We start from the raw sequence: 72,089 nt of genomic DNA on the forward strand, positions 1-72,089 counted from the left end.
GTCCTTTGTTGATTTTTGTTATTCCACTGTCATTGTGCCAAAAATGCTGGCTAATATCATAACTGGGGAAAAGGACATCTCTTTCCTGGGGTGCGCTACACAATTCTACTTGTTTTGCACCTGTGTGGTCACTGAAATTATACTCCTGGCGGTGATGGCCTATGATCGCTTTGTGGCCATCTGCAACCCACTGCTCTACACAGTGGCTATGTCTCAGAATCTGTGTATGGGGCTGGTGTCTTGTTGCTACCTCTGTGGGACTGTATGTGCTTTGGTCCACTTGTGTTTAGCTCTTGAAATCACATCCTATAGCTCCAATGTGATTAACCACTTCTTCTGTGATATACCCCCACTATTGTCTCTTGCTTGCTCTGATGTCAGTATAAATGAACTATTGCTCTATATTTTGGCCACCTTCAATGAGATGAGTACCATTTTCATCATCCTCATATCCTACTTGTTCATTCTTGTCACCATCCTGAGGATGCGCTCTGCAGAGGGAAGGCGCAAAGCCTTCTCCACCTGTGCCTCCCACCTCACAGCCATTGTGGTCTTCCATGGCACAATCCTTTTCATCTACTGCAGGCCCAATACTGGCAACGCTACAGATACTGATAAAGTGGCCACAGTGTTCTACACAGTAGTGATACCCATGCTGAACCCCCTGATCTATAGTTTAAGGAATAAGGATGTCAAAGAAGGTCTTTGTAAAGTGAGCTCCAAAATGTTTTCATAGATGGCATTCATTAGGAAGGCTCAAATCCTAATACAAAAGTAGGTGAGGGGTCGATGGATAATCTACATTATTGGAGTACAAAGAATAATAATGTATGTAGGTATGTAGGATATTAAAAATTTACTTTTTAATTCACATTTTAGGACCTCTTCTAGTTACACAAATAATGTGTAGCATATTAAAAGATAAGTTTCTAGGGTCAATACAGGAAAATGGTGCCTATCTTACACATGCCCAACCCAGGTTCAATTCCTGGCTCTTCACCTGGATTGCTAAATCCTCTCCGGAGTGATATTTGACCACACATCCAGTCATAAATCCTGAGTATGACTAGGTGGAACCTTCTCACAAATAAAGATGTAGAGGTTTATATTGATATCTAGGTTTAATTTTCACATGTTTATGTATTCCATTATTTATATTAAGACATAAAGATTTAGTTTGTTGTTAAACCATATATAAACTTTATAAAGACCTATTATTATTCAAATTTGCAATATATAATCTAGAAATTGACATCAATTTTTTAAATGTAACTATTACTATTTTACAAGGAAAACTCATGCTTCTCATGTACTTTATATATAGAATAAGAATATAGAATAAGATTTCAACATGTACTTATATCTTTAAGATTTGTTTCTTCTCTTTTTTGTTTATTTCTTGTTTGGTTATATCACTACTATGGATTTGGGCTTCATAACATATATATGAATATGTAGATAACGCTACAAATAATTACTTCATAAAATATTTGAAAAAATAATATATGATGCAAAATTTAAAAAAATAAATTTTATATATAAATATATTATTTTCCTTATATCATTTTATAGTATATTTCTGTTTTCTCGCCTTGTCTCTACTACCTACACAAACATTTTCACACACAATTATTGTCACTTAATACAATTATACTATAATAGCATAATATATAATTTGGATCACTTTTATCATTTTCCTTATCTTTTGCTTAAGAATTTCAGAGTTGATAAAAAATTTCATTTTTAAGTGAAATTAAAGCCAACTCGTATAAACAAGAAATGTTTTATTTTAGGCTATTTTTGGTAAATTTGTGGCAAAATAATTATTTCATTTCATTATGATGGACTATGACATGTGTATCCATTACATCCTTCTAATTTATATTTATAAGGTCTGTAATTTGTATGCTGCTTGTTGCCATATATATTAAATAAAAGCATTTTCTTTGATAGACATATATTCTCCTATAAACCTTCTAAATTTCAACATCTGTTTTGTCAGCCTGAAAAGATGAAGCAAAATTGACATACAGAGAGAAACATGCATACACATGAAAAGAAAGAGATGTATAAACTACAGAATATTAATTAAAATATAACTACTGAATTGAGTACTTATGCTCAAAAGGATTTTCATATTTCACAGATTAAGGATTTAACAGATTTTCTTTTTGCTTGAAATAACTTTATTTACAACTACATTTCAAGGGTACAATTCTATGCTTCCATAATGTATATGATACAAAGCAATGCTCACTGCCAATGTAGCAATATCTCTTATATTTGTGATAGATATTTGAAGTTTGAGTCATACCAAGATATGCTCTACTGTTCTGAGACATGCTCATAAAACTTTCGGTGTGTAGAATTGGCTCTATTACTAAAATTTTATTTGACTTTGACAAAGTACTCAATGTCTGTGTCTTTATAATTTCATAACTTCTTGTGTGAAATAATAAAACATGAATAATAATAAATAATAATAATAATAACAAAAAGAAGTGTTTCTTGTTTGGAGATTCTATAGTTTACATATATTTTAACACCCCCATCACCAGTGTACCTCCTCTTTCAAGGATACTAACCCCCAACTTTCACAATCCACCCTCACAATTCAATTGTGTAGATTGTTTTTCCACTTATGCTGACTTTGTCCCTTTATTACTTCTTTGATGTGTATCTTTAAATTCCAAACATAAAATACCTAATTATGCATTTATCACTTTTCTTCTGATTATTTTGCTCATTATGATAGCTTGTGGTTACATTTATGTTGCTGAAAATTGACAATGTTGTTTTTAGGATATTCCATAATTTTTATTGATTATGCATATTACAACTTCTTGATTCATACTTGCATAGTTGGGCATTATCAACAGAACTATGAGAATGGCACCAAGCCCAAAGCAGGTAGATTTATTGGGTTTGTGATGAGAAAGGAACACATACATTGTTGGTGTGAATGTCATTTGATTCATACTTTATTGAAATCAATAAAGAAATATATCTACAGAATTCGAATGGAACTACCAGTGACAAAACTTGGCATATATCAAAATCACATTGATTTGAAAACATATATGTATACCTGTATGCTCATTGGTGTAAATGTTCTAATAGTTGCATGCTTTTTAAATTGAATTCTGAACATAAAACTCTCATTAAATGTAAATTTATAAAATTTTTCCTGATTCATACATTTATTTTCTTTATAAGTTTCTGAAGAAATTCTGATATGGCATTAATCATAGTGCTTGGTAAGAATTTAGGAATTTTGATAATATTATAGGAAATAAGTTATAATAAATATTAATGGCATTCCTGAATGACATTATAACAGAAGATGCTCATTTATAAAATTGATAGAATAATGAATGTCTAATGAAAAGGTAGAGACATAGGTTATAAATATTTTACCCATCAGGGCATTAATATATTCCCCGATGGCATTCCAGAGAGATTAATTATTTCACAAGTATCAGCAATTTTTATTTAATTTAGGCAGTGTAATTTACAAAGCTTTAAATAACAATATGAGATATTGTGTGTTTCAACTCCAAACAAGAATTTCTTTGAAATTTGAAGAAACAAATTCCCCAGAGTTTAAATTGCATTATAATTATAATGGTGTGTACCACATGCATCTAATCATCTTCAGCACTGGAGAAAACTATCTGCCACTCAGATTTGTGTTTAGAAGTATGCCTGAATTGCTTCAAACTGAAAGTTAATGCATTTGCTTAGTAAGGGGAAATGTTTTTAAGATATGTCTAACTCAAATAATTTATCTCTAGAGAATTTTTAGACAGTCTTTATGTGCACTTGCTCTTAAAATGTGTGTTTTACTTTAATTTTTTCTGTAAAATGACATTGATGGTTACACAGAAGAGTACTAAAACTTATTATATTCTCTCTCATTCTTTTCCTTCTCTTCTTCATCCCATGTGAATTACTGTCTTCAAACCTAGAGTTTATGACAATGAGTTTAGACAATCATCACTTTATTTCCAAGAGTTCAACTTGTCTCCTTGGATGTGGGATATCTGCTAAAGTGAGTTGACTATATTAAGTAAAAAAATGTTGTCTTTGTTGTTTGGACTATTAACTAGCTTCTTAATGCAATGCTATTATATTAGGTTGTAAGCATTTAAATTTTTCTCTGTAAATATTCCTGCCTTAACTCTGAAATAGCAACACATTTTTTCTGTCACCTAATAATAAACAAAGATTTTGGGAACTTCATAGCCTTCATCTTCTTTAAATTAGTTCATAATATTGAAAACATAGAAGGTAAACTTTCCAGTCTGAAAGAATAGACTCATTTTTGTAGTATGAAAATATATGATATCATCATGAAGTCTAAAAAGGTATTCAGAAAGTAAAGTCGTTCTACTCCATTTTTCTTTTCCTCAAGGAGAATCATGAATTTCATGTACCTTTTGTGTTATACATGAAGATAAAGCAGCAAGCAAGGAATTGAGAGACTGCAAAATTTACTTCTATAATGCAAAATAAATTTATCTTTCTATAATGGTAAGAACATAAAAGTGAAAACATATTTCAGTCAAGTGAATTTATCATGTTCTATGTATAACCTCGTTTATATACACATATACCTACTGAGTTTAGTTTTCATCATTAATTAAAATGGCAAACATAAATACAAATAACTTCAAATAGGTTAAATTTTGAATGTACGTATGATGCATCATAGTTTAACATTTTTACATTGTCTTCATCTAAATTCTTTTATATTTGTAGGGAGATTTGAGGATGACAATGAGGTCTTTCAAAATCTGGGGATCAGGGCTGGAGTGATATCACAGCAATAGGGCAATTGCCTTGCATGTGGGTGACCTAGGTCGAACCCCAGTTCAATCTCTGGGGTTCCATATGGTCCTCCAAAGACAATGACGATTACTGAGAACTGACCCCAGAGCATAACTAGGTGTAGCTCCCCCTCTAAAAAAATAAGGGCATATAACCTATGCTACAGAGAATTGAAACATATGGTTCAAATTTGAGATAATTCCTCAGCCCTTTTATTATTATAATAAACTTTATTGATAGTATACAATTACATTTAAAATATAATTGATTTCAATTATTCTTTATAACACTAGAATATGATATCTCATATAAATAATATGTTTTTCTATTGTCAGAGTTAATATTTGGGCATATGAGATCTAATTTATTTACAGAAATATGAGCTACATTTATCTAGATATTTAACAACAAACAGTATCTTTTTATTGCTATATAATACATTAAATAATAATGATGATCAGAATGCTTTCAATTTGTAGTCATGATGCATGATTTCAAGTATAGGGAATTGTTATTAGTTGTAATTTAAAAGAACTTACTTGGTCAATGCCTCTTAAAAATGAATTGAAATGTATTCTAATCATAGGCTAAACAAAAATATATATTACATAGAATACAAAAGTTGTTTCATTTTCTGTATTTATTGTCAATTTACAAGAAAGATAAGTAAACTCAAAAATAAAACATAGGTAGTTAAGGATCTCATAAAATCTACAATTAAATTTATGATTGATGAATAAATTATGTGGGTCAATGAAAACTTCTTACCCATTGAATCTTTAAAATGTCTTAATTATGTTTATTTATGTTTCTATTGCAGTGTTGGATAGAAAATTGATAAAACAGTGAAGTGAGTGAACCTTATTTACTGCGTTACTTATTTTTTAGAATAAACAAAATCTCTTGAACTTATTTTCCAAATCTTACTAATATAAAATGGAAATTGGGCAGGAGAACTGTACTGTCATAACAGAATTTATTCTTGTTGGTTTATCAGATGCCCCAGAGCTGAGAGTTTTCCTCTCCCTTTTATTCCTTCTGATATATGGAGTCACCATTTTGGGAAACCTGGGCATGATTGCCCTGATACAAGTCAGCTCACAACTGCACACGCCTATGTACTTTTTCCTTAGCCATTTGTCCTTTGTGGATTTTTGCTACTCCTCCATCATTGTGCCAAGGATGCTACCTAATATCTTAAAACAGGAGAAAGCTATCTCCTTCCTGGGATGCATGGTGCAATTCTACTTCTTTTGCATGTTTGCAGTCACAGAGGTCTTCCTGTTGGCTGTGATGGCTTATGATCGCTTCCTGGCCATTTGTAGTCCATTGCTGTACACAGTCAACATGTCAGAGAATCTCCGGATGCTGCTGGTTTCTGGATGCTACCTTTGTGGAACTGTGTGTTCTCTGGTCCACTTGTGTTTAGCTCTTAAAATTCCAACCTACAGATCGAATGTGATTAATCACTTTTTCTGTGATTTGCCTCCAATCTTTTCTATTGCTTGTTCTGACATCAGCCTCAATATACTTGTTGTGTATTCTGTGACAACATTCAATGAGATCTTATCTATTGTGATCATATTCACCTCCTATTTGTTTATTCTTGTCACCATCCTGAGGATGCGTTCTGCTGAAGGACGACGCAAAGCCTTTTCTACCTGTGCCTCCCACCTCACAGCCATTGTTGTATTCCAGGGAACAATCCTATTTATCTACTGCAGACCCAGTTCTGGCAATTCTGTAGAAACTGACAAAGTGGCCACTGTGTTCTACACAGTCGTGATCCCCATGCTGAACCCCCTGATCTATAGTCTGAGGAACAAGGATGTGAAAGCAGCTGTCAAGAAAGTGTTGGGATCTAAATTTTTGAAAAGTTCATCTCTAATTTAAGCAAGATGGTTAAGTAGAATCATGAATGGAAACTAAAATATAGAAGGGATTTATGTTTATTGTGGAATTTTTTATTTTATTGTAAGAATTTATTCAAGAGAAAAAATTGATTAACATATGAGGTAAACTAGCATAACATAATATAGTGACATAACATTACATATAATATAATTGATAAAATAATAATAATACATGTAAGTCAAAGAAAGTTTCTGATTAAAAAGACTATTTTTTTCCACAATGGCTTACATATCTTTCACAGTAGTATTTTAGGTACATATTAACATTGAATCAGCGAAATGCCCATCACCAACTATGTCCTCCCCCATTTCAGTTCCCTTTCAACAACCCATATACCCCACCATCACCCCCGGGCTGCTAGAGTAGGTGGACCTCTCTTTGTCTGGCTTACTATTAGTGATCACATATCTGTTTGGTCCTGGAACCCTCTCTTGTTTCCTCCTCTATTTAAGAGGCAGAGCTAGAAAAATTGAGGTATGTGGTTTTGTTTGAAGGAAAGAAAAGCAATAGATTGGGGTACAAAATAAGAGGGGAAAAAAGTCAAAAGTCAAATACGCTGAAAATGGGCAGAGTCCCTCAAGGCTTCCAACCTCAGTTTGAGAGAGGACGTGAAAAAGGTAATTGAGATACCACAACAATACAGAAAAAAAATATCGAATTAAATAACCAGTGAGCGCTACAGCAATAAAGACAGGCACCACACAATAATCTCAGTTCTGAAATCAAATCATGCAGGGGGATAAAGAAAAGGAGAAAAAAAGGCACAAAACAATAATTTTTCCACATGTTTATTTATCGATTGATCAATTTTTTGACGTCTTTATTTTGGTGTGGATACTACAGTTGATGTCTCCAATATTATTTTATTTTATTTTATCTAGAAGGGTTTTTTTAATAGTTTATTTTTGCAGGATTGTTTTCCCTTGTTGTTGACTAATTTATTGAGACTTTTTTCATTCTATCATATAATTAAAATACATCTTCAAACTTTAGGCTCTTCAAAATCTACCTAATTTGATATTATCAGATGGGTGCTAAGCAAATGTTTTGTTTACTATACCTTTAATATATTTTGAAAATAATTTACATAAAGTACATATCTTTTAATCATGAGTAATATACATTTGCATATTAAGAAAATTGTAGTGACTGATCCAACATTGTCCTGTACCCTATGTGTTTTCTTTCTAATATTGAAGTTATTTTTCCATGAGATCAAGCTATTTATATATAGTTATGCATTATTGGATATTTTTATGTTTTTAACTACAGAGTACAAATTTAAAACTTTTAAAATGTTTCCTTCTGCAAGGAAGAAAGTAATGTTTGTTTTTGACACTTCCATGCCTTCTATGTTCTTAATATTGTCTATTATAATGCGTTAAAATCATTTGCAAATGGAGACGGAGTAATAGCGCAACAGGAGGGCATTTTCATTGCAAACTATAGACCAAGAACAGACCTGGGTTCATCCCCGGTATCCCTTATGGTCTCCTGAGCTTGCCAGGAGCAAGCTGAGCAGAGATCCTGGAATAACCCTTGAACCCTGCCAGGTGTGATCCAAAATCCAAACATAAAAAAGTTTATGAACTTTTGACTACTACTGCTATTTTATTTTTGTAACTATTATAACAATCATTTTATTTAGATTACTGGCTTGAAATTTGAATGCTGGATAATGAATTTAATGTGATGCTGATGAGTAATTATGCAATAATTGCTTTGGTTTTATTAATTACCTGTTTAATCTCATGTCTATCGAATAAAAAATGGAATAAACTAATAGTTAACAAATTATTGTTGAACTTCACATAAAAAAGAAAATTAAAATCTAATTGTAAAATAAATTTGTAGCTCTTTTAAGTCTACTGAAATTTTGTTTGGTAGTATTGTTACAATAACAGTGGTTGAAGATGGTAAAAGTTGTAGCTCTTAAGTCTACTGAAATTTTGTTTGGTAGTATTGTTACAATAAAGTGGTTGAAGATGGTAAAAAAAAGCACTTATTATTTATCAATAGTAATACTTTAAAAATTGGGCAGTATGAAAAATGCTGAACATGTGCCTCTATATGTAAAGCCCATTTGAAATTTTCTTTGTTGTTGTTTTATTTTGGGGCCACACCCGTTGATGCTTAGGGGTTACTCCCTGCTAGGTGCGCAGAAATCGCTCCTGTGTGGGAAAACCGTTTGGGATGCCACAGTCCATCCTAGGCTAACTCAGGCAATGAAGAAACGTTACTGCTTGCGCCACCTCTCTGGGCCCAGATTGGAATTTTCTTCACCAAAATAATATATTGAGATGACATTCGCTTAAATATTTTAATGACTCTGATAAATACTAATAATTTCTTTATTAAAGGTTTAGGTAGCTAATACATCAATGGAGTTAGGCTTTGATGTTGATCTGACTAATATTAAGTACTATTAAATATAATAAATGATCATTACTAACAATAATGTTATTTTAAGATTAATTATTTTTACTTTTAATTCAACATAAAGTTTATCCCTCAATACTAGTGCAAATAACAATAATGTCCAGACAATTCTGTGTTGTCTAAATAAAATATTATCTTCATAGACTTCACCTCAATTTTACTTTTGGACTTAATTATTTGATATACTGAAATTTCCATTAATATACCAAAGTATATTCTACAAAATCTTATGTGCTGTTTATTCTAATGTGAAATGTTTATTTTTATATTATATATTCATGTGCAACTACACTTAACTGATCTGTAATTATTTAAAAACCCTATAAAATTTAGACAACTCATTTAATGAAAAATATAAATAATTTTGAAAATTTTTGTCCAAAATTTAGATAGAAATTTGAAACTGTAAATGGGAAATGGTGGCAATAAGTAACCCATCAGCCTTGGTTTTATAGAGACTAAGATATCTTTCAATAAACAAACATAATGAACCATAAAATGTATATCAAGTACGATTTTTGCCTTGCAAGTAGCATATTCAAGTTTGAACCATTGTACATGATATATGGTCATCTGAACAGCACAAGGAATAAAGCCTAAGTGCAGAGCCAAAAGTAAACCCTGAGTGCTACTATGGGTGTCCTTCACCCACCAAAAAAATTAAATAAGAATGATTATAACACTTTTCTTAGGAGAAAATAGTGGGGTAAGTGCAGAGAAACACAATGCAAATATTTGAATAAATTTGAAGGAAGAGAGGTAGTACAGTAATCACTGGCCCTTAGAGCATTTTCAAGTATAAACTTGATGAATCCTAGAACTAGTGAACACCTAACACTATTAGAACACCATTGCCTGGCCCCAGAACATAACTATTCACCCTATTAGCTGAATATGGGTTTCATAAACATTGCCTAAAACTCTCCTGCTGTAGGCAGCTTCTTTCCTACAGCCATCAGTGAGATTTCAGTGAATCCACTTTAGGGAAAGTGGGTTGCAAGGGTGTCGAAGTATGAAATATGAAATAATGAAACCACATACAGAGTATGTGGTGTCAACACATCTTCTGGCAGGAGTGCAACAAGTTTAATATTTAGGTAAGGGGATTTATAAGGGTAAAACCAGTCATAGATATAGAGAATAATTACAACCACAAAGCAACGTTTAACAGTAAACATACTTAAGCTATGGATGTGAGATATAAGGATTCTGAGTTACAAAGGAGAAGGCTATATTTGCAAGCTTACCTCAAATGCAAAATCAGGGATTATTAGGAAGTAGAAAATATATACAAACATGCTCTCTGCTGAGCTAAGCTCTATAGATTTAGAGGTCAAGTAAAGGAAGGACTCAAATCCCCTTATATGTGGTTAGGTGTGATTCCCTTTTTCTAGGAGAGTCACTAGCCAAGGGATGCCAGGATTCGCACCACTGTCCTTCTGCATGTAAGGCAAACGCACTACCTCCATGCTGTCTCTTCGTCCCCCCAGAAATTCATTATTTACATCACTTTCAGATATTGTTAAAACACTAAAATAACTTCAGATCCTATTTCCTCCAGTATGAACTTTACTGCGTAAGGCAGGCAAGATTTATGACTACTTATACTGCTCCTTCTCTCCTCCTCCTCCTAAAAATGATAACCAGGATAATTTTATTTGAATATTTTAAGTAATGGCTGTATATTAGGGTAAAATGCAGTCTAGAATTATTTCTGATATGTTCATTTCCCCATTGAAATATAAGGTAGGGTAAAGAAAAATTATAAAAAGGGAAATCATCAGTTCTAACTTAAAGTTGAGCTTGGCCCTTTGTTGCTACATTGATAAGGTGTATCTTGAAGTTCCACATATGAGACAAAGAATACTATATATAACATTTCACTTTCCTCTGACTTCACTCAGCATGATATGGATTCCATCCATTTTATGGAAAATTCCATGACTTTGTTCTTTGTTATATCTGCATAATATTACATTGGATAATTTTACCACAGGTTCTTCTTCCTTTTTTTTAACTTTGTATCCATTACTTTTCTCTTTTTTTTGAACTTAATGTTTATTTAAACACCGTGATTACAAACATAATTGTAGTTGGGCTTCATTCATAACAAGAACACCACCTTTCACCTGTACCACAGCTTCTTGACCCATACAATTGCATTTGAGAATTATCAACTCATGCCTCTGGCAATGGTACATATTCAACATGCAATATTATTGGGGTTGTGACTAGAAACTAACAACCATCTACTTTTAGTGGGAATGTCACAAGGGGTAGTCTCTATAGAAATCCATATACATATCTATTCAAAAAATAGAAATAGAACTACAATAAAGTGTAGAATATAAAATATTAAAACAATAATTCTAAGCATCTATCCTCAAAACAGAACAATGTTAATTTTAAAAGATATATGAAAACATATGCTCGTTGTTCATTGCTGACATAGTACATTTGCATAATATTTGAATTGAATTCTAGGGGCTGGAGCAGTGGAGCAAGAGATATGGCATATGCCATGCAAGCGCTAGCTTAGGACAGACTGTGGTTCTATCCCCAGCATCCCATATGGTCCCCCAAGCCAGGAGCAATTTCTGAGCGCTTAGCCAGGAGTAACCCCTAAGCACCACTGTGTATGGCTCCAAAATAAAAACAAACAGACAAACACACAATCCCCCAAAAATATTTGAATTGCATTCTAAAAATATAAACTTCTCATTAAATACCAAATATTAAAATTATATGGGTCAGTAGTTTAATTCACTTTTACAGTTTTTGATGGAATTCTGATATGGAACTCATTACGTGTTCTGTAAGAATTTAGGGATTTTTATAATGTTATGAGAAATAAAATTATTAGAAATATTAATAATATCTTTAAGTATAGTATGACTGGAATTCATAAAAACACTCTATGATAATGAATGCCTGATGAAATTTGGTGTTGAACATAGATGGTTATAAGTGGGTTACCTCAGGGCATTAAAGTATTCCCTGATGACATTGAAGAAAGATTAATTGCTATTTCTCATTTCACATATAAAATCAGTTGAATTTTTTTAAACAGCAGTGTAATTAACAAAGCTTTATATAACAGTCAGACATTAAGTGTTTCAACTCCAAACCATCAATGAGGTTAAGAATTGATTTGAAACTTGAAGAAATCAAATTCCCAGAGCTAAAATTCCATTCTAAACCTATAGGTATATACTATATGATTCTAAACATCTACAGGTCTCAAACTAAACTATCTGCTGCTCAGGTTTGTTCTTAGAATGTGCCTAGATTACTTATGCATGGAAATGAAAATACTCTTATAGCAAAAGGATAAGTCTAACTCAAATATCTTATAATTAGAGAATGTTTAAGACAGACTCTTTGTTTTTGTGCACTTACTATTCAAATGTTTTTTTATTAAAATATCCTCTATAAAATCAAATTAATGTTTATATACAACAGTCCTGAAAATGATGCTATCACTCTCTATTTCTCCTTCTCCTCTTTCCATGTCTATCTTTATCTTCAAACATTTAGTGCATGGCAGTGAGTGCTTCCTTAATTATCACCATGTTTCTGTGAGTTGAACTGATATATCTTTGGATGTATGGTATCAGTAAAACTGAGTTATCTCTCTTCAGTAAAAAAAAAAGTTGTTTTTGATATTTTAATTGCACTATAAGCTAGCACTATATCCTTTGGCTGTATTGGAAAATATTTTTAGTAGACTTTTCTGTCTAACTCTGAAATAGAAAAACATATATTTAGAGTCATATAATAAAAATATGACCAGAAAAGTCACAGTTTTACATTTCTTTAAAAAAGTTTATGATATTGAGTAAATAAAAGCAAAAGTTTCCAGTCCGGTATGATTTGACTCATTCTTGTAATCTGAGTGTATATCATATCATCTTGCTGTCTAGGAAGGAGCTCAGAGAAAAATATTCCTCAGTAGCATTTTATGTTTTATTAAGGATAATCATAAATTTTATATCAGTTTTATGCAGTGTATAGAATAAACACCACAGCAAGCATTTGAAAGAATTTAAAATTTGGTTTCTTAATTCAGATGAAATTTATCTTTGTAGGATGGTAGGCAAATAAAAAGTGAAAAATATGTATCTCTGTTAAATAAACTATAAGTATAAATTCATTATATTTATACATATTCACTAAGTGTAGTTTCAACCATTCATTAAAAATATCAAACATAAATAAGAATGTCCTTAAATAGGATTAAGTTTTAACCTAGATATGGCACAGCATGTTTTAATAATGGTTATCTTTATTAATAATTATATTTTTCACTTTTTGCTTTCTGTCATCCCGAAACAAATATATTATGATCAGTTATGTCAACAATGTGATATATTTTCTTTAAATAAATAATTAAATGACAGGAATATGTTTCTCTTAGAAAAATAAAGAATGTCATAGCAATAATTTTAATGTATTAATATATAAATGTTAACTCGTCAACTTAATACAATGGTATATAAGACTATCATCATTTCAGGCTAACTAAATATCAGTTAATTAAAATTGCTTTGCCATCGAATCTTTGATATGTATGGATGATATAGTTAATAAATAGCAAAAGTAGAATTTTATTTCCAAGTTATAAAATTTAAAGTGATCACAGTGTGTGATCACACTCATCATTTCTGTTTTTTATTCACTTTTCAGAATAAGCCCAAAACTTGCTGTCTTATTTCCCAAACCTGACAAAGGTAAGATGGAAATGAAGCAGGAGAACTGTACTGTCATAACAGAATTCATTCTAGTGGGATTAACAGATGCCCCAGAGCTGAGAGTTTTTCTCTCCCTTTTATTCCTTTTGATATATGGAGTCACCATTTTGGGAAACCTGGGCATGATTGCCCTGATACAAGTCAGCTCACAACTGCACACTCCCATGTACTTTTTCCTCAGCCATTTGTCCTTTGTGGATTTTTGCTACTCCTCCATCATTGTGCCAAGGATGCTACCTAATATCTTAAAACAGGAGAAAGCTATCTCCTTCCTGGGATGCATGGTGCAATTCTACTTCTTTTGCATGTTTGCAATCACAGAAGTTTTCCTGTTGGCTGTGATGGCTTATGATCGCTTCCTGGCCATTTGTAGTCCATTGCTGTACACAGTCAACATGTCAGAGAATCTCCGGATGCTGCTGGTTTTTGGATGTTATCTCTGTGGAACTGTGTGTTCTCTGGTCCACTTGTGTTTAGCTCTTAAAATTCCAACCTACAGGTCGAATGTGATTAATCACTTTTTCTGTGATTTGCCTCCAATCTTTTCTATTGCTTGTTCTGACATTAGTCTGAATGTCCTTGTGGTGTACATTGTGGCCACATTCAATGAGATTGTCACCATTGTGATCATATTCACCTCCTATTTGTTTATTCTTGTCACCATCCTGAGGATGCGCTCTGCCGAGGGAAGACGCAAAGCTTTCTCCACTTGTGCTTCTCATCTCACAGCCATTGTTGTATTCCAGGGAACTATCCTATTCATCTATTGTAGACCCAGTTCTGGCACATCTGCAGACACTGACAAAGTGGCCACAGTGTTCTACACAGTAGTGATCCCCATGCTGAACCCCCTTATCTATAGTCTGAGGAACAAGGATGTGAAAGCTGCTCTCAAGAAAGTGTTGGGATCTCAACTATTGAAAAGTCCATTTCTAATTTAGTCAGAACGGTTCAGCAGAACGATGAATTGAAAATAAAATATGAATGAATTTTTTTAAATAATTTCTTTTTGCAGGAGTGATTTTACCTTTGTTGTTGAGTAATTTATTAAGCCATTTGTTATTTATCTATATTATAACTGACATGCACCTATTGCATTTATGCTCTTCAAAATGGATCTTCAGTGCAAGTATCATGGGATGATATTCAAATGTCTTGTTTACTATACCATCAATGTATTTTAATATAATGCATATAAAGTGACATATATATTATTCATGGCTAATGTACTTTACTGTACTTAGAAAAACACACATTGGCTGTTATTACATTGTCCTATATTCCATGTTTTATTTTAAAACTTGGCATTATTTTCCTATGAGAGCAATCTTTATTAATATTTTATGTATCATGGATATTATTACTACAAGGTCACAAATTTAGAACTTTCAAAACATTCTTTTATTCAAGGAAGAGTTAGTAATTTTGTTTTTGACACTTTCATGAAAACTGTTTTATGTTTTATGTTCTTATTAGTGACTATTATAACACATTATTGTTTGTGAACTTTTGACTCTTACTGCTAATTTTTTATTTATATTTTATCAATCATTTCAATTACATAACTGACTTAAACTAAGAATGCTGGGTCATGGAGACGGAGAGATAGCATGGAGGTAGAGTGTTTGCCTTGCATGCAGAGGGACAGTGGTTTGAATCCCGGCATCCTATATGGTCCCCTGAGCCTGCCAGGAGTGATTTCTGAGCGTAGAGCCAGACGTAACCCCTGAGCACTGCTATGTGTGACCCCAAAAAAAAAAAAAAGAATGCTGGATCATGACTCTAATGTGATGCTGATGAGCAATTTGAAGTTGATGCTCTGGTATTATTAATTACTTATTACTGTATTAATTTCATATCTCTCAAGTGAAGATGTAATAAAATAAAAATTAAAGATTTATTGTTGAACTTCACACAATGAAAGAGCATTAAGATCTAATTGTATAATCAATTTTTAGCTCTTTTAAGTACATTGAATTTTTGGTGATATTGTTATAAGTAGATAAAGATAAGAAAAATATTCTTATTATTTATCAAGAAAAATACTTTGAAGGATTGGGAATATGACAGATGCTGAAATATGCTTCTATATTTTTTTTTTGGTTTTGGTTTTCGGGCCACACACGATGATGCTAAGGGTTTCCCCTGGCTATGCTCTCAGAAATCGCTCCTGGCTGGTGGACCATATGTGATGCCAAGGTATCTAACTGTGGTCCTTCATAGATCAGTTGCATGCACGGCAAATGCCCTACCTCTGTGCCACCACTCTGGCCCCTGAATATATGTTTCTAAGTGTAAATCCAAGATTGAAATTTTCATCACTAAAAATATGTTGAGACAAGATTTATTTAAAATAGTTCAGTGACACTGATAGCTACTATTTATTGATTTATTAAAGGAGTACTAAGCTAAGATAATAGTTATTCTTTGATGAAAATGTCACTATTGATATTAATTATTACTAAATGAAATAACTTCTTAATACTACCAATAACGTAATATTAAAATGAATTAAAATTATTTTTTCTTTTACTTCATCAAATAGGACAGTTTCTTTCAATACTAGAGCTAATACCAATTGTGTCCAGACAATTCTGTGTTGTCTAAATAAAATATAGTTTTTGTAGAATTAATTCATGTCAATTACACTGGACAATTACTTGTGACTTTGACACGTTTGATGTACTAAAATTGACATTAATATACCCAAATATATTCCATGCAATGCCAAAAATCTTACTGTGTATTCGTGATTTGTATTCTAACGTGAAACATATACTTATATGTTATACATCTACATGCACCCACATTTAGTTGACACGAAAATGCACGCAAAATCTACTAACTTTAGACAACTGATCTATATAAAAAAGTAAATAATTTTGAAGACCTTTATTAAAAATTTGGATATATATTTGTAGCCCTAAAGAGAAACATAGCAATAAATAACCCATCAGCCTTGATCTTATAGAAACTAAAATATCTTTCATAATTACATATAGTAAACTATAAAGATCAAGTATCAAAATAGGGTGCTTGCTTTACAAGTAACATATCCAGGTTTGAAACATTGTACATTGGATGGTCATCAGATCAACACTAGTAATGAGACCTGAGTGCAAAGCCAAAAGTAAACCCTGAGCACTACTGTGGGTGGCCTTCACTCACCAAAAATAACATAAGAATTATCACAATACTTTTCTCAGAAAACAATAGAGTAAGTGCAGAGAAATACAACACAAATATTTTAATAAATTTGAAGAAAAAGAGATAGGGCAGCAATCACTAGCATCTGCTTGGAAGGCTCTGAGTTCAAACCCCATCCACATGGCCCCTAGATATTTCCAGGTATAGCCTAGGTGACTCCTAGAACCATTGGGCTCTATCAGACATCATTGCCTGGCCCCATAACTGAATCTTTCACCCTATTGGCTGAATATGGGTCCCATGAATACTGCTCTATTATCTCCCACCTGTTATATCTGTTCTGATGCTTTTATAGAAGGGCTACAATTATATTCTTTAAGATATCTGGCAAATATGGAGTAAATATAGGCAATTATCATTCTCAGAAAAAAAATGGATTAATTCCATCACAAGAAGATATTTTCAAAACACTGAGATAACTTCAGATCCTATTTTCACCTGTAAGGCATGCACGATTTATGACTATTTCTACTTCTCCTCATTTTTTATAAATAATAACCAGGATAATTTTATTTGATTATTTTAAGTATTGGATGTATATTAGGGGGCTATACAGTCTAGAATTGTTCTTGATATGATCATTTCTCCATTGAAAACATATTAGGGAAATAAAATATGAGGAATCATTAATTTTCTTCCTAAAATTTATTTTTTTTTCATAAAAATATCTTCATTTAAGCATCATGAATGCAAACACGTTTGCAGTTGGGTTTCAGTTATAGAAAAACACCCCCACTTCTTCAGCAGTCCAACATTCCTACTACCAATGCCCCTGAACTTCCTCCTTCCCCAGTCACTTACTTTTACTTTGTCTAAGTTGTCAGTTAGTGTCTGTGCCTTAATAATTTCTTATGATTTATTATAAAGTAGAAGTATTTCTTGATTAGTTAATATCAGGATCAAATATTAACTTTTATATTATTTTAAAAATTAATTTGTTCTATATTCTGTAACTTATGATGCTAAATAGGGTTTTTAATATTAAAAATTGAATTTTACACCTATTACTAATGTACCTCTTTCACTAGGTTCCCAATACCTATTTCTCACAAACATACCCAACTCAATTGTGTAGATATATCATCAGCTCTCCTTTTTTGTTGACCTTGGCCATTTGTTGATACTTTGATATATGTGTATCTTTAAGATCCACATTTGAGACAAAGAATTCTGTATCTAACGTTTTTCTTTCCTCTGATTTCATTTCACTCAGCATGATATCCTCTGATTACATCCATGTTGTGGCAAATTCCTTGACTTTGTTCTTTGTTAGATCTACATATTTTTGGTATTTTGTTCGTTTGTTTGTTTGATTTGGGGCCACACTCGTGACACTCAGGGGTTACTTCTGAGTATGAGCTCAGAAATCGCTCCTGGCTTGAGGGACCATATCGAACTTTGTGTGGATCAAACCGAGATCCATCCAAGGTTAGTCGCATGCAAGGCCAACATTATACCGCTTGTACTGCTTGGTTTTTTGGGCCACACCTGTTTGATGCTCAGGGGTTTTCCTTGGCTTGGGGGGACCATATGGGACGCCAGGAGATCGAATCGCAGTCCTTCCTTGGCTCGTGCTTGCAAGGCAGACACCTTACCTCGCCGGCCCCTCATTGAATACTTTTACCACAGCTTCTTGACCCATTCTTTTGCACTTGAGAATTATCAACTCATGCCTCTCAGAATGGCTCATATGCAAAATGTAACTGTTATTGGGTTTGTTCTCATCTACTGTTGGTGTGAATGTCAACTGGTTTAGTCTCTATAAAAAAACATATGTAACTGCTTCTAAAAATATGAAATAAAATGCAACTAAGTGTAGAACAATCCAGTGACACCACTTCTTGGCATATACATTATTTTGAAAATATGTATGGAAACATGCTCCTTGTTCTTTGCTGCACTAGAACTTTTGCATAATATTTTAACTGAATTATGAACACAAAACTGATCATTAAAAATCTATTAAAATTATCTGGACCAGTGTATTAATTCACTTTTACAGTTTTTGATGGAATACTGATATGACACTAATTACTATGCTCTTTAAGAAATTAGAGATTTTTATAATGTTATGAGAAATAAAATGACCCCAAATATAGTATGACAGATGACCAGAATTCATGAAAACAAAATTAATAATGAATACCTGATGAAATCATGAACATAGACGGTTATAATGGGTTATCCTTCAGGGCATTAAAGCATTCCCTGATGGCCCTAAAGAGAGATTAATTAATATTTCTCATTTCACATATATAATCAGTTGAAGATTTTAAACAGCAGTGTCTGTCATTAACAAAGCTTTATATAACAAAGTGTCAGACATCAAGTGGTTCAACTCCAAACCATCAATGAGGTTAAGACTTGCTTTGAAACATGAAAAGACCATATTCCGAAAGCTAAAATTTTCTTATGAATCTATAGCCACATGCTACATTTTTCTAAACCTCTACGGGACCAGAAGTACATTATCTGCTGCTCAGGTTTGTTCTTAGAATGTGCCTAGATTACTTGTGCATAAAAATAAAAATACTTTTCTAGTAAAGGGATATTTATAATTAAGATAAGTCTAACTAAAACATCTTAAATAATGTTTAAGACAGAATCTTTGTTTTTATGCACTTACTGCTGAAATGTTTTTCTATTAAAATATCCTGTTTAAAATCACATTAATGTGTATATATCACAGACCTAAAAATGATGCTATCACTTTTTGTTTCTCCTCCTATATTTTCATGTCTATTATTATCTTCAAGCCTTGAGTGTATGACAGTGAGAACCTCCTTAATCACCACTATCATTCTGTGAGTTGAACTGATATATCTTTGCATGTATGATATCAATAAAACTGAGTTATCTCCCTTCTGTAATAGAAGTTATCTTTGATATATTAATTGCACTATAAACTAGCTTCTTTATATGATTTGGCTCTATTGGGAAATAATTTTGTCTTCACTCTGAAACAGGGAAACATATTTAGAGTCATATAATGAAAAATATGACCAGAAAGATCACAATTTAAAAGTTTTTAAAAAATAGTTTATGATATTGGGGCCAGAGCGACGGAGCAGCAGTAGGGCATTTGCCTTGCACGCGGCTGACCCAGGACGGATGGCGGTTCTATCTCCCTGTGTCCCATATATCCCCCAAGACAGAAGCGATTTCTGAGCTCATAGCCAGAAGTAACTCCTGCGCATCACCAGGTGTGGCCCAAAATCCAAAAAAAAAAATAAAAAAGTTTATGATATTTAGCATATAAAATTAACATTTTAGTCTGAAATGATTTGACTCATTTTTGTATTTTGAATGCATATGATATCATCTTGCAGTCTAGGAAGGTGTTCAGAAAGTAAAATTCCTCATGGGGCTGGAGAGATAAAATGGAGGTAAGGCATTTGCCTTGCATGCAGAAGGATGGTGGTTCAACTCCCCACATCCCATATGGTTCCCCGAGCCTGCATAGAGTGATTTCTGAGCCAGGAGTAACCCCTGAGCACTGCTGGGCGTGACTCAAAAACAAACAAACAAAACAAAACAAAACAAAAAACAAAATATGAAAGTAAAATTTCTCAAACCCATTTTCCATTTAATTAATCATAATCATATATTTTATAACAATTTTATATTATGCATAGAATAAACATCACAGCAATGACTTGAAAGACAGAAAATTTGTTCATTTAATGCAGATGAATTTATCTTTCTAGGATGATAGGCAAATAAAAGTAAAAAATATACTTCTTAGTTTCATTATATTTAGATAGATTAACTAGCTAGTTTCAAGCATTTATTAAAATATTAAATATTAATAAGAATAACCTCTAATATGATGAAGTTCTAAACTAAATATGATGCACCATATTTTTAATAATTGTCACACTTTTAAAGATTTCTCATTCTGTTTTTTATTTCCTTTTGTCTTAGTGCTTTCACACTAGGGAAAGTGGTAGGCCTTTAGTATGTCAAAGAGGTCTTTTAAGTATTGGAGATCATAACTGTGCTACCAAAAGTGGTAATAAATGCCTTAGTTATTTGAGCCAATTCCTCAGTCACTGATATTGTCATGAAATATTATTGATAATACTAGACTAAAGATGGTAATGAAATAAAGTTAATCACAAAAAGTAGTACCTAAAAAAAATGAAAGGGGGACAAAATGATAAGTGACAGAGAGAGGTGTTAGATAGCTATAAAATTTGGTAGTGGGAAATGAATACCAGTATAAAGACAGTTGTTGGAATATTGCATGAAAGAAACTCAACTATCAATAGACTTTTATTAATATCTCGTGGTTGTTTAATAAAAAATAACTACTATTGATAATATGCAAGTATATTTAAAGATTTGACAATTTTGTTTTTAATTATTTGAGAGACCTATTCAGATATCTCATGTGAGCCATAGTTTCTAGTACTATCATAGTAAATATATGCATAAATGTTGTCTAATTTTTCATAAATACAAACTAAATATTGTTAAAATTTTGACATCACACAAAAATACAAAGTTAATATAATACAGTAAATTATAATGACTGCCAGAGTTTACATAATATAATTATAATATATAGTATAAGTTAAAGAACTGTTATGAACTACAACCTGAAAGAATTTAGTGACTGCCTCTGGAAAGTGAAGTACACAATATTTCCTAAATATTTAGGAAATATTTTCTAACATTTATACTATAGGCTGCGACAAAAAAATGTCTATTAAAAGTATCTATTTACTTAAAAATAAATTATCCCATTTATTAAACAACAGGAATGTTTCTCTTATAAAAATAAAATATTTCATAGTAACTATCTTGAACTTATCAATGCATTAATGTTAACACATAAACTCAATAAACTTGTGGATAATATAGTACATCATAAATCTATTAAGGCTAAATAAATGTCAGTTAATTAAAATTGTTTTTCCATTAAATATTTGATATGTATTTATGACATGGTTAATATATATTTTTTTTGTTTTTGGGTGGCCACACCTAGTGATGTTCAGTGGTTTCTGGCTATGCACTCAGAAATCTCTCCTGGCTCAGGGGATCATATGGGACAACCAGGCCGATCCTTGGTCAGCCACATGTAAGGCAAATGCCCTGCTGTTGTGCTATCACTCCGCCTCCTTTTATAAGTTTTTGACATGGTTAATACATTGCAATAGTATAGTTTGATTTGAGTTGTAAAAATGTGAGGTAAGTGAACACACATCATTTCTGTTTTTATTTCACTTCTTTATGTTTTTTCACTATTTTTTCATGTTTTTCTTTTTTTTTTCAGTTTTTTTTTTGTTTTATTCACTTTTCAGAATAAGCCAAAAATTTACTATCTTATTTCACAACCCTGACAAATGGAAATGATAGAAATGAAGAAAAAGATGGAAACAAAGCAGGAGAATTGCACTGTCATCACTGAATTCATTCTTGTGGGGTTAACAGATGCTCCAGAGCTGAGAATGTTCCTCTCCCTTTTATTTTTTCTGATATATGGATTCACCATTTTGGGAAACCTGGGCATGATTGCCCTGATACAAGTCAGCTCACAACTGCACACTCCCATGTACTTTTTCCTCAGCCATTTGTCCTTTGTGGATTTTTGCTACTCCTCCATCATTGTGCCAAGGATGCTACCTAATATCTTAAAACAGGAGAAAGCTATCTCCTTCCTGGGATGCATGGTGCAATTCTACTTCTTTTGCATGTTTGCAATCACAGATGTTTTCCTGTTGGCTGTAATGGCCTATGACCGTTTCCTAGCCATCTGTAGTCCATTGATGTATTCAGTCAATATGTCAGAAAATCTCCAGATGCTCCTAGCTTCTAGTTGTTACCTCTGTGGGTCTTTCTGTTCTCTGGTCCACCTGTGTTTAGCTCTTAAAATTCCAACCTATAGATCAAATGTGATTAATCACTTCTTCTGCGATTTGCCTCCAATCCTTTCTATTGCTTGTTCTGACATCAGTCTGAATGTCCTTGTGGTGCACATTGTGGCCACATTCAATGAGATTGTCACCATGTTCATCATATTCACCTCCTATTTGTTTATTCTTGTCACCATCCTGAGGATGCGCTCTGCTGAGGGAAGACGCAAAGCCTTTTCTACCTGTGCCTCCCACCTCACAGCCATTATTGTGTTCCAAGGAGCAGTCGTTTTCGTCTACTGCAAACCCAGTTCTGGTAACTCTGCAGACATTGATAAAGTGGCCACAGTGTTATACACGGTAGTGATCCCTATGTTGAACCCCCTTATCTATAGTCTGAGGAACAAGGATGTGAAAGCAGCTGTAAAGAAATTGTTAGGATCTAAATTACTTATAAAAAGTCACTTTGTAACCTAGACAAGATGTTTTTATCACAAAAGTTCAATGGAATATTATGTTTTAAGTAAAAATTAATGCAAAGTCAATTTGAAAAATAACTACGTAATGCATGTGAATTTGTGCCCTCCCTCACAAAAAACGAGATTATAGTAATTGCAAATTTATTAATTTTTAATTTAATTCATATAGACCTACTTGTACATGGTAGTGGATTGGCCTGATGCAATATTTTTACAGACCTAGAATCTGATGTATTTTCATATTAATTCTATATTATCTAATTTAATTATACATATTTCATAATTTCATATTAATTATTATACTTATAATAATAATTATAATTATTAATTAATTATACATATTCCATAATTTCATATTAATTTTCATATTAATTCTATATTATCTAATTTAATTATACATATGGATTTACTTTCAATGTAGTACTCCCACCGCAAAGAATTCATATCATAGTTTATTTTTTCCTCCATGATTATAAAATTGTATGCTTACTTAAGATTTATTTTTATAATCATCCAGAGTAGTGGCACGGAGTGGTAAGGTGTCTGCCTTACTGGTTCTAGCCTAGGACTGACTACAGTTCAATCCCTTGGCATCCCATATGGTCTCTCAAGCCAGGAGTGATTTCTGAGCATATAGCCAGGAGTAACTCCTGAGCATCACCAGGTGTGGCAAAAAATAAATAAATAAAATAAATAATTATAAAAGGACAGTACTGTCAACATTTTTCTGGAGTAACTTACTATATATTAATACAAACCTCTCAATCAATATTAATATAAACATAAAACCCAAAATATAATAAAAATAAAATTTTGACTCTTCTGATGAAGGACACAGTTTAGATAGTCTAAATGGTATCCTGTGATATTTGTTGGGGTCTTCGGTGGTGGTGGGAATGTAGTTGAAGAAAGTGTTTTTGGATATCTATTGTAACTTTTTTTGCAAATCAAGATTTCTAAAAATATTTTGCTGATGCTGTTGTGGTGAAGAAGATTCTCTCATTCACTACTGTTGGAAATATTATCCAGTTTAATTTTATATAAAATGTATAGACATTTATCAACAAACTGAATTAAGCTGCTAAGCGATTCAGCAATTCACTTCTGGGTAGATACACACAAAACACAAAGGCATTCATTAAGGGTCCAGAGAGATAGCACAGTGGTAGAGCATTTGCCTTGCATGTGGCCGACCCAGGAGGGAACTGATTCTATTCCCAGAACCAATATGGTCCCCCAGCCTGCCAGGGGTAAATTCTGAGTGCAGAGCCAGGAGTAATCCCTGAAGCACCACTGGGTCTGGGTGTGGACCAAGAATCAATCGATCAATAAAGTTAAATAAAAAAACAAAGGCATTCATTCAAATGCACACATACACAAATATACTTATACAAATGTATAAGTAATATATATTACTTATTGCAGCACTTACTACAATAGCTAAGACATGGACTCAATATCATTCAATAATAAATAAATGAATCATGTATATATGGCATAGATACACAAGCAACATTATGTATCAACAGTGAGACATACAATTATGCATGTTGCTATAAGTTTGGAAGGAACTAGAAGTAAATCTTCAATTCAATTAAATAGTTCAGAAAAAGAAGGATGAGCACTAATATGTTTATTTTTAAATGCAGTACATAGAATGACTGGGTGAGGAAATATGGTGTATTAAAAAGTGAATGCCTGAAATACCCTTGACCCCAGAGAATATAGAAAAGAACAGAAAAAAAAAATAATCTGAAGGGGGCAGAATAAGAAGAGTCATGAAACAAAGGAAGAAGGGTCAAGGGAATTTGGGCAAAACAATGGTGCAGAAGATGGTGTAGGAATGGTATACATCCAAATACATATTCAACAACACTAAAAATATTATATTTAACCTTCAACAACCAAACTTAAAGATTTGCCTGCCAATGGGAAAGGCTGGTCATCCTAGGGATATACCCTAGGAACACAAAATATAAAATACAAAAATCCCTTCCTCACACCCATATTCATTGCAGCGCTATACAATAGTCAAACTCTGGAAACAACCAAGATGCCCTTCAACAGATTAATGGCTAAACAAACTGTGCTACATATACACAATGGAATATTATGAAGCTGTCAAGAAAAATGAAGTCATGGAAGTTTCCTATACATAGATTACATGGAATCTATTATGCTGAATGAAATAAATCAGAGGGAGAGAAATAGACACAAAATAGTATCACTCATATATGGGTTTTAAGAAAAATTAAAGACTTTAATGTAAGAAGGCCCAGAGACAATAGAGTTGAGGGCTGGAGGGCCTGAAGGACCGGCTCACAATTTGAAGCTCACTACAAAGAGTAAAGCATTCTGCTAGAAAGATACACTAGCAACTAGTATGACAATGCTAAAGAATGAGAGAAGTAGAATGCCTATCATGATACAGGCAGGGACAAGGAAAGAGGGGGCATTGGTGGTGGGAATGTGGCACTGGCAAAGGGGGTATTCTGTTTATTACTGAAACAGAACTATGAATATGCTTGTAACCATGGTGCTTAAATAAAGATTTATATATAAAAACAGAAAGGCTGATCATTGGGGCATAAAGGGGAAGAGAGAATGGGGACATTGGTAACAGAATCTGAGGAGATTGGTGGTGAGATTGTGCTCAACATAACTTTGTAAATAGCAGTGCTTCATTAAAGTAAAAGTATAAAGGTCATAAATGTGTTTTGTATTTTGTACCTCAATCATTGATATTCAGAACATACTAAAGAATCTCCACTCAGGTTATTCATGATATACTTTAGGCACCATATATGTTGCTGAAATGAATGTTGGATGTAAGCCAGGTATGTGCCATGCCCACTGTAATATTTCTCCAGACCCTATTAAAATAATAAGCATCTCAATTATCTGAGTATAAGAACTTAAAAAGAAAAACATGCATTATTCTTTTCAAAATCCTTGTGACTTATGGTTTCAATAACACTGCTTCTTTTACTCTAATTACAAATATTTCTCTATCTATTCTATTTGGTTATAATTCTTTTTCCCTACAAAGGTCAATTCTTTAGTTTTACTATCAAATCGTTGAGGCCAAAGACATAGTGCAGGCGATAGAACTTGTCTTGCACTTGGCTGATTTGAGATTGACAACTGGCACCACCTGCCCTCTGACAGTAGTGAGCCCTGAGTATGACAGATTGTTTGTCTTTCACACAAAAATTAGTCTGTTTAAATTTAGTTTCATATAGTTTAGTTTAAAATAGTTTAAACTACAAACATAACAGACTCAACTATTTTTCATTATTTGGTATCATTTAATTTTAACACTCAGAGTAAATATATAATATGGAAGATAGTATATAAGAATAAACACCATCCTTATATATGTTTATATATATAAATTATATATACATTATATATAAACATATAGATGTTTATATAAACATCCTTTATATATATGTTTTTTTCCTTGAAGTCCAAAAATAAATCCAAGATGTTAACTGAGTTTTGTTTTGTTTTGGTTTGGTTTGGTTTTTGGATTTTTGGGCCACATCCAGCAGCACTTAAAAGTTACTTACTCTTGGCTATGCACTCAGAAATTTCCCCTGGCTTGGGGGACCATATGGGATGCCGGGGATTGAACCTGCATTCTACCTGCGTTAGCCATGTACAAAGCAATTGTCCTACCGCTGTGATACCAGTTGGCCCCTAAACTGAGTTTTTTTTATGACATTAGGTTATGCTATTTGAACACATAATAATTTAATCCATGCAAAGCCAATTATCATATATCAGAATATTCACTTAATTGGATGATGGAATAAACAAGAAAGTAGCAAAAAATCTTTTTATAAAGTATTTGATAAATTAGAAGAGATTGGATATTATTAGCATGTAGGTGAAAACTATGTAGGAATACAATAAATAATATAAGTATTCTCTGCACATTTATGTTCAAATAGAAACCCAATGCCACTCCCAGTATTACTCCATCGGTAATATTTCTGTAGAAAAAAATTGAGATGCATAAGCATCTATACACATAACTGACAAACACCCATATTAAATACATTTTTATTTAAGTAGGTGTATTATAAATATATAATATAAAATGTCTTATTTGCAGTAACATTTTGATTTTGTGGTAGAATCTCAGACGCCTTCCTCTCCTCTGTGTATCTCTATCTGTGGCAACTGAGGTGATTGATAAAGTGTTCTGGTTTGTTGTCACGAGACCTAATCTTAGATTTCTTGGTGGACACTCATGTTTGTGACTTAATGAGGGGGTTTTATTATAGTCATTGGGAATATACATCATTTCTACTAAGACCTATTCTCTGGGAACATAAGAACTCAAAAATCATTTATAGTTCATACTTATAAAAATGAAATATATGTTAATAGCCACATATTCTTTATTAGACAGCAAATTATATTTTAAATATCATGCTACATATTGTGTTCTTGTATTTCTAGGATTCCACTTGAACAGAGATACACATGTAGCAGATAAGTCATTAACTTAACCTGTAATTGGTCTTTCCTGTACATGTTAACTTTCAATTCTGAGCATCTATCCACATTCATTCTTTTAATTCATTCCACAACCATATCACACTAAATATGAGTTTTGATCATTTTTAATTGATTAGATCACATTGTTTAGATAATAGAATAATTTTTGCACAAGCCACTATTTGAGAAAGAAAATATTATTATGATATTCTGAAAAGAAAGAAAACACATTACATCATTTGTATCTAATTAATGTCTCAGTAGAAATGCTTAATTGCTTTGACAAATATTTTTCCCATGGAGACTTGGGAATAAGAGTGTCTATAGGTTCTGATGTAAGATTATGAAAACCCTCAAAAATCTTCAATGCAATAATATAAAAGTTTTTGTAATATCACTAGTAATCTTAGTCCTCCTCTAAGGAGGAAGTATTTTTCATATATATTTTTATGAACACATGATTTTATGCCAACATATTAAAATTTATAAGCCCATTTTAGAAAAATTTTAAATCCTAATTGATGTTTTCAGTGACAAATTAATTGATGCTGACTACAGTATAGTAAGAAGGCAATGAAAGAAAGATAATTATCTGGTAAGTGTTCCTAATATGATTGTCACATATTAGTTCTGAGTAGAACTTTTGAGTATGAGTATTTCTTATATTCACTTATTTTATGTTTAAGTTTCTTGATATTTTGAAAAACCCTGTGTAAATACCTATCCAAATAATATTTTATTCAAAAGAAAGAGCAGCAATGATTTTAAGATCATTGGTAGCATTATTACATATTTACATATTATGGCACTATTCTGTCCTAGAAAAATAATGCATCAATACCAGCAGTTATCAATATATTAATAAAATTACTTGGATTAGATTAAAGGGTTTTCTTTGAGGGAATTTGAAAAGCATGATTGAAATATTGGAGTAGGGCTCAATGTAGACAACATATTGCAAAAACATGTAATTCTTTTTTTTTTAATTTAAACAACTTTATTACATACATGATTGTGTTTGGGTTTCAGTCATGTAAAGAACACCACCCATCACCAGTGCAACATTCCCATCACCACTGTCCCAAATCTCCCTCCTCCCCACCCAACCCCCGCCTGTACTCTAGATAGGCTTTCTATTTCCCTCGTACATTCTCATTATTAGGATCATTCAAAACGTAGTTATTTCTCTAACTAAACTCATCCCTGTTTGTGGTGAGCTTCATGAGGTGAGCTTTTTCTCTTTTGTGTCTGAAAGTTATTATTGCAAGATAAAAACATGTAATTCTTTAAAACATTTAGAAACTTCCACTTTCATTCTAACATAGCTTCATTTTATAAAAATAAGCCTTAAATGTTTGGACTTAGGGTATAATATATTTCTTCTTTCATCATGCAATTTTTCTTTAACGTTTCGTTTTTAATCCTGAAACTTTTTGCCATATTGAAGTATTAGACATAATTTAAATACTTCCCAACTATTTTACCTATATAATATATTCATCATTTTTATTTTTATTAAAAATTAAAGAACTTAAAATATATTAGATAACTTCAGACCCCAGGTTTAATTAGGTATAGATTCTAAAGACAATCGTTCTGTTGAAGTACTTCTAAGTTGCTTTTTTATGATTTCCAAAAGATAATGGCCTAACTTTTCCATTATATTTTATGGATATAATATATTATTATTATTCTGTCTGCTTAACAGAAATGGCCATTCTTTTCTTTTTAGTACAGATGGGTAAATAGGTGATTAGACTCATTACTGAATGAAAGGGTACATTTTTCACAGAAAATGCAGTGGACTGAAGGGAGAGTGGAGTCTATGATAGCTCCAAATAGTTAAATGATAATGTTTTATAATAATTCAATGAGAAAATCAAAGAAATATTTCTTTCTATAGTATGTTTTGTTTAAAACTACAACAATGTTGGGGCCGGAGCGATCCCACAGAGGTAAAATGGTTTCCTTGCACGTGGCTGACCCAGGACAAATCTCGGTTCCATTCCTGGCATTCCATATGGTTCCCCAAGGCAGGAACAATTTCTCAGCACAAAGCTAGGAGTTACCCCTGAGCGTCACTGGGTATGGCCCAAAAAACAAACAAACAAAAACTAAAAACTACTACAATGTTCTGACAGTGAGCAAAAGATGATAAAATGTTAATTTAAATTAGTAAAGCTTGAGGTTATAGGCATAACTGAGTGGTAATGTGCTTTCTTTCGATATGTTCAGTTGGCCTCCATACTTGACACCATATTACGGTTTACTGAGTATGGTCAGAAGAACTCTCTGAGTACAGAACCAAGAATAATACTTGAATACAGTGGAGCATGATTCAACTTATGTTTTCCCCAGGAAAATCAATCAAAACTTTTAAGAAGTCTTCCAATAGCTAATCTATTAGAGCACAATTGTGTAATATGAAGCCTCAAAGATAAATTTATATTCTTATACATATATATGTTTATATATAAAGGTGAAACATTGTGAAAAACATGTAACATCAACATGTCTTCAAACTTTTAATTAATTTGAAAATACTTTATGAAATAAGACATGATGCTAGCACAGATAAGTCAAATAGCATATTTTAACTAAGATTATACAATGCATATGAAATTGAATTTTCCAACAGAATCAATCTTATGGTACCCTGTCAATATATGCTTGTTATAGACAAGTTAATAACTTGTATTGCTTGATTTTATTGAATTATAAGCTAGCTCAAAGAATACTAATGGAGGAATTAATTCAGAGATGTAGGTAATTAAGCCTTCTCAAATTTGTTTTAGGTAGAATTATCCCTACATAGAACATAAAATTATCACTTGAAACCACTATTATAGTTGCCTGAATTTATTTTATTTTGTTTATTTATTTTGGTTTTTGGGCCACACCCAGTAATGCTCAGGGGTTACTCCTGGCTATGCGCTCAGAAATCACTCCTGGCTTGGGGACCATATGGGATGCCGAGGATTGAACTAAGGTCCATCCTAGATCAGCAGCATGAAAGACAAACGCCCTACTGCTGTGCTATCGCTCTGGCCCCTGGATTTACTTTCATAGATTTTTAATCATGAGAAATTCCCTATTTCTCATAACTTGCTTTCCAGATCAAACAAAATAAATACCTGAATGACTCAAATATTAATGCTACCAATTTTAGAATAGTGGATGTATGAGGTGTAATGTTGCAATGTCTAGTAGAAAATTGACATTACTCACACTTGGTGACAAATATACTTTTCTTCTTTTTCATTATTATTATTATTATTATTATTTTATTACTATTATTTATTTTACTGGCTTTTGGCCATGTCCCCAAAAGAATTACTCCTAGCTCTCTGTTCAGAAATCCTTCCTAGCAGGCTCAGGAATCATATAGGATGTTGGGGATGGAACCTAGGTCAGCCTCTTGCAAGGCAAATGCCCTACTCAATGTTCTACTGCTTTATACTTCGGATATCTTTATTCATAACACCAAAATAGTAGAACTCAGAGACAAACTGGCCTACACGAAGTTTTACAAGGTCTGAGTGACAGACCTAGAATTCAGTTTTTTTAAACAACGCATGTAGAATCCTTATTTTTATTTTGTCATTAAATTGCTCTTTTTTCCTGAGAACTGAATGTGTATCTCAAGAGGCAATAACTATGCATGCTCCAGGTAACCTAAAGAAATACCACCTGAAATTTTTATGTCACTTAAAATAAATAAAAACAATATATGTTAAAGCAGTTGCTTGTCAAGAGGTTGGTGTATAATTAATTAATTATATTAGTATATATTATATATTTGTATATATTATATATATTAGTATATATATTAGTTAATTACTACATGCATATTTTTAGAATAAGAGACTTTAAGAAAATATCTCGTTTTTAAATTATTTATTGCTTTGCTTTTGATATTATGAAAAATTTTTACTTTTAAAAAACAATAATACTGACTTAAAAATCAAAGTCTGTGTATTTTAGTACAAACAATATATATGCAGACTGTTAGCAGGAAATTCGAGTGTTTTTTATTTATTTTATAACATTTCTTTCTTTTGTTAATATTGAGGTTACGTATTTGGTACATTATTTTGGATATATTTGGAAGACTACGGAAAATGTGGTTGGAGAATGACACTGTGAAGACCGAATTCATTCTCTTGGGATTTAGTGACCATCCAGAACTTCAGAGTGCTCTTTTTGTTGTGTTTTTTGCCATTTACTCTGTGACCCTGATGGGAAACCTGGGAATGATTCTGTTGATCACAACTAGTTCCCACTTGCACACACCTATGTACTTTTTCCTCTGCATATTATCCTTCATAGATGCATGCTATTCCTCTGTCATTGCCCCAAAATTACTTGCAGATTTGGTTTCTCTTAACAAAACCATTTCTTACAATGGTTGTGCTGCTCAGCTGTATTTTTTCTGCTCTTTAGTGGACACTGAGTCTTTTCTCCTTGCTGCCATGGCTTATGACCGTTACATCGCTATCTGCAACCCACTGCTTTATACCGTTATTATGTCTAAGAGGATTTGTGGACAGCTTGCCCTTGGAGCTTTTTTGGGGGGCACCATGAGTTCCATAATTCATACCACAAATACCTTCCATTTGACTTTCTGTTCTAAAGAAATTAATCATTTCTTTTGTGATATCTCCCCACTCTTTTCTTTGTCCTGCACTGACACTTATGTAAATGACATTGTTCTAGTGGTCTTTGCTAGTTTGGTGGAAGCTATCTGCCTTCTAACAGTTCTTCTCTCTTATGTCTTCATCATAGCAGCAATTCTTAAAACTGGTTCTGCAGAGGGCAGAAAAAAAGGGTTCTCCACCTGTGCTTCCCATCTTATTGTAGTTACAATTTACCATGGAACCCTCATCTTCATTTATCTGCGTCCCAGCACAGGTCACTCACTAGATATTGACAAAGTGACCTCTGTGTTTTATACACTGATTATACCCATGTTGAACCCTTTAATCTACAGTCTCAGAAACAAAGATGTCAAAAAGGCCTTTAGAAAAATGATTGGTCAAAAACTGCTGGATTAGTTTTGGAACTGGGCCTGATAATTGTCCAACAATATCTGTTCTTTTGTTTGGGGTTTTAATTATTGTAAAGTGTATATAAATATTGCATGACTGGGTATAGCAAAAACTTTAAATTAACAAATAAAATTTAAAATTTTAACCTGTTACAAGAGTCTGTTTATTCTCACTTAATATACATTTTTTATAATTTTATTACTTCATCACCAATTTATTATGTCTTTATTATATGTCAATACCATTATTGATAACGTTTTTGATATTTCCAAAGCATCGTTTTGTGCAATAAAATATAACATCATTTTATTTATATTGTTTTTATTGATATAGTTTTATTAAAAATGTGTTCGGTTTACTGTAGCTTATTTGTCTAAAACTCTAAAATGAGTTATTTAAATATTAATTCTTATATTATTTTCTTACGATTTTTAATTACAGTTTGTGAATAATATTACAAATTTCTTTAGATTCCAGACTATACTGCTTTGTATATATTTCCAGAGTATTCATTATATTTCCAAAGTATACTGAATAAACAACATTCATTTCCTTTCTAATTATAACTAATTTTATATATTTGCTCTCATTGTTAGTTTTGATTGAACCATAGTCTATGGTGCTCAGGATTTACTCCAGGCTCTGAGTTCAGGAGTTTGGTATTTTGGTAGTGCTCAAAAGACTATACATGATACCAAGGTTCAACTCTGTCAGGTGCATGCAAAGCAAGGGACAATTTTATTTTAATACCTTTCTTCTCAATTAGTTCATTTGCTCCAGTATAGATACTAAGCAATATTTTATTAAATGAAGATTGTAGTTGGTATTGTTATATTTTTATATAGAATATATTCTCCATGTAAACTCAACATATATGGATACATGCATTATGTGCATACATATGATTGTGTTGTGAGTTCACTCCTAACAATGTTTAGGTTACTGTTTGTGGTACCTTATTTTTTTTTGTTTTGTTTTTCGGGCCACACCCATTTGATGCTCAGCGGTTACACCTGGCTAAGTGCTCAGAAATTGCCCCTGGCTTGGGGGGACCATATGGGACGCCAGGGGATCGAACCGCGGTCCTTCCTTGGCTAGCGCTTGCAAGGCAGACACCTTACCTCTAGTGCCACCTCACAGGTCCTGGTACCTTATATTTAATTAAAATTACAAAGTACCTTATCTACTTTACTATCTGCCTGATCCTCAATATTTTTGTTAATTGATTATTGGTAAATTATTCAGATTTGTACTTTAAACACAAATGGCTTCATAAGATAGCATTTTCATCAGTGGCATCAACTATATCACATATACACAGATTGCAAATTTCAACTAAAATCTTGTTCATAAATGTTTTCTATATATATTTTGTTATAAAAACTTAATTTAAAAATTCTGGTTAGGGGCCAGAGAGATAGTATGTGATACGGTGTTTGTCTTGCATGCAGATGGATGGTGGTTCGAATCCTGACATCCTGTATCCCCCCCCCCCCCCGAGCCTGCCAGGAGCGATTTCTGAGTGTAGAGCCAGGATTAACCCCTGAGTTCTTACAGGTGTGACCCAAAAACCAAAACAAAAATTTTTTTTGGTGCAAGTTCTATGCTGGGATTGTAATGTAAGAATTGGATTACAATCATTGCGATGATAGATTCTTCAACAGCTGAACTGTGAGTCATAGAGAAAGTATACTGGTCAAGGCTAAAACAGGACCTATACCTGGAAGGTGAATTTGAATAATGGAAGTAAATGTACAGTGGTTTCATTCATTCCACTGGAATTTTATTTCTTATTGTCTGCACTGATAGTGGAATTGAATACATGCTTTGGAGGCCTTGTCTGTGGGACAAGGTTTCAAGAGATTGATCAAACCTAGGGAATTTCACATATAGAGCCTGTGGTCTACCACTTGAATTGCCTCTCAGCCATTAATGAATTATCTTTACAAGCAAAGTTTGGTGTTTATAAATTTGTAATGTTGTAGCACATCTAGCTTATATAAACTTTCAATAGAAAAAAATTGAATCTTACATCTAAGACAATGAAAACCATGTGTTTCCTCCTACATACTAACCAAGATATATGAAATGCATGAATTCATGCTAATAGATGGATATTAGTTAATTCATTTAATAGAGCAATATTATTATTTCTTGCAGCAAACTAGCATTGATTAAGGATATACAGGAAAACAGACTGTTCTTGTACTCTGGTAGGAATTATATAGACTAATTTCATGGCAAAATGGGGTCTGGAATAAAATAGTTTGGTTTTAGGCATCTAGACAATGAATAAATCCATTCAGCTTGAGTAACAATGGTGAGTTCTTTTTAGCCATCAGATCCTCTTTGTACACTGTGTGTGTTTTAAATAATATTGCTATGTAAGCACCATAATTATAAATATGTTGGTAGTTGGGTTTCAGTTATAAAAAAAGAACAACCCCCTTCACCAGGCGAACATTCCCATCATCAATGACCCCATCTCCCTCCTCCCACACCCCCTGCCTCTATTCAAGACAGGCATTCAACTTCTCTCACTCAATACTATTGTCATGATACTTGTTAGTGTAGTTATTTCTCTAACTGTACTCCCCACTCTGTGGTAAGCTTCTTATCATGGCCGATCCTTCCAGCCCTGATCTCTATTGTCTCTGGGTATTATTACAATGATGTCTTTTATTTTGCATAAATCCCACAGATGACTGAAAATATTCTGTGTGTATCACTCTCCCTCTGACTTATTTCACTCAGTGTAATAGTTTCCTTGTCCATCTACAAGTGAAGGCATGATATTGGAAGGGATAATCATTTGCTCAACCACTTAAGTTAGCTGCTCAATTCAAAACAAATCCTATGGCATCTGGCAGAGAGTTTCATTACAACTGAGTGATAACTTTAAAGTGGATAGAGATAAATCTCAGGAGTTTTAGACACTACATTTCCAAACATAAAGTCACAAAAGAATCATGTTTAGTATGATATCAACCAAGTTCACATAGATATTAACCAAGTTCACATAGACAAATAAATGACTACTATAAGTAGATAATACAGTTCTGTTATTTTATTTGTGGGAGGAATGTAGTTGGATCTCACATAGCTTTGATCAGGCTTATTTCGGACTGTGTTCAGGGATCACTTCTCATAGTCCTTAGGGGATTAAATGTACAGCCAGGTTCAATAGTGGTTTATTGATTGCAAGCAAATGGCAATCTTTGTTCTATATCTATTGCCTGAAAATCTAGTTCTTATCTTAAAATCTTTCATTGCAAGATAATTTTCTAAAAACTTTCTAAAAATTTAATTGCAAGATAATAATTTTCTAAAAATTGACATATATAAAAATTTTAGGTTTTTCTAATCATGGAAAATTACTTAAATAATTATATTTTATAGTTATAAAATTAAAAATAAGAGAATCATTTTAAATGACATATTTGAAAATAGCTAATTAATAAAAAATCATAATATAAATTGGCTTAGTTTTATATTTATTGAAATATGAGATTCAATTTTTTAAATTAAACTAAATTGGAAAAATATTGAAAAAATGGTTTGGAGTTTCAGATATATAAAATCATTAAAATATAATTTTGCAATTTTGGGACCTTATACCCTGAACATTGTCATAATGACCTGGCTCGGGCCTCAGAAGAATGAGCATTCTCCATTCACCCTTGAACCAGGGATGCCATCTACTAAACAACCAAAGTTGTCTATAACATCACCTGAGAGCAATCCTCTACCAGGGAAGACACTACACTGTTCTCACATTGACCTACTCAAAAGAGACTTCCCTTAATACCCAGACTTAACAACAACAACAACGACCTGCTTTCAGGACAGGGCTCTCTGCATTGCCCTCTAATTGCAAGGTGAAGCTAGAGGACTCTCCACAATATCCTGACTTCAATTAGGATATGCACAGATTTCAGGATCTTTAACTACAGAAACCTGACACCAACAACAGCGACTATGTGAAAAATAAAATTGTATTGGCACTACAGACAATCACTTGGGTTGGACAACCTAGTATTCCTGGAGCCTAGAGTTGGTCTTATGCCAGAAAACTTCAGGAAAAAGGTCTCCTTGTATTTAGGCCAAGGCTTTTTCTTTCCATGCCCCACATATTTTGCTGGGCCTATGCAAACAACAATTGCCACTCTAACACGTTTTAGATGTGCTCCTTTGACTCTAATCCTTAAAAACCACTTACACTATTGAGGTTAACTTAAACTAATATGCATGTACATGGAACTATTAAAAATATTATGCCTTAAATGTTAAAGGAGTTACATAAATTTTGTGGCTTTTGATTGCTTTGTGTACTAAGAAATGTTATAATGTACTACAATTTGGAAACTTGAGGGACAAAGTAATTGTGTGTGGGTTTTGTTTTATTTTTCTTAATGCTCTTTGGCTGAAAGTTCAAAATTAAGGTGTCAGCAAGGAGATTTCTTCTGAGAATTCTGTTTATGGGTGATTCTCTTTCCACTGTAACTTTATCTTGTCCTCTTTCTTTGCATCTTTAATCTCATAATAAAAATACAGTCTTGCAATAAAAGAAAATGAAACGCAGATAATAAAATTTATTTCTATAAATATCTTTTTACTAAAAAATGCAAGCCAACAGGTTAAATTTATCTTATAATGTATTGTTTCACCTCTACAAAATGTTTTCACGTATGCAGTTTCGAGTTTTAGCACAGAAATTTATTTAAAATTAGAGAAGGTACCATATATTTAAAAATATTGTAGCACACATCATCAATTTTGTTCCTAATATAATAAAATTTGTGTTGTGTTATATTTGACAACAATCTAAATAAAACAAGTTGTTTGGTAACTAAACAAATTCTAAATAGTTAGTGGTGAAAATGCATGCAATTTCTTAGGTTTAATAATTTTACTGAAATAATAGCTAATAGTCATGATTACAACTATAGTTTATTTCACAGATATGCAGAAAACAAATAACTCATTGTAGACAATTTAGTAATATAAATATATATTTATTCTATTAAGCATATTGAGGATACATCTTCATTTGTAATGTAAAATGTGTCAATAATTTTAATGTTTGTATTGTTTTCACTTGACCTACTATAATGTCATAAACATACAAAGAGGGTGAATTCTCTGTCTCAGTGATCTTTAGAGAAGTTCCAAGATTTACCCAAATTTCTGTTCATGAAACTTTAGTACAATTATCAAGACTTCTATTGGAATATAAACAAAGAAAAATCCAGAAAAAAATGTATAATATTTAGGGTGTATTATAAACCCAAAGCAGCTAGTTCTCTATATGCGTGTTCATATAATGAAGGTAGAATGATGAGGAAAGTATAATACAGGAATATTTTACATAAAAACTTTCCCCTGATTTTGATTTCAATGTACTGAATATAGTCCGTGAAAGCAAAAGACATCCTTATTTTATAAAATAATGTAAATAAAATGAATAATAAAATTTTAATTAAATATACATTCACTTCTTAGAATTACATTCCTTTAATGGTACAATATCTGTCATTTGAATGGCTTACAGAAAAATAATTATAAATAGAAAAAGTAAAGGTAAATAAGAATTGCAAAGATTCTACTTTATTCAACTTTAAAACTGCATGAAAAGATTAATTTTTGCATTTTATTTTTAATGAAGTTATATATAAATGCTTCATATATAAATAGACAGAAAACCTTGATTCATTTTAGGTACAATGATAAACCATACAATATCTAGAAACTGAATAGCAAAGACTATTAAAATTGTATTAGAAACTTTATCAGTTATGAATATTGAAATAAATACTTTTAGATGGCTAATAGAGTATCAGACAGAATGTAATTCAGTGCCCATTGCTTTTTTCAGAGCCTGTTTTACATCTTTATTTCTTAAGCTGTAGATCAATGGGTTTAACATAGGAATAACAACTGTATAGAAAACAGAGGCCATTTTATCAGTATCCATGGAGTAACTGGAACTGGGTCGAAAATACATGAACAAGAGTGTGCCATGAAATATAGCCACTGCAGTCAAGTGGGAGGCACAGGTGGAGAAGGCTTTCCTTCTCCCCTCAGCTGATTTCATTCTAAAGATGGTAGCTATTATGTAGCTGTAGGAAAGGAGGACAGTGATTATGCTGAACCCTACAACACAACCAATGAAAGTGAACATCACTATCTCATTGATGGAGGTATCTGAGGTGGAGAGGGCAAGTAAAGGAGGAATGTCACAGAAGAAGTGATTGATGATATTGGAATTGCAAAAGGACAATCGAAAAGTTAAACAGGTGTGTATGGCAGAATCCACCAAGCCTACTGTGTAGGAAAAAATAACTAGTTGGCTACAGAGTGGCCTGGACATGGCAACTGTATAAAGAAGTGGATTGCAAATAGCTACATAACGATCATAAGCCATGACAGCCAACATGAGACATTCTAAGTCAGCAAAGGCACCAAAGAAATACATTTGAATGGGACATACAGTATATGGGATCCTCTTTATCTCAGACAAGAAATCAGCCAGCATCTTGGGAGAGACAGAGGAGGAGTAACAGACATCACAGAAAGACAAGTTACTCAGGAAATAGTACATGGGAGTGTGGAGTCTGGAGTCCATCTTGATCAGCAGGATCATCCCTACATTGGCAACCACAGTTGTGCCATAAACAAAGAGAAAGAACACAAAGAGCCCAAATTGCACATCCTGTCTGCTAGAAAGTCCTAAGAATATGAACTCAGTAAACACAGTGCAGTTCTCCACCGCCATGGCCAAGAAATGAGGATCCTTGTTTGTGACAGAGAAATGGAAGTTCAAGGTTAGACTTATAGTACCACCTTATTAAACCACCAGACCTATTTTCAGCAAGATTAACAAAAGATACATCATTTTCTAGCTATGATAATCTAATTGCGAAGAAGTATATGCAATTTAAGATAAACTGATAGAACTATGATAATAATTATATTTACATTACTCTACAAAATAGAACTTTTATCCAGATTGCCCAGTCTTTCAATACCAAAAACACAGACTTATATATTAAATGTTCATTGCTGGTATTTTAAAAATATCAGAATTATAAGTGTTTGGTCTAGTTAACTAATACCTTTTTGGGCTCTAGTTTTAGAAATGACTATACTTTGCAATAGAGAACTGTGATTGTGATAGAGATATAAGTAATTAAGTAATGTTTCTTCATCTGTCATCCAGATTCTGGGTGAAGGAGAACCAAATCAAGTTACTTAATGTAGTTTTAGCAAATACCCCACATGTATTTCTGGCAACAACAATCAGCCTCAAAGAAAAACAGATTGTGTGGGGCAGAGTGATAGCACAGCAGGAAGGGAATTTGCCTTGCACATTACCTACCTAGGATTGACCTGGGTTCAATACCCAGTATTCCACATGGTTCCTGAGCAACCCTGAGTGCCACCACTTGTGCCCTCCCCCCACAAAAAAAAAAGCTCTGATGCCAGTTTCACAGTGCAGCTGAGGGTAGTTGCTACTGCAAAACAGGGTAGAAGATGTGTATATGTTATTATTAGGTAGAAATTGTTGACATTCAGGGGACATCTGAAAGAACTGCTGTCCTAAACTAGCAATGTTAGTTTCACAACTTTCCTAAAAAGAAAAGAAATATGTTTCTGGATTTATCTTTGCACTTATGGAATAGAACCTATGGGATATGTTTATCTTGCACGAGTAGTTGTAAAATACATGGCAATGTTCATGTGTTTGAATCACCTTATTATTGAGAGCTATTTTAAGTCTATAATCTGCCCTTTCCCCTCTTCCCTGAATATAGAAACTTGGTTTTATCATTTTCTTGGTTTATTAATTGCCCAGAAATCTCTAAAATGATCCTCCCCTTGCCTAAAAAGATTTAGTGATCAGTGATACTTAGTTCTATTTTCCAATTTTATGTTTACACACACCTATGTTCAAATCTAAAATTATTTTTTATTTTTACAGCTTTACATATACTATATAAAGCAAATATATTTGCTAATTTTGTGAAAAATAAATTTACAGTTGAAGTTAGTTGATGGGTACAAAAATTATAGAAATCATTACTAGTGATAAATATGTTGACCTCTAAGCCCTTGATATAAACAAATTTCAAACATGACCCTATATTCTTGACGTTAAAATGCTACACATTAAATAGAAAAAATTCTCAATAAAATAAATCTACACCATCAATAACAGTAAAAAAATATTTAGTCCCTTAGACAGCCCTGCTTTTATTTTATTTTATTTTATTTGGTATTTAGGTCACACCCGGCAGTGCTCAGAGTTTACTTTTGGCTCCATGCTCAGAAATCGCTCCTGGCAGGCACGGGGGACCATATGGGATGCTGGGATTTGAATCAATGACCTTCTGCATGAAAGGCAAACACTTAACCTCCATACTATCTCTCTGGCCCCAGCTCTGCTTTACTTATTACTAGCTATCAAAGTGCACATGTACATAAATGTAAGCTATAAAAACAAATAAAATTAATGTTTGCTATTAGATTCATGTTATAAAAATAAAAAGATTTTATGAAAAATCTTTTAGTCAAAACTGATGAAAAAACAAGAAATTATAAACAAAAGCCAAAGAGGCAAGAATAAGTATTTATACTAACCCAGAACTACTGACTGTTTCATGCAGTTCTTTCTGTAGGCTGATTCAGCACTGTCTCTTTACTGACCTGGGCTTTATAGCTACTTTGGCTGTGATCCCGGGGTATTCAGCAAGTATTCTCATAGGAACTAGTAGTGCATCTAGTAATGTGGTTTATCAGCTGATGTTTTGCACTGGTAGGCAAGGGGTTTGAGATCAAAGATAAAGAATTTACAAAAATATTTACTTTGTCCCAGTCTATGTCACTGCTCAATATTCCAATTCAGTTCATTATATGTTTATTCTTCAATATGTCTATTTATCAGACTCTCATGGTCACCCAGCTAATAAGACACATTCACCCACATTCAGATTATCTATATTCATAGTATCTTCTAAGAAATCCATTTTGATCCCTATACTATCTCCCAAAATTAAAAACAACCCAAAATTAAAAAATAAACATTTTGTAAAACAAACAAAAAGCTGAACAGTGATGCTGGCATTTTATCACATAAATTAACGTTACTAATTATGTAAATATATTAACATATTTGTGTGTGTGTTTAATGATAGTAATATTATCATTTTTATTAATATACATTAATTTATACATTTAATCTCTATTAATAAACATTCAATTCAATAGAATTCTTACATAAAATTTTATATAAATAATATTGAACTTAAATATTTATCACTGGAAAATATTGTAAGTATTCTTAATTTTAAGTGATATTAAAATATTTTAAAATATTTTTAATATTTTAAGTATTAAGACATATAGAATGAACTTTCAGAGCAAAGAGAATTGAATACTAATAAAGCAAAATTTGACCTTTCCAAAAGTGAATACTTTATATAATCTATCGGCACATATTTCAGTAAATGTCCTCTTTCCAACAACTTTATTAAGGGATACAATGAAAGCTAGAGGTGATGTCTACAGTTTAAACAATCATTTCCTGAAATTCATATAAATTGATGAAGGTAGATTCTTGTGTTTTAGAAACATTGTCTTAGTAGCAAAAGTTCTCAAGACAACAGATGCATGTTTTAATCTGCATGTTTATTTTAAAATGACATATGAAAAATCACCTATTTGACTATCCATAAATCTACATTTCTGATATAACACAAAGATGATCCAAGGTTTTTGTTTGGTTTATTACTTTGTTTTTTGGACCATATCTAGAGTGCTCAGGGTTACTCTAAGATCTGCATTTATAGATCACTCATACAGGATCCAGGAGACTATCTGAGAAAAATTGTATGTAACTTTATTGCTTTACACTAGAATGAATGTAGCTGAATATTGTTATTGATATAATCATTGATATGAAGTGTTGCATTAATGGACAATTTTCAGGCAACAAATAGAAAGTTAAGAATTTCTTGATAATTTTGTGGTATCTGGATACATTCACGGAGTCTCTTCCTTTCTATTTTTTTCCATTTGGACAAATGTGAGAAGCAAAAAGTTCACTTAACAGCTTAGCTTACTTTGTACTTCGTACTCAGAGGTTATACCAGATAGACTTTGGGGACCAGAAGAATCAAAGACAGACTGATTTATTGTCTGAAGTGTGAAAAACTAGTACTTTACCAACTGTAGGTATTTAATCCTAGAGTTAACCCCTTATTTTTCATTTAAAAAACTGATTTTGAGTGACAATTGTTCATTATTTTCATAATTTATCAAAATGTGGCTGGGCGACAGAGTATATATCCTTTGTATGTAGAATAATTGTAATTCTACACACCAAAAAAAGTGATAATCAAAAATGTTTTTATTTGGTAATCCCATTAGTCATATAAAATTATGATAATGGAAGATGAAAATTCATATATCACAAAACCCAATAAATAACCAAAATATTTTTACTATGTAAACCCACTCTTTGGTTCATATTAGAAAATATAGTAAATCTAGATCATCTTACATTAATTTTTTTTTGACTTTGGGTCACACCCGGCAGCGCTCAGGGATTACTCCTGGCTCTATGCTCAGAAATCACCCCTGGCAGGCTCGGGGGACCATATGGGATGCCAGGATTCTAATCACCATTTTTCTGTATGGAAGGCAAACGCATTACCTCCATGCTATCTCACCGACCCCTAATTCCTTCTTGTCTTATTATTTTTCTGTTTCTTCCTTATCTCTGGGGATACCAAATTACATCAGCCACTATTCTGTTTATTCATCTTTGACTTTATAAACATGACTGTCCCTCCAGACTATATAGCCTTAACTCACACTCCCCATGAAATTTAGAAAATGGCTGCAAATATTATTGGAAAAATTAGAATTTAAATTGATCCCCAAAGGAATGTGTGTGCTCATAAAAAAATGGCTTTTTTCTAATGGAGAGAGTGACCTTTATGGTATAGTAAAGATATTTGAAAATAAAAAATGAGAAAAAGACTCATTATATGATATTTTATATCACTCACCTCATTGTATTATAAGCATGCCAGATACAAAATTTCATACTCTCTCATTGAATAAATCAATTTCTTATTCTATTAGAAAAATTACTTTCAAATAAGTTTTATTTATGATAATGGAATCAATAAAAACCAAATTGAATATATTTTCCTTTTAATAAATAAAAAGACTTTGTTCTAACATTTCTTTAATGAATACAGCATATTTTCATTAAAAATGAAGCTTTTTAATAAAATAGTCTACAAAATTTATAAGCAATATTATAAGATCTTGAAATTATATAATTAACTGGACAAGTTTAAAAGTTGATTGTAAAATTTATATTTGGCAACTCCAACAGTATCTAAGCTTATTATTAAAAACTTTTAAATATGTTTTCTTTACCATGAAAAAGTAAATTTTCATAGCAAACATAAATTCTTTTTTATGAGTTATTATTTTGAGGAAAGATATATGGAGAAGAATCCCTGTTATGTGAAAATATAAAAATTTCACTATTAATTCTTTGAGAAAAATACTGTTTTTCACAGAAAATTTAACCAATTACATTGCTACCAACAGTGAAGTGAATGTTTCTTTACTGCATTTCTACTAGAACCTCTGATTTCTTTACTTTTGTTCAAATAGGTTACTCTCACTACTACGAATAGATTCTCTTTTTTTACATTTCCAAGGCCATAAATATGCTTGAAAAAATTCCTAGTGTACAATTAATCTGAGTGGATAAATGATCTTTAGTTTGCATATACACATAAAGTTCTATTCAGCTATAAGAAAAGTGAAAACCTTTTCATTTTTTGGGGGTATGGCGCACTCAGCAGTGCTCAGTGGTTACTCCTGGCTCTAAGTTCAGAAATAGCTCCTGGCAGGCCCAGGATATGATATGGAATGTTGGGAATAGAACCACCATCAGTCTAGAGCCTTTGCATGCAAGGCAAACACCCTGATGCTGTGTTATCTCTCTGGCTTTTGAAAACATTTTTTGCTACAAAATGGAAAAATAAAGTAAGTCCAAGGGAGAAGGAAAAATTGGATTAATTCACTCATGTGATCTATAAAAAAGTAAAGCATGAAGATATCAGTAATAAATGGTAATTGTCCCTCAGTCTTTGATGACAAACTTCATACTAAGCTGTCAGAATTTGGAAGAGTGTCCTGGGAAGGAAAATACTGAGAAGTGAAATAGAGGCTTTGGGAAAGGCTCATTGACACTTTGATGGTGTGGAAGTTTAATAACGTATACACTAAAATCATTAATCAAAAACACATTTCAATGGTCTAGTCCTTTGAAACAAGTATCAACTGGCTTCACTGGCAAATTAAATACCAAGTGCATAGCTTAACCTTAACATTTCTGTGTTACATAGTCACATATGCCCCAGAGCACTGGAGACCCAATTGAAGGTATATACCTTCTGGTGTGTTCTTAACTTCAAGTCACAGAACATGCAGGAATTAATAAGAAAAGTTTAAAAAAATCTCAAAAATATTTTAAATTAAAAAAAATTTTAAAAATATCTCAATAAAAATCCTTAAGTTGGATTGATGCGTTCAAGTAGCTCAAAGGTGTTGCCAATATCTGAGTTATGCATCCGCAGAGGAGCTATTTCTTTCATTTCTTTCTTTTTTTTTGACCTTTATTGAAATCTTCTGATTTTTATTCACTGAACAAAATTGTGGCAGTTACCCACTTATGTACTCTATACTGAAAAGCCTGGGCAATTAGGTCTCTAAACTCCAGGAGCTCACCTTCTTCATGAATGCAAAGCAGATTGGTGATCTTCCCTCAAGTGAACAATAAAGCTGCAAAAATATTTTTAAAATAACTTTTGACACTCAGTGTAAAATATTTATTACTCAATTTGTTTCTCTAATTTTCATAAACATAACCTCTTCTCAACAAGTAAACTTTTCTGCTGATTAAAAAATCTATATAGTATTATTATATGTGAAATGCTAAAAATTAGAAATCTGTTAGCTCATTAACAATAAACCTAGTACCCAGAAAAGAAAACATTTTCCTACATAATAATAAAATTCAAGGGGTCGGAGAGATAGCATGGAGGTAAGGCATTTACCTTGCATGCAAAAGGACGGTGATTCGAATCCTATATGGTTCCCCTGTCCTGCCAGAAGCAATTTCTGAGCACAGAGTCAGGAGTAAACCCTTAGCGTTGCCGGGTGTGACTCAAAACAAACAAACAAAACTAAGATTCAAAATGAAGATGCCAGAGGAATTTCACAGTATTAGGGCCTTGCCTTACACGCGACTGACCCAGAATGGACCATGATTCAAAACTCAGTGTCTCATATGGTCCCCAAGCCAGAAGCTATTTCTGAGGACATAGGCCCTGAATGTCACCAGATATACCCAAAATTAAAAAAAAAAAATAGATTCAAAATGAATTATTTCTGCATTTAGAATTCAAAAAGACATAGAAAATTAGGAACATTTAATTTTTCATTGGGTCTCATAAAATATATTAAATATGATAAATATTTGTAATTGATTTTTAGAAGTACAGAAAAGTGAAATATTTCATTTGATACATTTTTTATGAATTATTGCTCCTCATTCTTCCATATAGAAGGGTCTTCATGTCATGGCAGGTGTTGCTAGTTTATTCATTCTTTGTATTCTATAATCTAGCAATAAATTCATTTGACTCTGTATATATGCCTATTGTCTTATAACTTGTGGTCATTTTCTAAAAGCTTTATTATAGCATCAATTAACTTATGTAAAAAGACATTTTAAAAACATTGTAGTAAAATAAATTATTTGAAAAACTCACGACAATATTAAACAAAATGTTTACAATTGCACATTCATTTATGGTTATAATTTCATCTATTTAATCTTCACTTCTTGGTCTGGAGAGATAACACAGTGGGTAGAGTGTTTTCTTTTCATGCAGCTGACCCAGATTTGATCCAGTGCATCCCATATGATCCCTAGGCATCACCAGGAATGACCCTTCTATGAAGATCTAGGAATAATCACTGAGTACCTACAGATGTGGTCCAACCACAAAACCAGAATAACAATAAAAAAATTACCTTTTTGTTTACAATTTTACACATCCTTGTGCCATGGACTATAAATTTAATATGGGATTTAATATGAAATCATAATGGTTGAAGAGAGTTTTCCCCAAAGTTAGTAGTATTGTTCCCAAGCATACCACAATGATGCAATGAAATTTTGATGAAATTTTGGTGTCGCTTTTTTTCCCTCATAGAATATAGAATTAAAGAGCTTAGCAGGGTATCTTAAAGAGCAAGACAAACACGTTTGTGACCCACTGGTGCAATGGCAAGAGAATATAGTTAATTAATTGGAGGGATAAACTTAGATTTAAATATAAGAATGCATAGTTAATTGGAGAATTGCCAGTTTATTATTATTATTATTATTATTATTATTGATTTTGATTTTGGGCCACATCCAGTAGTGTCTATGGCTTATCTTGGCTCTGTTCTCATTGATTGCTGCTGGTGAATTCAATGATGTATGTATCATATGATGGATCAAATCTGGGTCTGCCATATGCAAGAAAAGTATCCTACCAGATATACTATCACTCCAACACATATATTTGCATGTCTTGACCACAAAACAAGGAAACACAAAATTTGTGAGTATAGAGAATAACACAAAATTATAGACTTAAACCAGTATATGACACATTCTCTTTCAAATTTATCTCACTTATTTTGAGACATCACCTTTTTTTTTTATTAAAGCATTGTGATTTACAAAGTAACTTAGAATTAAGATTTAGACATATGGTATTTCAGCACCAATACCTCCATCAGTCCAACCTCCCTCCAAAATTTTCCCAAAGTACTTCTCATGCCAACACCTTTCGAAGCCTTTCTTCAACAAAGGCCTGTTTTTAAGTCTGTTTGCTAAAGTGTGGGCCTCATGATTTAATTGTTGTTCATTTTGTAGCTTGGATATTTAGTTCTGTCCTTTCTTAACACTACCAATGCAACTGAGTCTCCTTAGACCCTGTCACCCATTATTTCATATGTCTTATATAATTTTTAATCATTGTTAAAACACTAGTATTTATTGTAATTAAAACAATCATTTAAAAAGTGGATAGGGCATTTGACTTGTATGCAGTCAACCCGGGCTCGATCCCTGGTATTCCATGTAGTTCCCCAAGTCTTTCAGGAGTAATTTCTAATCCCAGACCCAGGAGTAACCCTTTAGCATTGCCAGGCATGACCCAAACAAAAAAATTGAAATATAGTATTCTTGATTTGAGAAAATCATTTGCCAAACTATACAATCAACAAATTTACAGGTTTTATTTGTGTAAGTGTGCAAGTCTGATGACATTAGTACAATTATAGTGACTAACTCATATTTGAAGTATTGAATAATGCTAGACCAAACTGAAGAACTGTAAAATATTTTGACCATAAATCTGAACACACTGATACATTTGTTTTATCATAGAACCTGATTAAGCATAATTTCTCTACATCACATTTGATGGAATTTTATTTGTATTTGGTCACTGTATTCTGATTCTTTCAAAATAGTCTAATTCGATGCTTTCTGTGTAATATTGGTTAGATATTTATCTAGTTGATGCAGGATTTGTGTTCAGCTCCATATATAAGACTGCCCTGAAGTCATTGATTCTAATTCTTTCTACCTCTTTCCACAGAAACATGAGACTATGGAAAACTTTATTTTAACAAAGAATTGACCTTAAAAATGAAGTTAGCACAAAGAGTGATGAGTTTAGTTAGAGAAACAACATTGAGAATTATCCTAAGAATGAGAATATATGAGGAAATAGAAAACCTGTCCAGAATACAGGTGGGGCGTGGAGGGGAGGAGGGATATTTGAGACATTGGTGATAGAAATGTTACACTGGTGATGAGGGGGTGTCATCTTATATGACTGAAACCCAAACACAATCATGTTACTAATCAAGATGTTTAAATAAAAATATTAATTAAAAATGTAGTTAACAAATCATGTTTTTCAATTTTAGAAGTAAAAATTTTGTTCTGAACATGAAAGGAATCAGAGAGAGAATACATTGTATTGTGGTTTGAATAGCAGAAAATATGCCTAAAAATGTTTTTCTTAAAAAATATAATACAAAACAATAATTAAATGAGGAATAAACAAGTGTAATCAAACATATATTTGGGTATTGAATTTATTGAATTTAGTATCATATGCAATGAATTTGATACATAAAATTCAACCAAAAATTGATATCTAAATTGTAATAGCTCTAATTAAGTAATTTAGTTTAAGACACATTGATTTTACCCAAGAAATAACCTAGTGCTGATTGCTTTTTTCAGGGCACCTTTTTCATCCTTATTTCTTAAGCTATAGATCAATGGGTTTAACATAGGGATGATAACAGTGTAAAAAACAGAAGTCATTTTGTCGGTGTCCATGGAGTAACTAGAGCTGGGTCGCAAATACATATAGAGAAGTGTGCCATGGAAGAGAGCTACTGTGCTTAAGTGGGAGGCACAGGTGGAGAAGGCTTTGCGTCTCCCCTCAGCTGATTTCATTCTGAGAACTGTAGCTATGATGTAGGTGTAAGAGAGGAAGACTGTGAAGATACTAAGCCCCAAAATAAGGATACCACAGATAAATAACATTATCTCATTTTTGGATGTATCTGAGGTAAAAAGGGAAATCAAGGGAGGGATGTCACAGAAGAAGTGATTAATGATATTGGAATTGCAGAAGGACAACCGAAATGTTAAGCAGGTGTGGATTGTAGAGTCTAGAAAGCCCATAAACAAAACAATAATTAAATGTAAGGATTCATTTGTGAATAATTGAGATTAAAAACTCCAAATGGCTTTCCTTTAGGCGAGCATGAAACAATCTATGAAATTAAGTGATTACTCAAAAATTCTAAGCACTAAGTTACTATAATATGATAGAAATCAATCTGCACCAACAGATTTGTCATTTCTGGGGAAAAAAAAAACATTAGAAGTGACATTAACTGAGAAGGAAATAGCTATTGGACAGCAACATTTAATAGTAAAGGCACAATTTTTTCTGCTGAAATATTCTTTGAAACAGAACTAGAAAGATATCAGAAGAGTTAAGGTGCTTGCCATGCAAACAGCCAAAATCAGGTTTGATCTATGACATCCCATATGGCCCCACATCACTAGCAGAAGTAATTCTTGACTTCAGAGCTAAGAGTGAACACTAGAATCACCAGGTGTTACTCAAAAACAAACAAAATTATTGGAGATTGCATCATTGTTTTATATATAACAATATTATATACAAGAAAAAAATATTTTTATGTAAACATGAACTTACATTTTAAATTCCAGGAAAGCATAGTAGGAATGCAGGTCTACTGATGCTGCATATGCATAATTAAATATATATATAACATATTTATATATATATCAACATGATGCATGATGCAGACATACTGATGATGCATAGAACTGATATAATTTGGGCCCATTGGCAAGGAATAGAAGATTCAAATATATTAAACATTAAAAGAAGCATTGTGTCAGCAAATCTATCTAAGCAAGAAAATGAAACCCAGATAGATTTAAGGTTCAAGGTGAATAATAGAACTACTTACTGTAAAGTACTTTACTTTGGGTCTTGAGAACATTAATTAGAGCTTTCAATGCCTTTTACATTTATTATAACGCATTGCACAAGTTAATTCAGGATGGATTTAGTGAACAAGTTGAGCAAGAGGCATGCATTTAGAGAACTTTGAAAATCTATAGAAATTTAGAGTAAAAGGTTTCTTGTGTACTCTTATTTTTTAAATAGGTATTTCTTAATTAAGACTTAAACAAAGTGCTCTATAAAGGGGGCTGTTAAAAACAAGCATACTTTAAGTGACTAATTTCTGACTAAGCGCATCAAAGAGCACTTGTTAAATTTCTAATCGTTAGAATATTAAGTTGAATTATAATTGAACTAAATTCATTTCATTTAAATAAAATTACATTGGGGATAGGGTTATTCAATGATACATTTATAAAACAGACCACGAAACAGTGAAGAGAAATTGAGTAACCATCACACAAAATGGAAAAATTAATCATTTTTATTAGTATCAATGATGAGGAATAAACAAGTGTAATTATACATATATTTGGGTATTGAAATTATTGAATTTAGTATCATATGCAATGAACATAGATAAACTGGCAAGTAATAAAATTATTTGCAAGGAGTATTGTTGATACATAAAATTCAATCAAAAATTAATATCTAAATTGTAATAGCTTTAATTAAGTAATTTAGTTCAAGACATATTGATTTTACCCAAGAAATAACTTAGTGCTGATTGCCTTTTTCAGGGCACCTTTTACATCCTTATTTCTTAAGCTATAGATCAATGGGTTTAACATAGGGATGATAACAGTGTAAAAAACAGAAGTCATTTTGTCGGTGTCCATGGAGTAACTAGAGCTGGGTCGCAAATACATATAGAGAAGTGTGCCATGGAAGAGAGCCACTGTGCTTAAGTGGGAAGCACAGGTAGAGAAGGCTTTGCGTCTCCCCTCAGCTGATTTCATTCTGAGAACTGTAGCTATGATGTAGGTGTAAGAGAGGAAGACTGTGAAGATACTAATCCCCAGAATAAGGGTACCACAGATGAATAACATTATCTCATTAATGGATGTGTCTGAGGTAGAAAGGGAAATCAAGGGAGGGATGTCACAGAAGAAGTGGTTGATGACATTGGAATTGCAGAAGGACAACCGAAAAGCTAAGCAGGTGTGAATTGTAGAGTCTAGAAAGCCCATAAAATAGGTAAGGAACATAAGGAAGGAAGAGAGTCTTCTGGACATGGCAACTGTATAAAGAAGTGGGTTGCAAATAGCTACATAACGGTCATATGCCATTACAGCCAACATGAGACATTCTATGTCACCAAAGGCAGCAAAAATATACATTTGAATTGTACAGAAACTATATGGAATTCTCTTTTTCTCAGATAAGAAATCAACCAGCATCTTGGGAGAGATAGAGGAGGAGTAACAGACATCACAGAAGGACAGGTTGCTCAGGAAATAGTACATGGGAGTGTGGAGTCTGGAGTCCATCTTGATCAGCAGGATCATCCCTACATTGGCAACCACAGTTGTGCCATAAACAAAGAGAAACAACACAAAGAGTCCTAATTGCACATCCTGTCTGCTAGAAAGTCCTAAGAAGATGAACTCAATAAACACAGAGCAGTTCTCCACCGCCATGGCCCAGTTCTGGTGATCCTTGTTTGTGACAAAGAAATGCAAGCTTAAGGTTAGACGCATACTACCATCTTAATAAATACTGAACGTATTTATTGGCAAAGGTCAAAAATTGATGATGAGCTGGTTATTATAATATGGTGCTCAATGCAATATATCCAATTTCATATAAACTGATTAAACTTGATAATATTAAATATTACCTTTCTTCTTACAAGATTTTGATATATATATTTAATAAATACAAATATTAAAGTAAGGATCTTATATTGTTTCTTGCTTTTATAAAAGTATTTTAATCATAAAATATAAAAAATTTTAAACACGGATAGACACAAAATAAGTATTTCTACTAACCCAGAACTATTGACTGATGCAGTTCCTTCTGTGGGCTGGGTCACCACGGCCTTCTCACTTTTCTTCCTTATATATGCACAATGTCTGGTCCCTAAGTATCAGCATGTATCCTCTCAGGACTAAGTTATAGATCTAGCAATGTTTATCAGTTGATGTTTTTCACTCATTGGTATCATGATTCTGATAAGTAGAGCATTTTCAAAAATATTTACTGTCCCCGATTACCTTACTACAATTTTATATGTAGGTTGCAGATTCCATGTCTCCAGTGAAAATGCATTCATTATTTTTATATTACTCTTTGTATATATTTATTTACAGGTTCATTTCTTATTATGCCTAGCATCTACTTAGGCTCTCATATTCACAATGACAGAAACATCCTCCAATACTCAGGTTATCCATATTCAGTGTGTCATGTAAAAAAATCCTGCTACCCCCCCAATTTTTTAACAGCAACAGATAATTGCAGATATATTATCTAAATAATAAAGCAGATCAGAATAAAATTGCCTAGTGTTAACTAAATTGTATCATCTGTATTACTGATTTACTGATGATTCAATAAAGTAATATAATTAAATAATTATGTTTTACTATATTGATAAATGCTATTTATTCAATTTAACCACTGCTATTAGTAGCACTATATTATTGAATATTTTATACTAGACAAACCTTACATAAGTTAAAGTGCACATGATTTATATCACATACAAATACTTTAACTTAAATATAATGAATGAGGGTTCCAACAAAGAGAATAGACTATCAGTTAAACATTTTTTGTCTCTTTACTAGAATTGAATTTTTATACTATTTACTTATCAGGCCTTATTGACATACATTTCCTCTTTTAACTCTTTTTTGGGGGGAGGGGGTCACACCCGGCAGTGCTCAGGGGTTACTCCTGGATCCATGCTCAGAAATCGCTCCTGGCAGGCACAGGGGACCATATGGGATGCCAGGATTAGAACCAATGTCCTTCTGCATGGAAGGCAAATGCCTTACCTCCATGCTATCTCTCCAGCCCCATCCTCTTTTAACTCTTAATGAGTTGTTTACAGAAAACTTATTTATACCATATAGAATAGAGATGATAAACTATTTACTGTTTCATCAATATCATGATACACTAGAAACTTACCATAGAATAATCTAGTATTTTGAAACACTCTCTTATATATTGAAATACTGTCCTCATAATAAAAATTATTAAGTCAGCTGATGCATCTTGCTGTATGTTTATTTTAGAGAGATATTAAAAATTTCACAAAATGTGAGCCAGAGCGATAGCGCAGTGATAGGGCGTTTGCTTGGTACGAAGTTGACTCAGGACAGATCATGGTTCGATCCTCAGGCATCCTATAGGGTCCCCCAACCCAGGAGCGATTTCTGAGCGCATAGCCAAAAATAAACCCTGAGGTCACTGGGTGTGGTCGAAAAACAAACAAATAAAAAATTTCACAAAATTATTCATGCATGATTTTCAAATTACTGAGTGGAAAATAAAACGATTTGTCTCATTAGTTGTTTTTGTTTTTGTTTGTTAGCCACTCTGGCCCACACCTAGCAGTGCTAATCAAACAAAGATCACCCTGGAGAGTTCAGGTGACCATGAGGCACACTGGGATGAAATCTAAGAAGCTCTGGACAACATAACATCCTTCCCCTCTATACTGTTTCATTAAGATATAAATATTTGCAGAATCCTTCATGATCAAGAACAGAAGGCAACATATAATAATATGTGAAGACAAATTTGAGGCAATCTATTGAATTTGTAACAGACTGATTATTGAATATTGTTTTAATCATTGATGTGGAGTGTGTCTAAGAGGGACAATTTCAGGAAATAAATAGAAAATTAAAAATAAATTGTCCTGAGGGTTGATGTGATAGCACAGTAGTAGGGTATTTACCTTGCATGTAGCTGGCCTGGACACACCAAGGTTCAATTCTGGGCATCCCATATGTTCACCAGGAGACTGCAAGGAGTGTTTTCTGCACTCGGAGCCGGGAGTAACCCCTGAACTCCTCCGGGTGTGGTCCCTAAACAAAAACTAACACAGAATATCTTGTCCTGGAACCGGAGCAATAGCACAGCAGGTAGGGCTTTGACTTTCATGCGGCTGATTCAGATTTATTCCCCGGCATCTTTAGGTCTCTCCAGCTGCCAGGAGTGCTTTCTGAGAACAGAGCCAGGAGTAACCCTGAGTACTTGCCAGGTGTGACTCAAAAACTATAAAAAATAAAAATCTAATAATACCTTGGAGCTTTAAATATTGTATCATAGGGCTGGAGCAATAACTCAGTGGGTATGGAGTTTTCCTTGCACATGGCTGACCAGGTTTATTCCTAGAATCCTATACGGTCCCCTGAACTGCTAGTGTATCTGGAAGTTTTGATGGATAGTCACTGCTTACATATTTATTGGGTAACATTTTAACATGCTTGTGAATCATTAAGTTCACTTTAGCTTACGTTACCATATTTTCTTAAAAAGTCAATTATGGAATAAATATGCTAAAAGGTAGAGATTCAGAATAATTTTAGTTACATTATATACATAAAATTTATCATTATTTTACATTTATTATTATTTTAGGCTTTTCTAACGTAAACTCAATTAAAGTAATATATTTGGATCATGAACACTTCCAGAATTACTCAGTGCTTGAACCTGGCTTGTCAATCATGGGACACTATTGGCAGTTTCTGAAGCCCATGGGGGGTGGGCAGAGATCTATTCATAACATAAGTGTGCAGGGCAACTGTCCTTGCCCAGGCAAAGGCTATACACACTATATTATCTCTCTAATCTATATTTTTAACTAATTTTGAGCTACAATTTTCATTCCTTAAAAACGTATTTGAGTTGTAATGATCTAGAAAAAAGAGCAAGTTATTTGCATTAGGTTTGATTCCTGGCATAAAGAGAAAGTAAACAAAATATGCAATTTTTGATATGATAATCCCTTCTGCTAATGGAATAACAAGTCAAATATAAATACTCATTTTTTTAAACTTAGTAAACCAAAAAATGATATTTTAGGTTCAAACTTCCCACTGTCCTCCCTATTTGAAAAGAAAAAAAAATCTTTGGTCACTTTCTAGTAATTCTTTTTTCTCAGATTTTTTTCTCCTGTTTCCTTATCTTGTCAAAGCTTGTCAAGGTTCGTTTATTGAACTGGGTAGGTCTCTTTTAAAGCACGCTTTTACAGGGGGTGGAGAGAAGGCAGGATGAAACAGCCTGCACTACAGAGGTCATCTTGTGGGTAATCTTTACATGCCATCTTTACATAAGGAGCATAGGAACATCTCAAGGTTAGTGAAGTTTCAAGGATGTCACAAGTTTTCTGGAATGTTTGACTGATAGCACACTGTGGTATTTCTTTGGGCTCTGGGGCTAGCCAATGCCTTAGGTTACGTACTCCGGCCACACAAGACTAATTTGTCCTACTGAATTCTATTTTAGGGTTTGGTCTCTGCAGCTTTTGTCAATTCCCACAAATTCTGGTAATTTGTGTCTTCCTTCTCATTTGTTTTCAAATATCTTTTAATTTCCTATTTTATTTTCTCTCTCACCCACTGCATTGAGATCTGAGGTGGTAGTTTGTACAATTTCTGTTTGTTTTGGTTTTGGGCCCATACCCAGCAGAGCTCAGGGATTACTCCTGGATCTGTACTCAGGAATAACTCCTGTCAGACTCAGGGGATTCTTATGGGATGCCAGGAATAGAACCTGGTTCAAGTCCTATTCAGCAGTGTGCAAGGCAAATGCACCACTGTTGTGCTATTGCTCCAGCCCCAGTTTGTTCAATTTCTATCTTCTTGATGTTATGGAGGTATGTTTTATGGGCCAGCACGTGGTTTATCCTGAAGAATGACCAATGTGAATTGGAGAAGATGTGTATCCAGCTTTCTGAGGATTAAGAATCCTATATATAATATTGTATAATATTATACATATATTCTAGGGCACTTTCAGAAATTGTAACTTGTATATTCTTATTAGGTTTACTACTGGTTGACCTACCAAGGGGTGACAGAGTGGTTTTGAGGTCTACTACGCTCATTATGTTGTTATTGATGTATTTCTTCAAATCTATCATCAATTATTTTAAATATTTTCTGGGTTCTCATTTGCATATATGTTTAGGAGTGTAATTTCTTCCTAGTGTAAATATCTCTTGATGATTAAGAGATGTCCATATCTGTTCCTAATCATTTTAAGCCTAACATCTGAATCTTCTGATATTAGAATTGCAACCCTAGCACTTCTTTTTTAACCTTATTTACTGATTGATTAATTGTTTGGTCCTATTGCCCATGGCAGGCCAGGAAACTACATGGGATCCCAGGATTTGAACTAGGTCCCTCCCAAGTCAGCCTCATGCAAGGGAAATGCCCCAACTTTGCACTATCTCTCTGGCCCCACCCCAGCCACTATAAAAGAGTTTTTTGCTTTAAGAATTGACCTCTAATCCTTGATTTTGTGTGTATTTTGTTCTATTCAGATGTGTTTATACACACAGCAAAATGTTGTATTCAATTGTTTTTTATCCATATAGCTACTCTGACTTTTAACTGGTGCATTTGGTGCATTGATGTTAAGAGAGATGATTGTCATGGGATAAAGTATGACATTTTTCTAGGACTTTGGTGTGTTGAATTTGCCTTGTCTTAAAGAAGAAACTTTATTTTTTTTATGTTTCAGTTTACAAAGTTTCTGAGCTGTTATTTATTCATAAACCTGAGTATTGTTCCTATAAATATTTTTTTGTTTTTGTGTTTTTGTTTGTTTTTGGGTCACATCCGGCAGGGGTTACTCCTGGCTTTATGCTCAGAAATCACACCTGGCAGGCTTCGGGGACTATATGGGATGCTGGGATTCGAACCACTGTTCTTCTGCATGCAAGGCAAAAGCCTTAACTCCATGCTATCTCTCTGGCTCTGTTCCTATAAATCTTATTGAAAGTCTTTTGGGTGAAATATTCTAGGTGAAATAAATCATTCATTTCATTGAGTTTGCCACTATATTCCACTGTTGCCTTAGTCTTGAGAGTTACTAGTGATAAATCTGGAAATCTTAATGATATTTGTTTGTATATGGTTTTCCTTTTTTATATAGCTGCTTTGAGTATTCTATCTCTATTATTGTTTTTTCATAATTATGAAAAGGATGTGCCTTTGTTTAATGTCTTCTTTAGACTTGTCAACAGTTGTTCTAAATATTTTGCTCATTGGATGCTTATGTTTAGAACTATTTTTTTTCTGTCTCAAATAACCCTTGATTATTAAGAAATGTCTCTGTCCCTTATAACTTTTTTAAGTCTAAAATCTGTGTCATCTGATACTAATATGCCACTCCAGCTTTTTATTTTATTAATTTTTGGGGTTGGAGTCACACCTGGCAGGGATTACTCCTGGATCTGCACTCAGAAATCACTCCTGGTAGGCACGGGGGACCATATGGGATGCCCATATTTGAACCACCATCTGTCTTGGATGTATTTGCATGCAAGGCAAATGCCCTACCACTCTGCTATCTTTCTGGTGTTGCCCTCCTCACCTTTATAAGAGAGTTGTTTACTTGGAATTTTGTTCTCCAACATTTGTTTTGACTCTATATTTGTTCTTACTATTCAGATGTGTTATTTTATGGATCAGAATTTTGGATTCAATTTTTGATCCATTTTGCCACTTTTCTTTTAACTATGCACTTAGTCTATTGGATTTAGTCTCATATCTATGTAAGAGGTTTGATGTGTCTTTTGGTCTGTCTTGTTTGAAAGTAGACATTTCAGTTTGTCTTTTAAGTCTGATTATGAGTCTGTAAAGCATCTGAGCAATTGTTTATACTTGAAGCTATGTATCCTTTATTCAAACCTGAATGTGAGTATAGCTGGGTAAAGTATTCTTAATGAAGCATTTATTTTATTGAGTTTTGTCAATATATCCCACTACTGATTTCAATTCTTTTTTTTTTTTTTTTTTTTTTTTTTTTTTTTTTTTTGGTTTTTGGGCCACACCCGGTGACGCTCAGGGGTTACTCCTGGCTATGCGCTCAGAAGTCGCTCCTGGCTTGGGGGACCATATGGGACGCCGGGGGATCGAACCGCGGTCCGTCTCCTAGGCTAGCGCAGGTAAGGCAGGCACCTTACCTCGAGCGCCACCGCCCGGCCCTGATTTCAATTCTTGAGCATTTTTATGACTGTTAAATTCCACTGTTAAATCTTAAGGATGCCATTAGTGGTAATTTCCCTTTTTTTGATCTTACTGTTTTCATAATCCCGTCCCTCTCTGTGAGATTCATCATTGTGACCTAAATGTCAAAATGGGGTGCTTTTCTTTGGATATCATTTACTTTGTACTCTATAGAAATGCACTCGCTCTTTAACTCTGGAAGTTTCTGTGCAATGATGTCTTTAAGTATTTATTATTATTATTATTATTATTATTATTATTATTATTATTCCTAGGTCTCTAGGATTCCATTGATTTATATGTTATTTCTTTTTTTAATTTTTATTTTGAACAAAGTAGATTACAAATCTTTCACAGTATTTTTTTTGGTACATAGTGACATTGAATCGGGGCATTCCCACCAACAATTTGTCCTCCCTCCATCCCTGTTCCCAGCATGCATCCAATATCCCACTCTATTCCCCCCCCCCGATTCCTAGTATAAGAGGTCCCCTCTGTTTCTAGCATGTTGTATATTGGGTGTTGATTATGCTTTGTTGGCTTTGGATTTGGTGTTTAAGTCTGATCATTTATTTCTACTTAATGTTCATATGACTGTCTGGTCTTGGTACCCTCCATTATTTCCACAACTTCTATTTTAGTTTATTCACATACTTTGAGGATTTTTTACTTTGTCTCATTATTTGTTTTAAGGCTCTTTTCCAATCTCTTCTGTTGTATGGAGTTTGATGCATCTCATCCAGATAACTGATTTTGTAGTCAGCCAAGGTTACTTTGTTGGAGAGACTTTCCAGAGAGGTTTTCATTTTGCTTACCAAGTGTTTCAGTCCTGTTAGATTCTTTTAATTCTTATTTGTGGCTCCTTTATTCCTTTGAGTTCTTTGAGGATCCTCCATATTTCTTCTTGAAAGTCCTTATCTGAGAGGCTAAACAGTTGGTTGGCAATTTTGGGGTCATCAGAACTGCCATCTTCTTCTCTATGCATGGTGGTGAAACGCATTTTTACCCCATTGTCACACATATCGCGTGGTGTGGTGCTGGAGTTCATTGGGTAGGAGAAGTGCATTGCCATGAAGCAGAGTGGAGCAGCCACACTCCTCTGGCTCCACCCTTCAGAAGCAAGTTCAACTCAATGAGCTCCATTTTTCTGGGCAATGTGGGTCCCATTGTCATGAAACAATGTGCATCTCAGAATTCAGGCAGGTCGGGATGTCACCCAAGTTTATTTGCACAGCTGGCAAGTGTCAACTCACCTCTCTTGACATATATTCTGTGGGCTTTGCTCTTCAGAGTATTGTGGGTCTGAATATATTTCTTTCTTTTTATTTTTTTCAGTATTCCTGATCAACTATTTTCTCTTCTATTTTCTGGTGCTCTAGAGTGCTAGCAATCTCTGAGGAGCAATTTTGTGTTGTCAAAGGAATTTCTATTTTGTTTAACATATTGCCAATACCCAGGCAAGCCTTGAATCTCTGCAAAGAGGAGCTGATGACACTTTTAAAGGTCTTCCAGACTCTGACTTTTGTCAAAGGGATAACCCTAGTAATTTTCCAATCATTAACAACTGCATTTATGAAAACAAAAGATAAATAGCCTTCTATCCATGGTGTTTAAGTAAAAAATAAGTTAAGAAAAGAAAAAGACCGGAGAGAGACCGGAGAGAGACCGGAGCACCAATGGCAAAAACGTTAGCATCAACTATAAACAAATGGGACTATATCAAACTAAAAAGCTTCTGCATGGCAAAAGAAACCCTACTTAATGCAAGAAGACAGCTAACAGAATGGGAAAAAATCTTTTCACTTGATATATCAGATAAAGGGCTGATATCTAGAACATACAAAGCGCTCAGAAACCTGAGCCCTTCAAAACCAAACGAAGCCATAAAAAAATGGGGAGACGAAATGAATAGACATTTCTCTGAGGAAGAGAGAAGGATGGCCAACAAACACATGAAAACATGCTCACCTTCGCTCATCATCAGGGAGATCCAAATCAAGACAACAATGAGATACCACCTCACACCAGTGAGGTTGGCTCACATCAAAAATAATGGGAACAACTTTTGTTGGAGAGGATGTGGTATGAAAGGAACTCTCATTCATTGCTGGTGGGAATGCCCCTTGGTCCAACATCTATGGAGAAAAGTCTGGAGAGTGCTCAAAGAACTTAGAATTGAGCTGCCATTTGACCCAGCAATTGCTCTCCTAGGCATCTATCCCCAAGATGGAAGGACATTCATTCCAAAATACATATGCACCCCACTATTTATTGCAGCACTCAGTATAATAGCCAAATATTGGAACCAACCTCGATGTCCAACAACAGATGAATGGATCATTAAGATGTGGTACATATATACAATGGAATATTACATGGCAGTTAGAAATGATACAATCACAGACTTTGCAGCAACGTGGATGGACCTAGATCATGTTATGTTAAACGAAGTAAGTCAGAAGACAAAAGAAAAACACAGAATGGTAGCACTATTCTGAAACACCTAGAACACATAAAAAACAAAAAAATGACATTGAAGAAGCATAACTGCTAGAACCACAAAGAAAGACTTCATAAACTCCATTCCCTGATCTGCACAGCCACCAAGATCTTTAGAAACAGGACTGATTTTACCATCCAAGATAAAGTAGAAGTCTTCCACATACCACGAAAGCAGCAAGAGGAGAATAAATGATCTATTTTTTTGACGTCTTTATTTTGGTGTGGAGATTACGGTTGATGTCTCCAATATTATTTTATTTTATTTTGTTTTGTCTTTCTCTTTCTTTTTTGCATTTGAGTATGATTTGATTTCAGAACCGAGATTATTGTGTGGTGCCTGTCTTTATTGCTGTGGTGCTTATCGGTTATTTAATTCGATATATGTTTTTTGGGTGTATTGTTGTGGTATTTTAATTACTTTTTTTCACATCCTCTCTCAAACTGAGGTTGGAAGCCTCTAGACAGGACTCTGCCTATTTTCAGCATATTTGATTTTTGATTGAGAAGAGGACATATTAGGTGATGGGTATTCCCCTGATTCAATGTGAATATGTACCCAAAATACTACAGTGAAAGATATGTAAGCCATTATGAAAAAAAAATTGTGTTTTTAATCAGAAATTTTCTTTGACTTACATGTATTATTATTATATCAATTATATTATATGTTAGGTTATGTCACTATATTATGTTATATTAGTTTACCTCATTATGTTAATCAATTTTGTCCTTTAAATGAATTCTTACTTTAAAAAAAAACAAAAAAAAAAACAAAACAACTTTAGTTTGCTCTGAAGAAAAATAAAATAAAATAAATAAAAGATAAGATAAGGCCTCCCAAATCTTACCACAGGCTGTGTTCTTTACACTGGCTGTATAGAAAGAGGAGGTACAGTAAAGGCACCCCATATACACCTCAACACAGGCCCCTTGCCGGGTATGTATTGTGAATTGGGGGACAAAAAAAATTGACAAATTTTTCAATAAGCATTTCATTAATTTATTTTATCTCTGGTTCTAAGTGGCCCAGTGCAGATTTTGAATGTCTGAGATCTCTGGCATTGCATGGTATCCCAAACATAGTGAGAAAAAACTTAAACACAGAAGTGAAAAAAGCCTCTGAGGAATCACAGAATCAAAGTGGTGTGATTCTAAAAGCAAAAATAAATAAATAAATGAAGTTTGGGGGGAGCAGAGAGATAGCATGGAGGTAGGGTGTTTACCTTGCATGCCGAAGAATGGTGGTTTGAATCCAGGCATCCCATATGGTCCTCTGAGCCTGCCAGGAGTGATTTCTGAGTGTAGAGCCAGGAGTAACCCCTGAGCGTTGTCACGTGTGACCCACTTCCAAAAAATATTTTTCTATATATTATTAACATTAAGTCACTTATGACTTAATAAATAAAATAATTACAAACTTCTCATGCAGGCATAATTCATATTTATTTATCTTGGTACAATTTTAATAAGGAGATGGCAGTTAACTTCTCCTTTATCAATTTATCAATTTCCTAGATCCTCTGTTGGCACATTTTCAATTACGTAAATAGGATTACACCTCTATTTCAACATTTCCACCATAAATGCTATGACCAACTTAATAAAGTGGACTTTTAATTAAAAATAAATATACTGATCAAAGACCACTGATTAGTCAATACCAGATCAGTGTTGACTAACCACCATTTTAGAAGTATTCTTTTTCTTTATTTTATTGTGGCTGAAGTGAATTACAAATATTACACAGTAATGTTTATGGTACATAGTGACAATAAATGAAGGGCATTTTCACCAACAGTGATGTCCTCCCTCCTCCCGTGTTCCCAGTTTGCATCCCATATCTCCTTCCTTTACCCTCAGAATACTAATGTAACTGGTCCCCACTTGTACAGCTTGCTATGGATTAGGTATAGACTCTGTTGTCATTGACTTTGGATTTGATGTTCAGGTCTGATCATGTTTTGTTTCCACAAAATGTTTATATGAGTGTCTGGACCTGCTACCATTCATTTTTCCCCCTTAGTTTATGAGGCTGAACAAGATGATTCAATCAATGTGGTTCTGTTGGAGATCTAGAAAAAGAAAATGGAAAATTAGAAAGAAAGAAAAAGAAACTAGGAGAGGTCTGTCTAGGTAATATAGATATCAGTTTAGAAGAGGGAAGGAAAGAAAGAAGAAAAAGTTAACAAGACAAAAAATAACAAAAAACAGCAAAGCAATAATAAGAAAAATATAAAAACTCAAACAAAAACCAAAACAAACAAACAAAAAAACAAAGCCAGAAACTTCAAAAAAAGACCAAAAAATAATAATATAATAAAATAAATTTAATTAAACTAAAGTAGAAAAACCCCAACCAGCAACTACATATAAAGGTTTGTGCTTCTTCTTCTTCTTCTTCTTCTTCTTCTTCTTCTTCTTCTTCTTCTTCTTCTTCTTCTTCTTCTTCTTCTTCTTCTTCTTCTTCTTCTTCTTCTCCCTCTTCCTCTTCTTCTTCTCCTCCTCCTCCTCTTCCTCCTCTTCCTCCTCCTCCTCCTCTTTCTTCTTCTTTCTTCTTCTTCTTCTTCTTCTTCTTCTTCTTCTTCTTCTTCTTCTTCTTCTTCTTCTTCTTCTTCTTCTTCTTCTTCTTCTTCTTCTTCTTCTTCTTCTTTTGTTAATCCTTAAGTCTACCATGAATCTAACTTTCTCTAGTAAAAACACACATGGATTCCATCTAGATTTCAACAATAGATGAGTGGATCATGAATATATGATACATATATATTTATCATGTCTTTTTTTTTTTTTTTTTTTTTTTTTTTTTTTTTTGGTTTTTGGGTCACACCCGGCAGTGCTCAGGGGTTATTCCTGGCTCCGTGCTCAGAAATTGCTCCTGGCAGGCACGGGGGACCATATGGGATGCCGGGATTCGAACCGATGACCTTCTGCATGAAAGGCAAACGCCTTACCTCCATGCTATCTCTCCGGCCCCCATATTTATCATGTCTTATATATATCATATATATATTTAAAATGGAGTACTATACCACAACCATGCAATTTGCAGGAACATGAATCGAACTGGAATATATGTTATATGAATTAAGCCATAAGAAGGATAATACAGAATAATATCACTTATATGTGGTATTTAGTATAATTGCATCAAGAAATGCAGTGGCCCAAATGTGAATTGTCTAGAACACCCTCGCTTCCAGAGAATAGTAAAGAAAAGCTAAGAAAATGAATGGAGGAAGAGAAATACAAATATGAAAGGCCAGGGGTCAAGTGATCTCAGGTGAACTGAAGGAGAAAAAGAAAATGACAATATCAAATATTCAAGCCAAATTCAAAATCAATTAAATCAAGAAACCAAATTCTAAATGGGCCTGTTGTATTTGCAAGCTGGGGGGAGGAGAAAATGGTGGTGGTTGGGATATACTCTGAGAATAAATTAGAGAATGGTCCACATTGGTGGTGGGATTAACCCTGATTCATTGTATATCTAAAACTCAACTATGAAAGACCCTTTAACTCACAATGGTTTCAATTAAATTAAATGAAAAAACATATACAGTGAAAACGTGGTTTTCAGGTGTCTTTCAGGCTTCTTCCTGGTTCTGATCTCAGGGATCATTCTGGTGCTTAGGGTGTTACAATAATGCCAGAAACTAAACAGGTTTAAAAGAAACTTACACCCTATACGTTGTCCTTAAAAAATGACCCTTTACAAATATTTATTCTTTTATTTTATTTCTGCAACTTAATGATCCAATCATGCCCACAATAATGTATATATGTGTATATATAATCTATATATATTATACATATATATCTTTTGATTTTTGGGCCTCACCTGGTGACAATCAGGGGTTACTCTTGGCTATGTGCTCAGAAAATTGCTCCTGGCTTGGGGGACCATATGGGACACTGGTGGATCAAACCTCGGTCTTTCCTAAACTAGTGAGGACAAGGCAGATGCCATACCACTTGCATCACTGCTCCGGCCCCTGATATATTTTAATGTGTGAATTATTAAAGATAACTGAAAATGCTAGAACTAATTTAGTCCTAGCATTTATTTGAAAAATATTAATGATTCCTGTTATATTTTCTGTTTTATTAATGTTTATACTTTTATTATTATTATTATTATTAATTTTGGTTTTGATCAAATCTGATTGTGCCCATGACTTATTCCTTTTACTTTTCCAGGAATTATACCTAGCCAGTTTGAGGTTTATATATTTTGGGTGGATTACAAACCTTTTCTGCCAAGTGAAAAGCAAGTGCTCTTCAAGCTGTACTATCCTTCCAGCATGTGTCTTTGTATTTCTTTTCCAAATAAACAAGTATGCACAAAATGTATTAAGTTATAGGCATAAACCAGTAAAAGAAAGTATTCTTTTTTGACATATTCCTGACTTTTACTTAAAGAGTATAATGTTTTATTATTGGTATAAATCAAAATTATTTGTAGCTAATAAATTATGTTAATATACTGTGTTTTGAAAAATAATTTTAATCATATAATCTAAGCAATGCCTTTTAGATTATATTTATTTTCTGCATGATGATGTCAGACAAAATATTATAAATTTATTGTTATTGAATTATTAAGACTAGTTCAAACTGAATAACTTTAAAAATAGTGTATCCCATTAAACTGAAAGCACTATAAATTTATGTTACCCAAAATTATTACTAACATTTATCTAGAACACAATAGAAAGAATAAGGTTTACACTAGAATGCTGTATTTGGTTTCTTACTAAACTTGAATTTATTTCCCTATGAACACATTGAGTAGAATCCTTTTCTACCTTTTTAATGGAAATCAATTTTTGATGAGGATTTTATTGCTAACAAAAAACAATTGACCTGGAGAATTTACTTAATAAAATATTCTTTAATTTATTTTTAAAATAAAACTTTTATTTAGAAATATGCAAGGAGAGAAAGAGAAGTACTCTGTAGGTTGCAGATTGTGGGAGGAAGCAGAAAATATGCCTAACATCTGCTTCTCTTAAATAATGTAACGAAAGATGTTAGCTAAACTTAAGGATTTTGAGAAGAATAAATGTGAAAAATATTGGTTTCCAAATGGCTTCCCTTATAGACATTAGTTACAATCTAAGTAGTCAGTTGTCCACTCATTAGTTCTGATCAATGCATACTTATTTTAATTCATTGCCATGATATAATGCTGAACAGTCTGTCACACAAAAGCTTATTGTTACTTGAAACAATCATTAGAAATGCTCATTGACTGAGGAAGACTTGATTATATTATTGAAAAACAGCAACATGAATAAAACAAACAGAAATATATTCGTTAGAAGTTTGAAATATCTTATTTTTAAAAGGTATTAGCTTATCATGCATAAAGCAGATAATAGAGTATAGTATTACTTTACCCTCTGTTGCTAAAATAATTGAGGCATATTGGCAAGATAGAGGACCCCCCAAAATCGGACTATCCAATAAATCTTTCCTGACTGGTAAAAAAATTAAAAAATTATGAAAAATATAAAATACAGAAATATTCTTATCACAGAAGATTTTATGACTAATTAAACTGAAGGGATTTAACTCCCTTCAATAAAACTTAAATTTTTCCATTGCTTTTAGCTTTCCACTTGTCACACTAATATTTTCTTCTTTTTTGAATACTTTTTAATTGAATCACCTTGAAATAGAGTTGCAAATTTATTCATGATTGGGCTTCAGTTATATAATGTCTAATACAATTCTCTTTTAGATTCATTTTAAATAATTGCATACCTGAAGGTAATAAGATGTTGTTGAGAAAGACGTACCAATGGTCTTGCACTGAGGGTACTTTGAATACATAGAGAAGTTAGAATAAGAGGATTCATATCCATCCATATTTGAATTATGTAGACATTTCTTAGTATCACCTGAAACAAACTTCATAATAGTAGACAAAAAATGGAAACAAACATAATTTCAATCTTTTCATAGAACAAGCCAATTGCTAAATAGCATAATTACTACAATATTAAATTAAATTACAAATCAATTTAATTCAGTTTATTGAATTCTATGCTATATTTATAGAATATAATACTAAAAGTAAATAGTGACCATCACAGAAAAATGGCAAACATTATCATTTATTACTTTTCAAGGAGAAATGAATTTAACAATTAGTTACACATAAAACTCAAATACTAAATTTTACATTTTAGTAATTACAGTAAATTAAGTCACTAAGTAAGCTAATCAATAGTATTTCAAAAATTGTTGATGATATACAAATCTGTATTAAAATATCACATACTTAATTCAGAGCCTACGAAAAAATAATTTGTTCAAGTCACATTAGTAAAATGAGTCAGAGGGAGAATCATATAGAATGATAGAATGCTCACAGACATTTATGGCATATAAAATGATAGTATGGAAATAATAAACAAAGATCATAGAGATGAGAGACTAGAGGACAAATGTATGGTATTAAGCTTGCTAAAATTGTGTTTCTGTGTGTATATGTGTGTGTGACAAGGGACAGAAATGTACAGTTAGGGCAGATATAAAAGCACTAATAATGTTAGATAGAAATTATCATTCTGGATAAAAACTGGGTACTGAAAGGAAGTAAAGTGATATGATTGATACCCTTCAGTAGCAAATTGAAAATAACAGTTTTGAATATGATAAAAGAAAGAGGGATAAGAGAAAGTGGAAGAAGAAAGTTGTCTTTCTTAAATTATGAAATGGTGAGGAGGACGGAAGGAAAAGTGGGAAAATTGGAAAGAGAAATGTGAACTGGCGAAGGGAGTGACAGTTGGAATATTTTATGACTAAAACTCATACATAAATGAGTAAATTATAGGCTTCAATTAAAGTGCATTAATCAAAATTAATAAATTGAAAAGATACATTAATTTTATGGGAGGCATTGTTGATAGCTTTTTTCAGGGCACCTTTTACATCATTATTCCTTAAGCTATAGATCAATGGGTTTAACATAGGGATGATAACCGTGTAGAAAACAGAAGTAATTTTGTCAGTGTCCATGGAGTAACTGGAGCTGGGTCTGAAATACATATAGAGAAGTGTGCCATGGAAGAGAGCCACTGTGCTTAAGTGGGAGGCACAGGTAGAGAAAGCTTTGCGTCTCCCATCAGCTGATTTCATTCTGAGAACTGTAGCTATGATGTAGCTGTAAGAGAGCAGGACTGTAAAGATACTAAATCCGAGAATAATGGTTCCACATATGAATAACATTATCTCATTAATAGATGTGTCTGAGGTAGAAAGGGAAATTAAGGGAGGGATGTCACAGAAGAAGTGATTGATGACATTGGAATTGCAGAAGGACAACCGAAAAGCTAAACAAGTGTGAATTGCAGAATCTAAGAGAGCTATGATATATGTAAGAAAAACCAGCAGAGTACAGAGTCGCCTGGACATGGCAACTGTATAAAGAAGTGGGTTGCAAATAGCTACATAACGGTCATATGCCATGACGGCCAACAAGAGACATTCTGCATCATCAAATATACAAAAAGCAAACATTTGAATGGTACAATAATTATATGGAATCCTCTTTTGCTCAGATAAGAAATCAGCCAGCATCTTGGGAGAGATAGAGGAGGAGTAGAAGACATCACAGAAGGACAGGTTGCTCAGGAAATAGTACATGGGTGTGTGGAGTCTGGAGTCCATCTTGATCAGCAGGATCATCCCTACATTGGCAACCACGGTTGTGCCATAAACAAAGAGAAAGATAATAAAGAGCCCAAGTTGCACATCCTGTCTGCTAGAAAGTCCTAAGAAGATGAACTCAGTAAATACAGTGCAGTTCTCCACCGACATTTTCCTGATCTGGAGATCCTTGATAGAGATAAAGAAACAGCGTTGGCAGATTAGTTTCATCATATAATATTGTAGCAATTTCTGGGAGTATATAGTGTTTAGGTATCAAGTATAGATCTGATTATTAGGTAAATTTTATGTTACATAAAACCAATTTTGAATTAAAAATATTTCATATGTGTAAATTATAGATATTAAAAATTAGACTTTTTATGCAATACTACTTCAAATATAATTAGTGATACATTATTTTATGCTAATAAATTTTATCCTTAATATTTCATAACAAATAATTCTGAAAGTAAATTGGCTCAAGTAATCAGTGACTTTTGAAAATTGTTCGATGCATATAAAATGTGTAGTCCTGAATTTTTTATATAGTATAAAATCACAAGTAACTGACATATGCAGATAATAATTAGGTTGCATTCTTCCTCGATTTCAAAATATAGGTCAAGTTAGAACAATAGAACTTTACGGAATAATACTAATTACTTCCCCATGATAATCTACTTACCATAGGTATTCAAAGTTAGGATGTTCAGAAATCAGACGGATGGTTACAGCTTGATAATAGGTTATTACATCTGCATTTGTGAAAATCTAGAGTACATCAAGGAGTGACCAAAGCTGACCAGATTCTTTCCTCAAAGCTTTTGCTGCTCAGAGGATTTTAAGAAGAAAAATGGGACCTTTACCTCTGGATTCTGGTAGCACAAATGGCAGTGGAAGGGGAAGTAATATTGCAATCATGTATTTCACTCCACATACTTGTAATAGAATTTACCTGGTGCTTTCCTCTAAACATTAGATAGAATCTATCCAGTGAGATAGTTATGTATCACGTTAGCCCTATAGTTCTATTCTCTAAAATCACAAAATGGTTAATGATTATATTCTTTTATGTTGACTTCTTTTGCTCTCTAATAACCTGAAATAGCGCTTTCTAATCTGACCTCACTTTAGTTTTAATAGAGTGATTGGACATTATGCCAATTGACTTCTATTAATACTTTTATGCTTTATCAAAAGCAAATAGTTGTCTATAGAAACATACCTTTCCTTTTTTATTTTTGAAGTGTAAAAAATAATCAAAAGGAAGATTAGGGAAATAAACTCAAACTATGAGTTATTATCTAGTGATCATCATACTGATCTGTAAATATTCCTGTAAACGTATTTAAAAATCTGCCTGCAGAGGATTGTCTGGCAATACGCCATTCTTATAATGGAAAACATTTAAAATATAATTCCACTAAGATATAGAAAGCAATATAAGGCTCCTAATGAACTCCACAATTTATGCTTACTCATTTATTGATAATTATTGATTCATATACATATTTTAATTAAAGTATAAAAATTAAATAAGTACATTATATTTTATACACTCCTCTGATATTGTAAAATAAATTGTAGTCAGAATTAAAAAATGGTGAAGAACATAAAAAATATAAAACACAAATCAGAAAGACAAGATAATATACTAGTACCTGATATAATATTACTGACTTTTTTATGCAGTACTTTCTGCAAACTGGTTCAGCATCGCCTTCCAATTGACCTGGCTTACATAGTCACCCTTTGTGTAGTCCCTGGATATTCAGGGACTTTCTTAGGATTAAGTAGCAGGTCTATTAATGTGATTCATCATGTGATGTTTGTTACTTGTAAGTGGTTGAGAAAATGTACAAAATATCTTAGAAATATTTGTATCCCATGATACCTGTTTCCCAATATAATTTCTATTTTGCAATTTTAATGTCTCTAGTCAAAAAATTATTTTATTGTGCTTGCTACTCCCTATTTAAAACTTATACATCCATCCCTTTTATGTGGAAAGCAACAAGATTCTTTTTATGCTTACATAAATTCACAGGAATGTATTAACCAACACTTTGATTATTCGCAATCATAGATTCATGAAGTGTTATGTTTTCTTCCTGATATATCTTTACAAAACAAATTTTATTTTACCAAATATAATTTTCTTATTCTAAAATATTTAAGAAAATGTTGAACATTTTATAATAAATAAAATTTGGTGTATGAGTATTTTTTATTTTAATTATAATGTTGAATTTAATAATACTATGCAAATAACTTGTGAATTTGTATATATAATTACATATTGAGAATTTTATGTCACTTTATTCTTTTCAATTGATTTAATAAGATTTAGCCTATTTTACCTCTACTGAACACATGATATCATGAATTCTTTGTACTAAAAATGGATCAGGGGGCCAGAGCAGTGGAGCTAGAGGTAAGGTGTCTGCCTTGCAAGTGCTAGCCTAGGACAGACTACGGTTCAATACCCCTGCATCCCATATGGTCCCCTCAAGCTAGGAGCAATTTCTGAGCACATAGCCAAAAGTAACCCCTGAGAGTCAATGGGTGTGTCCCCAAAACAAAGAAACAAACAAGAAACCAAATAAAACTCAACAACAATAACAAAAAATGGATCAGTAAATCATGCATGTATAACACATTTGAGTCTTCTGTTAACATAAACTACTCTATATAGTTTTTAAGAAGAGATTATTCTTTTAATAAATACAAATTAACTCTAAGCATATTTTATAGTTCCCTATTAAATTAAATTATACCTATATCAGGAATTTAATATATATTTATTGAATAATATTTCTTCTTTGTCTCATGTTTGGAGTAACATGTTTATCCTTTAATACTGCTATTAATTTTTCTATATTTATTTTTACCAGGTTCTTTTTGTATATATGTTGATAGAGAGCATAAATTCTTTTTGATTTTGGGGAAGATTGAACATTGAATTTACAAACATATCTGTCCACATAAAGCAAACTAAATTTCTAATTATT

The 72,089-nt window shown here is 32.9% G+C and overlaps 7 protein-coding genes, 1 non-coding gene and 1 pseudogene across 8 annotated transcripts; 6 read left to right on the forward strand and 3 right to left on the reverse strand.

Annotated features, from left to right (window-relative positions):
- LOC126017781 (olfactory receptor 5L1-like) overlaps positions 1–736 on the forward strand; it is a 933-nt pseudogene extending 197 nt beyond the window's left edge.
- A 5,030-nt stretch (positions 737–5,766) lies between these two features.
- On the forward strand, positions 5,767–6,723 carry LOC126018641 (olfactory receptor 5L1-like). Its single transcript, XM_049780742.1, has one exon. It carries the CDS (start codon positions 5,767–5,769, stop codon positions 6,721–6,723), a length of 957 nt encoding a protein of 318 aa, XP_049636699.1.
- A 7,195-nt stretch (positions 6,724–13,918) lies between these two features.
- On the forward strand, positions 13,919–14,875 carry LOC126018642 (olfactory receptor 5L1-like). The gene has a single exon (XM_049780743.1). The coding sequence runs from the start codon at positions 13,919–13,921 to the stop codon at positions 14,873–14,875; it is 957 nt and encodes a 318-aa protein (XP_049636700.1).
- A 7,644-nt stretch (positions 14,876–22,519) lies between these two features.
- Positions 22,520–23,479, forward strand: LOC126018643 (olfactory receptor 5L1-like). Its single transcript, XM_049780744.1, has one exon. The coding sequence runs from the start codon at positions 22,520–22,522 to the stop codon at positions 23,477–23,479; it is 960 nt and encodes a 319-aa protein (XP_049636701.1).
- An 8,629-nt stretch (positions 23,480–32,108) lies between these two features.
- LOC126018644 (olfactory receptor 5I1-like) lies at positions 32,109–33,044 on the forward strand. The gene has a single exon (XM_049780745.1). It carries the CDS (start codon positions 32,112–32,114, stop codon positions 33,042–33,044), a length of 933 nt encoding a protein of 310 aa, XP_049636702.1. The 5' UTR covers positions 32,109–32,111.
- Positions 33,045–38,874: 5,830 nt separating this feature from the next.
- LOC126018645 (olfactory receptor-like protein OLF2) lies at positions 38,875–39,813 on the reverse strand. The gene has a single exon (XM_049780746.1). It carries the CDS (start codon positions 39,811–39,813, stop codon positions 38,875–38,877), a length of 939 nt encoding a protein of 312 aa, XP_049636703.1.
- Positions 39,814–51,417: 11,604 nt separating this feature from the next.
- On the reverse strand, positions 51,418–52,356 carry LOC126017749 (olfactory receptor 5W2-like). Its single transcript, XM_049779802.1, has one exon. It carries the CDS (start codon positions 52,354–52,356, stop codon positions 51,418–51,420), a length of 939 nt encoding a protein of 312 aa, XP_049635759.1.
- Positions 52,357–62,253: 9,897 nt separating this feature from the next.
- On the forward strand, positions 62,254–62,386 carry LOC126019378 (small nucleolar RNA SNORA51). The gene has a single exon (XR_007499101.1). It is a non-coding gene; the product is annotated as a small nucleolar RNA SNORA51 (small nucleolar RNA).
- A 5,891-nt stretch (positions 62,387–68,277) lies between these two features.
- On the reverse strand, positions 68,278–69,246 carry LOC126018646 (olfactory receptor 5W2-like). The gene has a single exon (XM_049780747.1). The coding sequence runs from the start codon at positions 69,244–69,246 to the stop codon at positions 68,278–68,280; it is 969 nt and encodes a 322-aa protein (XP_049636704.1).
- Positions 69,247–72,089: the final 2,843 nt, after the last annotated feature.

Source organism: Suncus etruscus, chromosome 9 (genome assembly GCF_024139225.1).
Source record: "Suncus etruscus isolate mSunEtr1 chromosome 9, mSunEtr1.pri.cur, whole genome shotgun sequence".
NCBI lineage: Eukaryota > Metazoa > Chordata > Mammalia > Eulipotyphla > Soricidae > Suncus > Suncus etruscus.

Excerpts from the sequence above, each read along its gene's own strand:
- LOC126018641 (XM_049780742.1), top strand. The coding sequence starts at position 5,767 with ATGGAAATTGGGCAGGAGAACTGTACTGTCATAACAGAATTTATTCTT.
- LOC126018642 (XM_049780743.1), top strand. The coding sequence starts at position 13,919 with ATGGAAATGAAGCAGGAGAACTGTACTGTCATAACAGAATTCATTCTA.
- LOC126018643 (XM_049780744.1), top strand. The coding sequence starts at position 22,520 with ATGGAAACAAAGCAGGAGAATTGCACTGTCATCACTGAATTCATTCTT.
- LOC126018644 (XM_049780745.1), top strand. The coding sequence starts at position 32,112 with ATGTGGTTGGAGAATGACACTGTGAAGACCGAATTCATTCTCTTGGGA.
- LOC126018645 (XM_049780746.1), bottom strand. The coding sequence starts at position 39,813 with ATGGCGGTGGAGAACTGCACTGTGTTTACTGAGTTCATATTCTTAGGA.
- LOC126017749 (XM_049779802.1), bottom strand. The coding sequence starts at position 52,356 with ATGGCGGTGGAGAACTGCTCTGTGTTTATTGAGTTCATCTTCTTAGGA.
- LOC126018646 (XM_049780747.1), bottom strand. The coding sequence starts at position 69,246 with ATGTCGGTGGAGAACTGCACTGTATTTACTGAGTTCATCTTCTTAGGA.